Below are 71,903 nucleotides of genomic sequence, written 5' to 3' on the forward strand. Positions count from 1 at the left end.
TTCCTTTAATATTTTTTAATATATTATATACGTTTTTATATATTATAAAATAGATATTTTTGCTATACATATATATAGTATATATTCACGAAATATTATATTGTTATATATATTGTTATTAAATACACATCACATCCATAACGCTGTAATTGCCCATTTCCATTATACATTTTTGTTCTTTCATGCATTTCATGATATTTTGCTTCAAAATAGCATATTTTTATTTTGCTGAAAAACCTAACAATCTGTTTAATGATAGGTTCAATGAGACTAGATACATTTCTAAACCATTAATCACTTGTCAAACACAGCGTGACAACATGCCCCACTGTAAATAAACAACCTTCCCTCCTAGGCCATAACAGTGGAACCGTTCAATAGCTTCTTTAAGAGAATGGGTTTGCCTATGCAAAAATTGACTTTCAAAAAATAAGCCCAGACTGTATTCACTGGAATAAAAAGTGTGCCAGCTAATAAACCAAACCTGGTCTAAGTGCCTCAGAGCAAGCCTGATATTCTTTTGTCCTCTTTAAACAAAATGTTGAACACTTTCTTACTTTGGAAAAGCATCTGCTAAATGAATTAATGCAAATGTAAATCCTCCATTCCAGTTTTAATTAGTATTTATTCTTAAAGGCACAGTTCACCCAAAAATATAAATTATTTCTTTATTCACTCTCATATGATTTAACACCTGTAGATGACTCTCATACAGTTTCAATAGGGTCCAATGTTGTTTTGTTACCAGCGTTCTACAAAATATCTTCTTTTGTGTTCTGGAGAAGAAAGTTTGGAATTACATTTTTGGGCAAACTATCCCTTTAAGTACTGTGTAAATGTGCCACATTTTGGCCTCTGGTCTACTATTGTGTGCCATGCTGCAGTCAATCCCTCCAGTATTAGTCTCGTCTTAACCCCTTCTGTAAACACAAGATCAAGTTAAGAGACACCACAAGGACTTCAGGTTTTTGAGGCGACTACTCAAGAGTTCGAGAATCACATTTGTTCACATTAGTGCTGTTGCTCACCCGAAAATCCCTTATGATTATCTTGCTTTCCATGGCTGCTGCTCCTCCAGGCCTTCACAAACACTAAAGATGCTGTAGATATACCGGTGGGACACACTCCTAATCCAATTGCACGCTGTAATCCTCGCCCAAGGCAAATAATTACTGAACTCACAATCAGGTGTTATTTTTTAAAACAACAGAAGCCGGTCTAGGGATTTGGTTTCTGCTCTTAAACAACCGGACCAGAAGCGATTAGGGTTTATCCTAAACCTTACGCAAAAATATGAGCTGTTTCTGTCTTGAAAAGTATGACATTATAAGTTTGAATCTTACTTTTTACTGTGATTTTTCAGTTTTTGTTAGTTTGGCTGGGGGGAGGTACTGATGCTCTGGATACTACAGTGCAGAGGCTGAACATACAGGACTTTCTTAAAGTGATAGAATTTTCATTTTTGGGTGAACTGTTATCATTTACTCACCCTCAGACTGTTCCAAACCTGTACGAATTTTCTTTGTTCTGCTAAACACAAAGGAAGACATTTGGAAAAATGTCAGGAACCGAGCAGATCTTGTCCCCCATTTACTGCCATAGTAGGGAAAATGAATAATATGGGAGTCAATGGGGGGGGGGGGGGCGAGATCTGCTCGGTTACTGACATTCTTCCAAATATCTATAAAGAAAAAGAAAAAAATAAAGAAATTTATGCAGGTTTGGAACAATAAGTAAATGATGACAGAATTTTCATTTTTGGGTGAACTATCCCTTTAACTTCATTAGTAGGGCTGTGCAAAAATATTGATACATGTAACTATCGCAATATTTTTTTTTTGACAGTATATCGATATTGATACCTATACTATCGATACATTTTTTTTAAAGGGGTCATATGGCGCGAACACGTGTTTTTCTGTGTCTTTGGTCTGTTATAAGTTGCCAATGCATGTATTAGACACGTATATAAAATAAAAGAACGCTTCGATCTCTCAGAGCTTATGTGGGTGTGCTTTGGTTTTATAAGTTCATAAATCATGGAGTAATGAGTTATATAAAATAATGCTGTTTGTAAGCTTCGCAAGTCATGACCCACCAAGTCACTTGGCTACTGCAGTGCATTAGACAAAAACTTCATTCCAAAAAGTAACAATGACATTTATTGTGCTTTCTCGGATGTGACACCAGCGCATTTACAGCACGGATGAACCAGAGGTTTTATACTGCCCATGTTCATTGTTTTAACTGTAATGCACCTCAACAGCCAAGTGACTTGCGTGAGCCACCTTATTCCCCTGTGCTACCCACTTGAGGGGCGCAATCCACAGTTTGAGAACCCAAACCTCTGATCTAAAGGTCCATGCATCGCACATCATGGCCACTCTGCAGAGGTAAGGGATGTTTTTACACTTATCCCTACAGAAAACCCCCGGTGGTGCACAGCATGTTGTATTTCTAGCTCTACTTTTTACATTTTCTATTTAAAGTATTGTAATATATCGCAAATGTGTATCGTATCGAAATACATAGCAATATATTGTATCGTGACCCATCTACCGTGATATGTATCGTATCGGGAGGCACTTGCCAATACACAGCCCTATTGATTAGTAAGTTTGGGAGGGAAACCACTTCAAAATGACCTTGGTACAATGCAATCCAAATAAACTTGAGAATTAAAACAAAAACACAAAAAAGTCAAAAGAACATAATCATGTCACAATAAGCAGCAAATTGCAGAAAGAACACGGGCGTTTAATTAATGATTATGATTGCAGGGGGGACGAAGGCCAAACACCAGCAGTTAATTAAAGAGAGAAACAAGGAGTCCTGCTGCACTGCTCAACACGAGAGGTGCACAAAAACAAAGAGATATAAGAACAAAAATAATCAGATTAGAAAGAGATTACGTTAAGTGTTTAGTTGTTTTGTTAGTGTTTTGATTAACAACGTGTTGATTAAATACAGGATAACATGGTAAGAGTTTGGTGAAGGAGAACTAACTACTGAATGGAGTAGTTAATTTAAGTTGAGTGTTTTTCAGTTCAAAGAAATACAATTCTGTTAATACAGTACATGTTCCCGTTGGTTTGTGAATTTATTGACAATTTTGGGTCAGTTCGTTTGTCAGCGTTATTTTCAGCCAACACAGCATTCACAAATGGCAAAGGATAGCTTCTCTCTGATTGAATAGTGGTTCATTATGCATCATTAAAAATATGCTTCGCATGCATACTGTAACAGAGCACAAGTGTTTCATTTTCGATTGGTCATCTCACTCGGGTCAAAGTTCATTGCTGCTTACTAAGATCAATACAGATTAACTCCACATATGTTTCCCAACTATCAATTTTCAAACAAAACAATACAGGTCTTTCCACTAAAGGCAAATGATGTGGTACAAAAACAGTATATAAAACACACTAACGTTTGTCCATATAGTGTATACATAAAAAGTATATTTGCAAAGACGGATAACTCCAAAATCATATTTTTTATTGTGCATTCCAATCAATCAAACTAAAGTTGGGTTGTTTTGAGTAGTTATAACACAGCTAACTAACATGATAAACACAATAAAAAACATGATTTTTGATTATACAACATACAATTTATGGACAAAAGTATTGAGAATAAACAATGTATTACAGTCATTTCAGTCAAAACAAATATTAATGCTATACGGTACAATACCACATTGTTTCCATCATTGTTGCAACAGTTTGGAAAGGTCTTTTTTTGCTCTGAAATGACAGTACTCGTGTACAAGACATGTATGTGTACACAGTGTAATCTGGGCAGTGAGAAATGATCATGATCACTCAGAGCTTTATACTGAGGTTACAGGTTTGGTCTCATGAGCAACACAGAGACAGGCTGAAGACAAGTTGGGAGCATTTACATGGGTCGTTCCAAATTAGTCAGGGTAAGGGTTACCACTGCAGGTCGGCCAAATAAGCTAATGAAGCTCTAGAGCTAGAATAAGGGAGGACAATTACTACAGTATAAGTCACTCGTACACAATAAGGCAAGGTTTAAGAAACCTTAAAGGCAACATAGCGCTATCAATTTATGATGTTTAAAAAAACAAAAAATGAATACAAATGATCACACACCCAAACATGTAGTCTTCAAACCTGTACACAATGCACCTTACCAGACCATATGCTACAGAGAGCAGATGTTCACACAAGACACAGTCTTAAATTCAGGAACAGCTAGACGGAATTCAACAAAAATAATCAGAACACAGGGATTTCAAGACGCGAGATCAAGTTGAAGTCCTTTGAAGTCTTGACACGCCACCTTGAAAGCATGGCTCGCATAGCGCGACAGTGGCGACACAGTCAAAAACAGCGAGACGGGACACGGCGGCCCCTAAGCCTACCTCTGTCAGACTGACATCTTCTGAAGTAAAATGGATTGCTGTGGACTATAGATCAGTGACAGGCTTATGTACAATGATACATATAAAATATGTCACGTTGAGGGGAGGAAGAACCCAAGCGCAGGCAGCAGCGAAGGGGTTAACATAGATTTATTTATACAAACAAAACACCCACGAGGGGGTAACGAGGACAAGACTAATATATAAAAACTGAAACCAAAAAACTACCCACGTGGGGGCAAAAACAGCAGGACAAAAATTAAATAAACACGACACAACGTCAAAACACAAGGCAGGGCAAGGCAAGATGAGATGAGACACGGTCAGGTAAGGTAAACACAAGGCAAGGTAATACTCACAAGGTCATCGACTCAACACAGGCACAGAAGCACGACATCAATACACAACGAACGAGCACAAGACAATAGACACGAGGGCTTTTTAAAGGGGAATACAAACGAGGGATGATAACACAGGGAGGGTGACGGGCAGGTGACAAGGATCAAACACTAAGGGGAAGCTAACGAGGGAACCAGAGGGCGGGGCTTAAAGACGTGACACTGGAGAGAGAGTCTATGGAAGGCCTACAGGGCCAAAATGCCTCTCTCCACATAAAACAAGGGATCCTGCCGTGATTCTGCCACAAGATCAAGAAAGACATGACAAGATGAGGCAGAATCATGACAAAATATACCAGTATTGAGTTAAAGTAAGTTAAAGTAACCCTGCATGCTATAATGTCTTAAATGACCTTCACTGCATTTTGAAGTAAATACTAATAGGTTATCATGTAATTAATTTGATTTAAAAAAATAGACAGTTTAAGTTTTGTTCCAACGAGTCGTGTTCAGAAGAGTCTGTCCATGTTACTCCGACGCTTGTAGTACACAGAGGTTAAGGTTTAACTAAGACATCCTTCGATTTACATTTACGTCATAAGCCACTAAATATAACGAGTAAGAAATTATTTACAGTGCACTATCCATATGCGGTTTGTTATTAAATGTTTTACTTCTCATTTTGGAAAGCTGTGCTTCTAATTTAAGTAGATCACCAGAAGGAAATGGATAAAAGTTAACAAAACTAAAGTTCTGTTTTCATATCCATTTGGTTGGATCATTTAGCTAAAGCAGCCACTCATAGCACAATTTGTCAGCCAACTGGTGTCTTCTCTGTTAAAAAGCGCTCAGTTTGTATAAAAGCTCAGAGAATACAGAGACAGGTGAAGCATGAAAAAACAACAGATTGTACGACTAAGAGGATTAATTAAACCAGATTGGTTCTCTGAAATTTTACAAGATGTTTGCTTTCATTCTACTAACTTTTCATTTCATGCTGTTCTCAATTACAGGCATTTGTTTGTACAGTGCTATGCAAAAGTATTTTTTGTGGAGGCTTCACTAATCTTTTCCCTTTAGTGTGTCAGGTAAAAACATCAATACAAATTTCCAAACATGCTTTGCCATTTATTGTAACAATCAAGTGAGATTTATGTATGAACTAGGGATGCACGATAAATTATCGGTCATATCGGTATCGGCCGATAAACGGTCATTTTTACTTTTATCGGTATATCGGCCGAAAAATAAAATTTAGGCCGATATATTATAGAATATGAATCATTTCCTCAAGTTGAACCACTTCAGCTGCATGCTGCACACAGTTAAAATCCAGTACAGTACTGTCTTTCTATCATGATCATTTACTTATCAACTGTTATTAGCAAAATATTGTTGATGTACTGTACTATGTAGATATTAGTAGTATGAACGTGTATAAAAGCATATTGTTTGAATCAGACTGCCATCTGAATGCTTTCTGTCTTGAGACCTGTTAGACTTGTGGCTATTGAGAAGACCTTTCTGGGTTGCTCTGGAAGAACATCTTTAATTTGTTTATTAAATAAACATTCTACCAGAAAAGTTTAAAAATTAAAGAATCTTTAACCAGTGCAAAGTAGGCTTGGTACATGATTTTCAGGGGACAAAAATCATTTTCAGTCTCAGAAAATGTTATATTAATATTTAGATATTGTATATCGGCCAATATCTGGTAATCGGCTTCCAATGTCCAATAATAATCGGGTAACATTATCGGCCAAAATTGACATATCGGTGCATCCCTAGTATGAACCTATTTTGCAAGGTGGCCATGAAAGTGAAGTGAAAGTGACCTATTTGTCAGATATGGTGACCCATACCCGAAATGTGACCTCTGCATTTAACCCATCCAGTCAGTAGTGAACACACATACACCCGGAACAGTGGGCAGCTATCACTGCAGCGCCCAGGGAGCAAACGGGGGTAAGGTGCCTTGCTCATATGAACTTGTACCATCTTGTTTGTACGTTTAAATAGAATTTGCTTTTGCACCAGTGATGGCTAGGTTTAGGGGTGCCATCCAGTATTGCTTTTGTCTATTAATATAATATCTTTTCTTTGTACAAATTTATACGAATTGGCAACCTCATAAAAGTAACAAATCCCTGTAAGATCAGGTTGATGAACCTGTAGAATTTCTACAACAGAAGTCTTTCTTCTATCTCACATCATCTTAGCCCCAGAAATCACCTTAAAAAACTAGCTGCAATTGCTCTTAAAAACACATAAAAGGTTATTTTCTCTTGCTTAAAAGCCAACTGAAAATCACTATTAGCCAAGCAACAGTTGGGGTCTTTAAACAGAAGATAATTTAGAAATTAAAAAATTGTTCCTGTGATTTTCAATTACGTTTTAATTAAGTGTGTTCAAGATTCTCTGGGTTTGCCACTTAACAAAGATTGCTGTTCACAGTTTAACTGTAAGAACGAATGCAAAACAAGTCTGACAATTGTCCAATAATTGTCTGATGTGCATGCATGTCTACAGAGCAGCGCCCCTCACATCCATTCAAATAGAAATACCTCAATGCTCGCTATCGACATAGCGCTAATGAAATTCATTATTGATTGGTTAGGTTTGTAAATTTGAGATACTATTAAATATTTGGCACCTACCAAACAGAACGTGGAAGGAATTTCACTCAATTGTGGACCTCTGTGTTATGCATGTTATTAGATTGAACATACAGAGATCTGATCTCAGAAAATGCATGCTCCGTCAGTTAGGCCCTTCCACATCACTACACACTCACACTCTCCATGTCTCTCTCTTTAAGTGCTGTCACCTCTTTAAAAAACACATTATTTTCTCGTCAGCAGAGAGATGGACACAATTTATATTTCGCCATCTACCTCCAACCGAGCCATTAGGAAGGCCAGTGAGTGGGTGAGGCAAAAGCTGCATTTAATGCTCCATTTTAAATCTTTAAAAGCTTTGTGTTATGAAACGGTCAAGTCAGGCCTTTTTCTTATCTCCTGCTACTTTCCTAAGAGTTACAGGTGAACACTTCATATGATGTTACCATTAATACCTCTAATGAAGAGTAAAACGTAAAGTGACGGCTGAAACAAGCCTCTGTTCAAATCTAGGGCGTGAGCTTGCGATGTTCAATTAGACTGTCATATTCATTGAACCAAAACGGTTATTACACATGCATACGGCGTGTCTGCATGCATGCACATTTAAGTGTGCGTGTTTAAAACGGAGGGAGAGGAAATATAAGTTCCATTCTCAGTGGAATCATGCAAAGTGGTGCCAAAAGTACCATTGCATGGCTCATTAGATTCAATTACAGCTTCATTTTAGCTAATTGAAATGCACTGAATCATCACAATAACAATAAACAGGTTGCTGGTTAACAATCAAAGGAACTTTTAAAGTAAGTGATGCTCATGACCTAAATCAAAATGGTAGCACAGACAGGAGCAACACTGAATTAATGGATAAACAAACTGCCAGCGGGTATGTTTAAATGTGTTCACTGTTGCAAAATATCCTTAGATAAATCTCCCACACAATATGTAATTAACAAAGCATCAATTAATGATGGGGAAAATATTGAAGAAACGGGACATTATTCAAACCAGTTTACCTCACATGAACAATTATGTTTTTCTTTTTTCTTTAAAAACACAAATGGGCAATTCCAGCATTATGGATGTAACATTTTCAGTCAAAACTTGATACAAAAATTCCCAGATAATGTATTCTTTACCAATTTGTTGAACCATCTGTTTATATTTTAATAAACCCCTGATGATAGAGTCCAGACATCAAAAAAATCTAGTAGTCTAGTAGGCACAAGTTTTCTATTTAAAAAAAGGAACAAATTAATTAGTGTTATGGATGTGACAAAAAAGAATGCATGTTTGTGACAGACAACATACTTTAAAGGATTTTGTGAATTAAAATGTGCAAACCAGAGGTGAAAAAATGACAGATGGATGGCTCTTCATAGATTACAAAACACTATAAAGTGCCCTTTATGAGGAATATAGACTGTTATGGATGTAAAAATTCACTTGCCTAACTAGGGAAAACTATGCTTTAAAAACAAAACAAAAATCTTTAAAAACTTTTTAAACCCCCAAATATTCCCATTCTTCATCAGTATGGTGAAAATCTTTGGTAAAAACTTTGACATTTGCGTGGAATTGCCCAAATGGTGTCAAGATTGAGGTGTGAAGAAGAACCCAAGCGCAGGCAACGGCAGTGAAGGGGTTAACAGATATATTTATTTAAACAGAAACAGAAACAAAACACCCACAATGGGGAAAACGGAACTCAGAAATATATATATAAAACAAAAGACTTCCCACGAGGGGGCAAAATGAAAACAAGACAAATAACTAAACTCAAGGTACTCGACACAACGTCTTAAACTAAAACAAGGCAGGATAAAACTAAAGCAAAAACACAAGACTCACAGTTCTCACACGACACAGGAACACGGGCGACGGCATGAACACATACTTATACGTAATATACGAGCACAGGACAAAGAAACATGAGGGTATAATATAGGAAACAAACGAGGGATAACGACATGGGGCAGGTGTGGGACATTAAACACTCAGGGAAAGATAAGAGGAAACAGAGGATGGGGACCAATGACAAGACACTGGAGAGAACGTATATTATTGTCAAACGGACAATAATATGTTTCTCTCCACACATAACAAAGACTTTGTCATGGCTCTGCTACAGGACCAAGAAAAACATGACTAAGGAAGCAGAGCCATGACAGAAGCCCCCCCTTTAATGAGCACCTCCAGTGCTCACCAAGGGGTAGACGGACAAGACAAGGCAGACCGAGACAAAGACAAAAACCAGACAAACATGGTGAACATGACAAGGGGTAGACAGGACAACAAGACTACAGGACTGGGGTGGCATAACAAAAATAACAAACATGGGAGGGGGGTGGGGCAAAACAAGAGTTCATAGGGGGCAGTCCAAAGGGTTGGGGGGAACAGTCCCAGTCCCCGGCTGCGCTCGAGGCGCTGAGTCCTGGGGGACTTAGGAGGAGTCCCGGGGGAACAGTCTTTGGCCCTGGGAGTCTCCCAGGGACCGGCTGGACAGGGCTTGACGCCGGCTGGAAGGCCGGCTGGACAGGGCTTGACGCCGGCTGGAAGGCCGGCTGGACAGGGCTTGACGCCGGCTGGAAGGCCGGCTGGACAGGGCTTGACGCCGGCTGGAAGGCCGGCTGGACAGGGCTTGACGCCGGCTGGAAGGCCGGCTGGACAGGGCTTGACGCCGGCTGGAAGGCCGGCTGGACAGGGCTTGACGCCGGCTGGATCACCGGCTGGACGCCGGCTGGATCACCGGACTGGACGCCGGCTGGATCACCGGACTGGACGCCGGCTGGATCACCGGACTGGACGCCGGCTGGATCACCGGACTGGACGCCGGCTGGATCACCGGACTGGACGCCGGCTGGATCACCGGACTGGACGCCGGCTGGATCACCGGACTGGACGCCGGCTGGATCACCGGACTGGACGCCGGCTGGATCACCGGACTGGACGCCGGCTGGATCACCGGACTGGACGCCGGCTGGATCACCGGACTGGACGCCGGCTGGATCACCGGACTGGACGCCGGCTGGATCACCGGACTGGACGCCGGCTGGATCACCGGACTGGACGCCGGCTGGACACCGGACTGGACGCCGGCTGGATCACCGGACTGGACGCCGGCTGGATCACCGGACTGGACGCCGGCTGGATCACCGGACTGGACGGCTGGACGCCGGCTGGACACCGGACTGGACGCCGGCTGGACACCGGACTGGACGCCGGCTGCACCGGACTGGACGCCGGCTGCACCGGACTGGACGCCGGCTGCACCGGACTGGACTTCCCCCTCCTCAGCTTCTTCTTCCTGGACCGGCCCACAGGACATGTGGCCGGTTGTTGAGAAGCGGTGGGGGGCACGGCTAGCTCCGTGCTAGAGGAGTCAGACGGGGAGTCCCACGACTCCCTCCGTCGGCGCCGTCCACGGAGACTGGTGGGCGGAGAAGGGACTGAGTTCCCCAATGTGGCGATGGCCAGGACGCGACCCTCTGGCACAGTAGCTAGCCGGCGGGAAGCCCGGGCCGGTGCAATGGACTTAGGGTTGTCCCGGTCAGCCAAAATCCAGACCAGGTTGTCAAAACTGGGGGGACCCAGCATCCTCATCTCGCTAGGGGAGAGGGGTTCGGTGAGGCCACGATTAAAAATGGAGCCAAGCTCCTCCTCACCGAACACCCAATCTGCTGACGCATCCAGGAACTCGTCCACATAGTCCATGGAGGACCGGCTCCCCTGGCGGATCCCGAAAAGGCAGTGAGTCAGGGAGGATCGCTGGGAGTCAGCCATGCTGCCTGCTGGGTTCAAACGGGCTGGTGGATTCTGTCACGGTTGGTGGTGAACGAGAACCCAAGCGCAGGCAGGCAGTGAAGGGGTTAACAAAAAGACTTTATTCAAACAGAAACAAAACACCCACAATGGGGAAAACGGAACTCAGAAATATATATATAAAACAAAAGACTTCCCACGAGGGGGCAAAATGAAAACAAGACAAATAACTAAACTCAAGGTACTCGACACAACGTCTTAAACTAAAACAAGGCAGGATAAAACTAAAGCAAAAACACAAGACTCACAGTTCTCACACGACACAGGAACACGGGCGACGGCATGAACACATACACACAATCCACGAGCACAGGACAAAGAAACATGAGGGTATAAATAGGAAAGACACATGAGGGATAACGACATGGGGCAGGTGTGGGACATTAAACACTCAGGGAAAGATAACGAGGAAACGAGACACTGGAGAGAACGTATATTATTGTCAAAAGGACAATAATATGTTTCTCTCCACACATAACCAAAGGCTTTGCCATGGCTCTGCTACAGGACCAAGAAAAACATGAATAAGGAAGCAGAGCCATGACAAAATGGTATCATAGATGTACAAAGTATATAATGTGGCTCATGTGACATGATATTCGTATTTTGTAGGCATGCATTGCTTACATCAAATAATAGTACTTAAAATGTTTGTACCGCCATATTGATCTGCAATTTATTTTGTATAATTTTTGAATCACCGCTCAGTAACGTGTTCTTATTTCATGGGGAAGGGCAAAATCATCATATGGTATGACTTTAACAACTACCGCAAACAAATAATGTTATTTTTTCAAATAAGCCTATAACTAAAAAAATACATATTTATGAGTGAAAAAAATGAAACATCACTAAAACAACCCAAGTGGTGATAATATTCAACGCAATGAATTAGCAAAACTGCAAAAACACTGATTAAAATTCAGAATGAGTAATGCAAGCTACAGTAAAACTCTCACAACTCAGAATTATAACCGGTACAGGACTAAGTTAAGCACAAAGGGCTAAACTTATTTACACCATATAGAAGAAAATCACGCATGACACCCTCTGATCAAAGAGATGGGGATTGTAAAAATCCTTATAAAGGAAGATTCCCCTCCCATATTCACACACCCCAAAGCTGTCAGATCAAGTATATGTGTAGAAGTAGGCTCACAAGATGGTCAGCAAAAGCTATCTCATCTAAACACAGGATGCGGAGCCTAGATGAGGGGCGATGCACTAGATAAGATAAATGCTAATAAATTCACTGATTTAGGGAGCTTAATTCATACCAAGAATAAAACATGATGAATAGTGCTGATACCTCAAAACTGAAGTGGGTTGGATCATACTGTATCTGGCTTGCTTCCAGAATGAAACTAAAGGAAAGAATTCTAATAATCACCAAACGGTACATCCAAGCGTGCACAGTAGCAAGCACCCAAACTTCATGCAGTAAGTTAACCTTTGCAGGGATTTTGTATGCCTTCGGGTTTATGTTATTAAGAGAATTTGTGTTTTACATCATTATGATCATGATTATTAGTTACTTTCATTTCTAATATGAATATAAATTATTTATTTATTTACATCTGTCTGGCATGGTGTAAATTTAGGACAGTTTTTATTGTTTGTTATATAACTGTTTTTGAAGATTTAGTTGTCTTATGCATAAGTTTCAAAGTTTCAAAGATGGTAAGTGTCAAGTTGAAAACAACATCCAAGTATTCTAAACCTCAAATATGTTTCATCTTCAGAGATGTTCCTTTCGTCTGTTAAATGTTTTTTTCTTGTATTTGTATATTTCTCATGTAATGTGGTGAGGTTGATGTGTGCGATCTTTGTCACTGCAAACACAAATCATAATTCGTAAATAACAAACATTAAAAAATCCAATTACAGCAGCAAACCCAGAACTCTTTTAGGTTCTTAGCTGAAATAACCGATTCAACCTTTTTGTTGTTGAATTTCATATTTGCACTTCCAATGCTTGAAAATCCATATTGCATTAAAGAGAGTGACCAGACATCCCTGTTTCACTGTGTTTACCAGTTTGATAACAAAATTGGTTTCACCTGTTAGTCACTAAGTTTTATATTTGAGGCTACATATTTGCAATATCCTTTTTAGCGGTTGCCTGGAATCAAAATGGAAAATTCTTTGCTTTTGTATGTTAAAGGAACAAGATTTTGCTCTGGCTCTAACTTTACCCAACAGTAAACTGGACTCTATACTGAACCCATGCCCCCTGGGTGCATTAAGTTTGTTTACTAAATTCACAAGCTTTTGTTACTCATTCTGTTTGGACTGATGGATCACATAGGCATAGCCGCGGGCTTTTGATCAAGGGGGCCTGTGATTTTTTTTTTTGCCAGGGCAGAAGTTATGACTGTGCCATGGACGAGCCACTTAGTTTAATGTTAATAAATAACGGAGGCAAAAAATAGTTGCTGCCGAGAATAAAGAAGGATGCCAGTGTGCTTATAGGATACAGCATAAAAACAAACACATAAACACATGTTATATGTATGCCTATAGCCAAAGCACAATCTGCTGTACGAAACTAACTTAGCTGTGCGGCGGCAGCTTAACCATCCAAACATCAACCTATAATAAACCATGGGCAAACCAGTCACGCGACTAAACACAACTGCATGCTGCACGGCAACAGCACATAGAAATCAACCCGTAACGTTACACATTCCGCCTGTAGACCTATTAGCCACAATCTCAAATAAAGAAATAACTGTCTTACATTACTGCTGGCCTGCATGCAAAACTCCGAAAGTGGCCTTGCATGAGGACATTAATGTTCAGTTAAAAAAAAGTCTGAAATTCGTTTTTGCGCCATTCGGACAAGACCGCTTGTGACACTTGACCTTCACTAACGCTTTGACGTCATGAGACACTTGTGTTGTCATTGTAACAGTAACGTTATTATACTAATATCTTCAAAGACAATATAACAAATAATTGTATTAGAAATGTAATAATACGTTACATATCCCTCAGCAAGATTTTTTTGGTCATCAATATTTGGAGATAGTTAATAAATAGTTAATAAATTCTTTGTTAGTAACAAAGTAAAGGAAGTTTCTTATAAAATAATGCACAGAATCTACCCAGTAATACATGTATTGGAACGTTTTAAATTAAATATTGACTATTCATGTGAATTCTGTAATAAGAAAAAGGAATTTCATTTATTTTTTCATTGTATTCATACTAAAAAATTTTGGGTTGATGTAGAGAATTTCATTACAAGAAAACTTGATGTAGCTGTTAAACTCAGTGGGTCGGACATAATGTTATATGTTAATGATTGCGGGATAGAAAAGGATAAAGCATATATCATTCAACTAATAGTTTTAATGGGAAACTTTCATATACATAAAATGAGTTTGGTCAGGTGGTAAGCCTAATTTCTTTCAATTTCTTTCAATTCATCAACGAATTTAAACAATACTGTGGCATGTTGCATGGGTGTAAAAGTGGAAAGGCTTGCAGGACTTCAAATATTGTATACAAGCTAGAAATGGATAGTTGAATTGCACCGTGTTTTTTCATTTTTTTTTTTTCATTTTATGTGTTTTTCTTATTTCCTCTGGCTGTATTTATGTTGTAAAAACAATGTTGTATGTATTATTCAATAATTTGTATACTGAAGACATTTGTGAGTAATACTGTAATTCTCTTTTATTGTTAATATATGTTGTAGCAATAAAAAAGGTAAACTTAAAAAACAGTAATGTTATTAAAACAAAAACAGTAACGTTATTAATGTTTTCAATAGATATTAGTGAATAGACACATTAAGAAAATGTATTATATTTATTTTTGATAAAACATTTTCATTTATGGGGTGTCTATTTACACTGAGTACAAATAGCCTGCCCAAGGCAGCAATGCTTTTTACACTAACTGAAAATAGCTGCATTTATTTTGGATTAAGTAGAAATAGTAGTCATGCTATTGATGCTTCTAAATAGTGGCAGATAATGTTACTGTTTGCACCTCACTACTGTTGTGCATTAAACATTATGCAATCATAACAGTGTTAATCATTATATTTATAAATATTATTAAAATGATGGCAACTTGTTGAGATATTAAAGCCCTAAACCCATAACCTTACCCTAAACCTAAACTTTGTAATTGTGTATAACTTCTTAATGTTGTTATAATTAAAATTATAATCAAATATAGGTGCTGCGCCGACAGTCATCGTATTACCGCGAGAATTTCTCGAAAGCATAAGGAGCAGTTTGCTCTCGCTGCATTTTGATGTCAAACGGCAATAGGTCTGCGTTGAGCTGCATGAAGTCTAGCACACCTAAGATTTAGGCACATAACAATCAACATAACGAGTTCGTGACATTTTAACTGTCCATGTAAAGTTTCTTGATACATTACATCTATCGAAGGACTGAAATAGAACTTCTTACCTTTAAAATGTACAAAACGCCCTTTATTTGCCTCTGTACAAAATCGTTTACAATATCTGTTTTGTCCATCTGACGCGCGCGCTGACTACAAAAGTTCAAAAAGACTTCTTATCACATGCCACTGTGACAGGGTTTTGCATGGATTAAAACCTTGTGATCGGCAGACACAGGTCGACGATGATTAGCACCAAAATAAAAGTCATATGTATTCACCTAAATGAGCTCAGAGGGTCAGTTCACCAAAAAATGAAAATTCTGATTCCTCTGATTATTCCAAACCTATATATTTTTTGTTCTGCTGAACACAAAGGAAGATATTTAAGTATTTATTTCCCCTACTATGGCAGTAAAAAGGGTATGAGGTCTGTTTGGTTACTGAAATTCTTCCAAATATCTTCCTTTGTGGTTTTTATTAGCAAAATGTCACTTGATGCACTTTTGATTTGCCCACAGTTCAGCCTGCAATGCATTTGCCTGTCATGAAAATAATTTGCTTCTTCTGCTTCTCTTCGCCAGCATCTCTTCATCTGACAAGCTGAAAGAACCTGATTGATTTCTTCTCACAACACATGATAATGTAAGAGAGTATTTTTTCTGTCACTGACAATTTTTATTTTCCATTTTGTTCCACGGGTTGTCTTATTAAAATAAAACTTGAATAAAGCTTAAGGAATTATTTAATAATATTCTTGTTTCATTTTCTTTTTATTGGTTGGCCTAATATCTTAACTAGCAGGCATTGTGCTTAGTAATAGGTTCAGTTACCAGGAAACAGATAAAATGTATTCATTGAATTCCCATTGACTTTACATAAAAGCTCTATAAAAATGCTTAAATGTGTTTTTGAGGCTTGGTATGACCTCCATCATATCATTTCTCTCGTTTGTATGATACCTGAAAGAACATGAATACTTTGAAAAAGTATTATATGATTATAAAGTAATATTATAAATTTGTTTGTAATTGATTGGTTTATATTATTAGTATATTGTCCATATTTTTCTGGTTGCCTGCATTGGCAGTGTAATACACATGGTGGTTTGATCTGTTATGCAGTCTCCCTCTGAGAGACTCCTGCAGTCTTTCTCTCAGGCAAACATATAAACCCAATTGCAGGCTAAGCTAGTACTTTTTGTTGCTGTAGTTAAATCTGACATGAAAAGCCTTTGAACAAGAACACAGAACTATATTTCCAAACTGGAGTTATGTGTAGTGTCTGACAAGAGTGAGCGAGTTGCAGATAAAGCGGCAAGAATCCTCACACAAAGGAGCCATTAAACCTCCTCTGACCTGATGCATTCTGAATAATCAACATGTTTACGGAGGAAGTAGGAGGTTGTCACCTATCTGAATTACATATTATCTGTCTAGCAAAGATGCATTATTTCTAGTTTAGAGGGTCTGTATTTTATTCTAAAGAAGGAAATATGGCAGAATCCAGTCTGGCAGATTTAATGCTAGTCTGAGTGTTAAAGTATAAGGAATTGTATTTTGTAGCATTTTCATGCACAATTTCTTGACTGTGAGGTCACAATCAACTTTGTGTTGTGTAGCTGTTTCTCAAATCATGTAGGATGCCAGATTTTAGCCTGTGTCATGTCCTCAACAACCAACATTCAAATAATTCCAGAATATGCTATTTAAATTCTGTCATCTTTGATCACGGGCCTTCCATATACGCTTTTCGGCTACATTGACTTAAATAGTAAATACCATGCGACTAATATCTATGTCTAAAGTATACCAAGAACCAGACCTTCCCTAGAAAAGATCCTCAGCGTTGACATCGACAGATGGCAGCCGCAGATCATTGAGTAAATCGTAAGAGCTGTCAATACACCACAAGGTTGATCCAGGGGTCAAAGTCAGTGGGTATGAGTTTCATGCTCCATGTGTAAAGCTTTTATTAAGCATTCCAGTGATCCACAATTAGTAATCGGAAATGTAAACGGGTATCAGGAGCAATGTAAACAATCTAGAATTAATAGCAACCAAACCCAAAATATAATCCAATACCATAAAAGCAATAAACTAAAAACCAAGGCAAGAGATCAGAAAAGAGGTCTTAGTGTGTAATTGTTTTACACACTTTTTTATGTTTTTTAATTAGTGGTTTTTAAATCAGCCATTTTTTTAGCCAAAACATACAACTCTCTTATTTGTATATTAATTTAGTATCAGTATTTGCAACAATTTGATAATGCGTTAATGTGTATAATGCAGCAAAGTTGTGGTAATGCTGTTTTAACATGGTAGTTTTGGAAAGTAATTCTGTATGTCATGGTATATTATTGCTGTAATTTTTTTCCCTGTCTGTTATCTTTTGGTTTTTCCACAATACCTTTTAAGTTTCTTCAGGAACTGCCTCACACAATCCAAGAAGGTTAATGTACGACAAGAAGACCTTTTACAATGCTTTCTGCTAGGCATTTTTCATTTTTAAACACTTTTTTTAAATGTCAGTGCTGACAGTCTTAACTTTGCAGCAGTTATAAATTGGTTGTGTCAAATGGCAAACATGTATTTAAAAACTTTTGAAACACAAAAATGTTTGGCCAGGAAAAGTTTTAATAGCAGCTGTTAATCTCTTCCCTTTTTTCTTCACCTAGATTTTTCATCCATGTTCAAACACACACACACATTTTTAGTTTGTTACTAAAACTACAATAACATCAAGTTCATTTTGTGCTTACAGGGTCGTAACGACATCACAAAAAGCAGCATGTTTGTATTTATTATTTTGATAATTTAGCACATTGCTGTGTTCTGTCAGGTTCTAAAAAAATTGAAATTGCTCACTCCCATTTTACTTCACATATGTGCCAAGTGCCATATTCAACTTTTATGAGTTAGATCGAGTACAAAATCACTTTGAAGTACAGTGTAATGATTACAGGTTACCACATTTGACAGTAGAGAAGAATACATTTAATTACAGAATAAAAGTCATACAATTGCCGGAAGGTTTCCTTATAAAACTAAATGTACAAACAAGTAATCTACAAATAAGATCCACATAGTGTTGTGTTAGTGTATGTAAATAAGGCCAGTGCTTAAGCATATGAATATGAAATTCTGAATGTTCTGCACCATGAATTATTGTAATAATATTCACATAAGTAGTCTCTTCTTCTGTGAATTGTGCATAACAAATACAAAATTGATAAATGTTAAATAGTGTTACACATTAAACAACATTTTGTGTCTGTAGACTATATACTATATCACATAATGTACAGAATTTATTGAAGATCATATGGACTACTAGACTAATGCCCGGTTTCACAGACAAGGCTTAAGGCTAGACTACAATTAACGTTTGGACTGTCTTAACTGAAAACTACTTGCCCTAAAATATCTTAAAATATGTCAGTGCCATTTTGTCTCAAGATGCACACCAGTAATGTTTCCTTTTAAGGCATTTTTGTAAAAGCAACTTAATTTAACTATGGTTTAGTCCTGTCTTAAACTAAGCCCTGTCTGTTTAAGATTATTGTCTTTATCTTCTGTAAATAATTTTTATTTTGCCCTATGATAGACTTTGCTAAAATCATGGTAATGCTTTGCACATTATAGCACTTTCCATTCCAAACTCAGCATTAAATTCAGCAGTATTTTGATGTGAATAAACGTCTGTTTTTACGTGGCTTCTGTATAACATAAGTAAAAGAGCAAAGATCTAATGATTACTCTAAAAACTGCATGTCCCCTTCATGAGTTTCCTCAAGATAATTTGGCCCCCTGAAGAAGATAATTGAAGACTTTGTTCTATAGAATAATCTGGTTCTTGAAGCTCCTGTTGAGATCTTTATGAGGCAAGACGATTGAGTTTCTAATAATGACCTCTGACGGAATATTCACATTGCAGCCTAGAAGGAAAAGACAGAAAAGGGATGGTTGGATAAACCTCCTAATGTGAAGAAAAATGTTGCAGGATAAATACAGTAGCAAGCTGCTTAATTATTATATACTAAAGCAACAGCTCCACCTACTGGAATGCATATCCTAGGACATCTTATTAATTTGTGAAGACACTTAATTATAATACACCACATTGGAAGCAGGTTTGTGTTTGTAAAAATGATAATCATGATAAAGTAAATTAGTAAACTAATTGTTTTTGTTTGGAATTTGTTCTTTCAATGCAACTAACATCCTGCCAGTTACAATTTCTAAACACGTCATAAAAAGCATCCTGATGAATGTATGTTATCTTTAACAATTTCTATACAACAAATACAACCTCAGCTATTTAAATTTAAGTAATTTGACTTGTTGAAACAGGCAAGGGCTTCATACCAAGAATTGTGATGGATGGAGTTAGACCTCCATCCCTGAACAGTGTCTCGCTGTCAATCTTAGCATAGGGGTCGTTGGGGTTGGGGTCACTTGGCGTTCCCTCCACTCTTGCCCACTTCCCCACTGTACTGTCCCACCCAACAATACTGTTCAACACACAGCAGTGGTCCTAAAATAGAGATCCAGATTACAATGTCACTATTACTGTATTTGTAATGTCTCATGAAAGAATAATACACTGTGACTACTGACTACATTGACTCACCTGTAATACAGCTCCATGTAAAATGATGGACTCCCTCACTCTTACACCGCCTCCAATCGTCACCCCTTTCCCAACGGAAACATTAGGACCCAGCTAAAGACAGAGAGAAAATAAATGCATATTCAAGTATATAGTAGAATCCTACAAATCCTTGTATTTGCAGTTATATGTGTACATACCACAGCTGTAGGGTCAATGTTAGCTGTAGGGTGGATATAAACATCTCCTAAAGGTGGAAAATAAATCAAGTTCAGTGACCTTCTATGATTTACTTCTGCAGTTTTCAACCTTTAACAAGCTTGGTGGTTAGGAACATGTTACATGACATATATACTGTTACATGACAATATAATTGTAATTTTAATCTTTTTAGCTTTAGCCTTGAAGTTCAACTATATATTGCAGTTTGTTTTACAATTACAATACATTTCATTTTGTAAGCAAATTGTAATTTAAATACTGTACTTTACTGAAGTACAACATTACCAGTGGACCACCTGTTAAAGACCCCTGCTTTACTAAAATGGGATTCAATTATACAACTACTGAGTGCTATACTAATTAATGATAAAATATGTCAATTAATTTATGGAGGTGTACTTATTCACAGAAAGAATATTTTCTTCAACATACCTATTATTTTTGGTTTCCCCTCTTGGTTTGTTGTCAGTCTTTCAGGATGTGTCTGATGATACCGGTTGAGATATAAACGACTAGCATATATTGCTGACCTGTCAATCACGTTATATAATGTCAAAATAGATAAAGAAAAGAGAGACATGTAAATGAATGACTGGTAGAAAAACATCATGTATTTCGTATTCACCCTGCAGACTTAATTTGACTCCAGAAATGCTGTTTTTTGTAGACATAGAGTTTGTTCAGTCCTGCTAAGGATGTAAAGATGTCCTGTTCCAGGCAAATCACCTCTGGCATCTGTCTGCCATACATGAGCTCTTCTCTATAGAAAAACAATACTAATTTCAACACAAAGAGGTCCAACTGAGCAAAGGATGAGTTATGGTCTGTGCTTGTAATTTTGGTTTATAGGCTGACACTCACTGGATTCTTTCTTGTTGGTTCTTCTGGAAAACCTTCCCAATATGACTGAAAATATCTGGTGTGAACAAATAGATACCACAGTTGATAATATCACTTACAAACGTACTGGGTTTCTCCACAAAATGGAGCACCTAGAAGAAAATAAAGTAACAAAGAAAAATAAAAAAAAACATTAATAAATTAACATACTCTTAATCATTGTAGCCTGAATGTTTTTCAAACTGTATTACTGAAATGAATCCCCATATGCACTAGTCTACATGGAAGCAAATCTATATTGGTAGTACCTCATTTGTTTGTTGGTTTTCCACAATGCAGCCGTAGTTCAGAGATTGTGTTCTGTTAGCCTGCAAAGAGTAAAGTGACATGTTTGGACCAAATTCCCAAGATCATATTCTCTACTCACCCATTCACTAAACTTAACCTACTGTGGTTCCAAGTATGACTCCACAATGACTGTCCCCATGCTGGCGGTGAAACCGGAGCATTTCCTGCAAGGGGAATTCGGAGCACACATCAGCGTTCATGAGGAAGAATGCATCCGGCCCTCCAGACAGGATCTGATCCCGAAAGTGATAGATCCCACCACCTGTTCCCATTGCAGCAAACTCCTGCAGGTACCTTCGTAGTTCAAAGAAAAAATTGTTTGTGTTAATAAAGACCTGAAATACGGGAAAAAGTAGGCTACTATAGACCACTTTGCAAGATGTGATTGCAAGTTTCAGTTATAATTTATTTATTTACTATTAGTATTAGAATCTTACATATACATTTACTTTTATGTATTTGGCAGACGCTTTTATCCAAAGCAACTTACATTGCATGATACTATACAATTGTATTTGTGTATGTACATATATAATTGTAACTGAAACAGAAAGTTCTTGACCAGCACTGAACAAACATTGTTTACGTCATCTGAAGAGGTCTAAACAACAAATCTATTTCACTCTACTGTACTGAAGTCTTGCATTTACCTGATAGAGATTTTAAACTCCTGCTGAGCTGAAGAAATGAAACGATTTAGCTCCTCATTGGGCTGATAAAAACCTATTAGTATTATCTCTTTAACATCTGGAACCTGTAAAAGAGAAAAAGTCATTTTCAAAACAGCACAGATACTATTTGGTCTCATTGCTGTGTGTAGACTGTGGGTGGCTTACTTGGGCACAAGCTTCTATATGATGCTGTACCATGGGAACTCCTGCCACAGGGAACAGTGGTTTGGGCACCTCGAATGACAGGGGGCGGAATCTGGTACCTGATTGGCAGAAAGATAAAAAATTGACAATAGTTTTATATAACTGTGTTTTCTTTAGTGACAGTATTTTCTGATTATATTTTCATCTCCTATATTTATACTTAAAATGTAATACTTATGTATATCGTGTTCAAAGTGTTATTTCAGCAGTTCATCGTAATGTATACAGTGTCGGATGCTCCTATGTCATTTGCGCCACGTCATCCTGTTTCGTTTCATTCATCTTTCATTCATAACATACATAATATTCATAACAAAACAGGAGTCTTACCTTTTTGAGGGCCCCCAATAAGAATAATCGCTTTTAACATCGTTGACTTACGAGACAATTCGCTCTTTAAGTCGAATAAAACCCCATATAATACCGCTTTTTTATTATGATCAATTTTTATCTGACTACCGTAGCCAATTCGTTCTAACGAATCTTATAAAGTGAATGTTTAAGAATTGTACTTACTAAATGAATATTACAAAGGTTTTATGAGAACACAAAACTAAGTCATACACTTGTTCAATATAACTGACCAGTGACCAAATCCAAATCCATTGACTGTGCATACGGAAGTGAGTGCACTGTTTTCCCGCCCACCGTGACGCCCACCGTGACGCAATGCTGCTCAAATCATGTAGGGATATGGGTCGATTTGTGTACAGTAAGTGCTACAAAATTACGGTTCATTTGCTTCACATTAACGTCATACAGTGACTTCAACAAAATGCGTACAATTTCTCCTTGTGAATCTGATACGTTAAGACAAAGAAGATAAGATAACCAAAACATTCGTATTTTTGTTTATTTTGCCTCACAAGAGAATCAAGAGAACGGTTCCGTGAAACGATAGGCTACCACAAGATGGCAGACCTAATCTTTTTGATTAGGTTGTGCTATCTACATTTACAACAAGCATTTTATACTTTTTTCATGTTTCATAGATTTATACTTAATACTTAGCAATCAAGAAGGGCTTTTAACAACACCTTACTTTTAGCAACAATTTTTTGCAATTTTAGTTATAACAGCTAGTCAACTAATATTACAAAAGAGAGCTGCCATCTACTGTTTCTGTCAAACTAAATTATATAAATTGCTTTAGGAATCTTAAAACGGTATCATACAACTATTTATGATAAGAACCCCCGTTACAGTACACATAGCCGTGATTTACTACTGTGTGAAGGACCCCGATTGATCTGGAGGTCCAAGTCTCCATGGACATATAAGGTTCTGGCGTCAAAAGAGGAAAGACCACACAGGCCGTCCTGCATGTAAACAGTATCCCTTGCTCTTTTTTAAAGGAGAGTGACTCCCTTCAGAGACAAAGCATATAGTTGCATTCCTTTGACACTGCTCTGTGGACATGAGCACTCATGGTTCCCACTCACTTGCCTCACCTACTGTTTCTTTGCTGCTTCAGAGGGCATAGACGTCAATCAAATCATTGAAAAGAAAGAGGAAAAAAAATGTGTGTTTGTCTCACTAAAACTATAACCCCCCCCCATGAGAAATTGCATTCGTTTGCCATTGAAATTCTGATCATTTAAATAAATAAATAGCTGGACTAAAGCCTTCACTAAGATTATTCATGGTAAGAAGTATAATAAACATTTGGTTTAAATTACAGTTCAAAACACTGCAGGCAAGAAAACGTGCTGGTTTTGCTGATTACGGATTTCTCCTGGTTCTCGATCCTGGAACAACAATCCAAATAAAAAATAATCAAATAAATGAATAAAAATTAGGTTGTAAATCAATTCCTACCCCAGCCCATAACACTAGCCATAAACTAGAAAAAGCAAAATGTATATAATAGTGTACTAGCCGGGCTAGTAGTGGTTAGGTTTCACTGCTGATTTTAGATTTGGTTAGGGCTAGCCCTAACCAAATCTAAAATCAGCAGTGAAACCTAAACCAACTGGCTTAGGAATGTTGTTCAAAGTTCAGCAAGGATGTTGACACAGATACATGAGCAAAATCAGGTTAAGCAGCTATAAACAAGGGACATTATTCTGGTTTGCTACAGAACAGATCTTGAAGTAAATAAACTTGTCTCTGAAATACTGTGTGAACTGCTGTTATCAGATCCAAACATATCCTATTCTAGATCATTCCTGCGGTGTTCCCCAAAGTCAGTTAATTTTTTCATATGCAAGGCCAACTAAAAGAAACCCCTTTAGGCACCAACCTTTGTCCTGTGAGCTCCTTTTAGCCTGATAAACAATTTCAATGAAGGCATCTTGCTTGCTTTGATCAAACTTATAGCTGATCAATTGTTTGATGATGGAATTGTTCTACTTTGCATACTTGGCTAAACTGTTAGAATAAACATAACTTGAAGTCATAGTATACCACTTTGTGGCCTTTGCAAAGAAATGCAGGCAAATTACTGAATATGTGTTTCTTGTACGCATTTTAACACACCTCCTTACATTATTATATTTGATCATATTTTATTATTTATTGAGGTCTTTTATTCTTTTTAGTATTTAATAGTTAAATTTGTGTAAACAATATGCAACATGTTTAAAACAAAATTCCTACTGTATTTGTCAAAGATTGAAATCATATAGTGAAATTTGTCACGAGTGGTGGTGAAAGAACCCAAATGCAGGCAGGCGGTGAAGGGGTTAACAAAACACTAACAAATAACAAGACAAAACAAAAACCCACGATGGGGGAAAATCAACTAAGGATAAATACAAAATAAAAACTTCCCACGAGGGGGCAAAACATACAGACAGGAACAAAATAAAACTAAAATCCACAGACAGGGCAAAGCAACAGGAACACGGGCAAACTCAGACACTAAACAACCAGGTAAGCACATAAGTACACTTACACAGGACACAGCAAAACACAATGACCACACCGTATGTACACGCACATAACACAGTACAATCCACGAGCACAAGACAAAGAAACAAGAGGGTATTTAAAGGGAAGACAAACGAGGGATAACGACACGGGGCAGGTGTGGGTAATCAAACACTTAGGGAAGGATAACGAGGAAACGAGATGGCGGGAACAGAGACGAGACACTGGAAAAACACATGAGAGGTAAAAACATAAACATCTCATGGCCTTCCCACATAAAACCCAAGGACTCTGCCCCGATCCCACCACACGACTAGAATTTCATAAACAAGACGGTGGGACCGTGACAGAAATTAATGGTTGAAATCAAACTTTGATGCTTGCTATCTCATAATTAGATTATGAGACTTCAGCCCGGATTTTACACACTGGCTCACAAATATTCTCATAGAAAGGAGGAAGGATTTTGGATTTTTTCACAACATACATTTTAACCATTGTGTTTGCTGTTTTTTAACAGAAACTGACTAGAGTTACACATACACACAATAGCATTGTATTGTTCAGCTTTGTGCCTCAACACAACGAGATTTTATTAATGGACACCTTCAAAATTGTTTTTAAAGGTTGAGAGAGATGTTTCTCCATATTGACATGATGCACAGGTACAGGCCTGTCCATTACCACTCATAACACGCTATACTTGATCTTACACAAAAATGTCATTATTATGTGTAGGATTACTATTGATGATTGGACCCTAGAGAAAGTCATGTATTGGTGATCAATAAATTCAACAGACCTTACAATGCCAGTTTTAGGGCCAACAGCATTTGAAAATTATTTACGCAAAAACAGCATTGGATGAAGTAATGTACTAGATGTTCTTATGTTGCGGCCATCATTCACACACTCTCAGAGACACACAAAGAGAAGAAGAGTAACACAGACGTTCATAACCATATAAGGCTGCCTATCTAACGTTTCAATATAAACTGTGGGAGACGGGCATCTCTGATTGGTGAAATGCATCTTCAGACAGGCCCAATGAGGGGCCTCGGTTTATAAAGAGGTGAAAAGGTTAGGCACATCCAAACAAAAACCCAAAAATGAACACTTCTCGTCTGGTTTTTATCCAAGTACAAAATGAACAGTGCCTAAAATGTGAAAGCATCCCATTTTCCAAGTCTTCCTATGCTCACGATTAATAAAACTGAATCAAACTCCGCAAATTTAAGTTCTTGTCTTTTAATAAATGGGATTGCAAATCATGTAAAAGTGCTGATAATGAATTCTGGTGTTATCTTGTCATCTGTTTACCTCCTAGATTTGTTCCGCTAGTTTGATGCACATGCACTGGAAGTGTTTCCCTAATATGGCAATGGTGGTCCACCCTCTGATGCCACACAGATATGAAACGTGTTCCTGTCTCCAATTAACCTATTATAGAATGAAGCTTTTAAACAATCCCTTTTCTCTCCCCACCCTCACATATCTCTCCCGTTCTCTCTGCGTGTCCCCCTTATTCTGCATTCAGTCACTATCTCCCCTCCCTCTGTCATTCTGGTCCAAAGGGGTTGTGCCAGGAGTGGTTTGAGGGTGGAGAACAGAGAGTTTCACTGTGACTGGAAGCCAAAAGCAGAGCAGGACCTCCACAGAGTGACTGGATCAGTGGGAATCTGAAGGAACATCCATATCATCTAAAAAGGCTTGCTTGAAAAATCAGAAAGGAACTGAGAAAGCCATCCTTCTTATATTTGTTTCTATTTTCCAAAAGATTAGTAAAGAAAGACAGATGACGGATTTTAGGTCGGCTCTAAAGCCCCGGTCGGGGCCTAAACCCGGGTCTGAGATCAAGACAAGCACCCCAGCAAAGGTTGATTTCAGATCATTGCTTAACAAGAAAGACGGTTCCCCCAAAGTGCCTGCAGCCATGCCACCTCCCAGCGGCGCACCTTCCGATTTGAGGTCCGTCTTGAACAAGAAGCCAGCTCCACAACCAGAGAAGAATGAGGCGAATGAGCAAAACTTGTCGAAACCAGGACCCAAGATACCTCAGAAGGACATGCAAAGCGGCATCAATGGTGTGAACGGAGGTGCGATTGATCAAAAAGTAACCGTAACGGAAAAATCAACAACGGAGAAAAAAACAAGCAGTGTGACGGAGAACAAAACCAGCAGCACTGATGCCAGGCCTGTTGACAAAAAGGAGATCGCTCCTGAGAAAGCCAGTCCAGAGAAGAAGAAAAATGATGGAGCTATAGCAGAGAATAATAACAAAAAGACTGTGAATGGAGAAAAGAAGGATGCGGGAAGGTCACCGGTGTTTACACAGCCTCTCAGTGATGTCACTGTGGTGGATGGAGAGAGGCTGAGGTTAGAGTGTCAGGTGACTTCTACACCCCCAGCTCTCATTACCTGGATGCTTGATGGAAAAGTGGTGAAGCCATCCAAGTTCATTATTTTATCGCAGGAAGGTATGAGAAGAGATACATAGCGTTTGATGCATGTTATAGCTAAATGTGTTTTCAACATCTGTGATGTCAATATATTGGGATCTATATTGTAATGTCTACTGATTTCCTAAACTCCCTCCTTTAATATTCTGAGCTCGAGTGGTATGTTCATTAAGATGAAGTTTCATGGCCAACTAGAGCGCCCTACGTATGTATCACTGCTATTTCACATGAGGTTATTTGATCTGAGGATTAAGATCTCACTAACCCCTTCCATTGAGATGAGCTTGGCCACAGTTTCAGAAGTTCAGAAATAGCAATCGAGGATTCCCTCCAGGGTAAATCACACAGGGATTCCTATAAGCTTTATCCGGTGTTTGTGCTTTGACAAGCACTATGTTGTTTTGGTGGACTGTTTTAACATATACTTGAAACATTTTCTTATAAATTATACATATTAATATGAATGATATGAGTAACATGTAGTAGAATTCTTTACTTTTAAACTTAATGTCTTTGGAAAACAATTTTAGCATTTTACACTTATAGAAATCTAATCTTTAAAATGGATATGTTAACTTACGTATTTTGAAAAACATTGAGAAGCTTGTCTGGTCTGATGGAAAATACCCTCATGATTTTGTAATTATTATGATAAAAGTAAATGGTAACTGTGGATGTCAGCCTGTAACAAGATTTTTTATGAAACAGAAAAAGAATACAGGTTTGGAACAACATGAGATAGCCTTATGGTTAAACACAAATATCCTTTAGTAAAAACATATGTAAGAAAATTGGCACCTGCGATTCTGAATTAACATGAATTGATGTTTGACATCAGGTGAAAAATGCTCACTTACGATCAACAAAGCTCTACCAGAGGATGAAGGGCGCTACACGTGTAGAGCAGAGAATGCAGATGATAAAGCAGAGTGTTCCTGTATGGTTACTGTAGATGGTAAGCATCATATAAACCTTCATTCTCAAAAATGATATCGGATCATTGGAATTTACATACAAGAAACATAAAAATGACAATTGCTATATTACTTTGAATTCTTGAATTTCTTTAGATCCTTCAGACCCATCAGCAGACAAGAAGAACAGGAAGACCTCTTCTGCTACTCCCACTACAGAAAGTGAGTAAGGACACCTGTTGTGGCATGTTTACAGCTTGAGCGTTATTGCTCTTAAAATCGTCCTAAAACACTTAATATTAAGCTTATTCTTAAATCTAGCTCTTAATCCTTCGAAAAAAATCCTTAATTCAACCCCTTTGACTGTTCTCTTCACTTTATGTTTTGTTATGTTTTGCTTACATGACCTTTCTCAGATATGTAAACAAAAAAATATATACTAAACTGTTTTTAGCGGAGTAGCCACAGGCACTTAAACTTCTGGAATGAGATAAATATTTACAGTAGTCCAAATTTTCTATGCACATTTATTGTAAATAAGACATTTATTAAATGTTCTGCTTTTGAAAATATTTGTCATTTGAGAAGATGACCCCGAGAGATACAGTAGGACAATGGTCATCACATGTACTCTGCCAGAAGAATTTCCATCCAGCAGATATCTATGCCGCGTGTTTGTCTTTGTTCCAGCTTTTAACGCTGCACACGAGTCATGCCAGATTCTGACTTTTAATCCGTGTGATCATACTGGAGTAAAAAATAAACCAACAGTGTTTTGGAACATCAGTGGTTCTCAAACTTTTTCATTGTAAGGCCCTTTTTGTGTTAAGTGCATCGCTTTGCGGCCCCCCATATAAAGACGTATAATCTTAAACTTAGAATTTTTATTAAACCAACAACATTCAGTTATACAATGCTGGAACCTCAATTCTTTTGATTGGTGGTGTCATTTTTCTGATGTTTGATTGCATAAAATCTATGATAAATTTCTATATTTCGTAAAATGCCACAAAATCTGTGGCCACCCTGGATCCATCTTGGGGCCCCCAGTTTGAGAACCACTGCATTAGGCCACCAGTTGCATTGCTGCATTCGTGCCTGTAGGATTTCAAAAGCATAGCAGGCTCTTAGACAGCAAAGTTGCTCATTTTACACTGACGTTATGAAGAAACAAACAATGTCAAAGTGATTTACAATTTGCTGCACATTACTGTCATATACCAGGACAGGCAGCTGAGTGAGCATCACATTCTCACAGTGCTCGTGGAAAATGCTCAGGTGTATCCAAGAGGGGAAATGAAACAGGAGCAGGAGACAAGGCCTAAAATGGTAGATGTCTGTGCACTGAAAAACAGATCTGGCTCTCCTCTCTGCTTTCCCTTGTTCTCCCGCTCTCTGTTTGGACTGCACCGGCGTATTAGTGGGGTTTACATGTTGCATTGTTTCTTGACGGCGATCAGACCTTAAATAAATAGTGGAGAGCGAGACAGAGCTCCACAGCTTCCTTGATCTTGGAGACCCTATATTTAGCATGCCCGTATAAGGGGAATTCCAGCAAGCGGTGTCCGCTCAGCAATCCTCTTCTCGGGATGCTGATCAGGAGCAGCAGTCTCCTTTACACTCCTGTCAATTCTTGTTTCATGTGTCTGTGTATAAATATTGACAAGTTTTGTTTAATTTTAACAATGTTAAATTGTGTATTACAGATGTCAACAAGGATTGATAATACTGGGGAATAACAATTTTATCAAATTGTACAAATCAGCATCTTAGTAATATAAAAAGTGATGTGACTTAACAGAAAATCTCACATTCTTTATTATTGTGACCTTTGTTTAGTCTCTAAGAGGGAAAAATGTTATTTAACAAAATAATTAATCAAATGATTAATTGTAAAATCATTAATATAACACACTTAGTATGTCATCAAATAAAAAGGATAGTGGGAAAAGTTTTTTGCGAAATTGCGGATTTGCGGAATTGCGGATTTAAAGGGATAGTTCATCCTGAAATGACAATTTTGTCATCTTTTACTCACCCTCAGGTTGTTCCAAACCTGTATAAATTTATTTGTTCTGCTACACACAAAGAAAGATATTTGGAAGAATGTCAGTAACCAAACAGATCTCACCCCCCATTTACTGCCATAGTAGGGAAAATAAATAATATGGGAGTCAATGGGGGATAAGATCTGTTTGGTTACTGACATTCTTACAATGATCTTCCTTTGTCATCAGCAGAACAAAGAACTGCAGGTTTGGAACAATCTGGGTGAGTAAATGATGACAGAATTAAACATTTTTGGTGAACTCTCTTTAGAAAGGTTCAGTTTGTGACAGCTGTCAATTTAAAATAGTTTAGGTACTTCTATTCTCTTTAAACAAAATGTAGATGAATTTCTCTAATGATGTTGATGTTTTTCAATGCACTCTGTGTTCTGCAGATGAAGCCAGAATAAAGAAGAAACCAGCTCCCCCCAAACAGGGTAAGAATTGCTCTCCACTGTCCCTTACATAATCATACTCGAAAAAACATGTGCAGAGACACTTCCTTATGTAATCATTTCCACAGCAGAAAGAGACAATAATGTGTTGAATGTAAAATGTGATGCTATTTGACGGACTATCAGTATGCAGTGATAGATTTAAAAAAAAGAGAAACACTTTGACAAGGTACAAATTCAGAACTGCACTTCTAAATAAAATGAAAAAATGTTTTATTACACGTAATGCATTGAGTGATCAGACACTTTCACAATTCTGCTATTGCTCCTCCTCATAGTTTTATTCAGTTTTTTATCAGTTTTTTCTGCCACTGATAACCTCTATTCATTTCTTAGTACGATCTATGTTTATTTTGTGATCGTCAGTTATATTTGAAGAATTCATATGCAAAAAGAGACATGTTTTTTATTGTGCATTCCAATTAATATCAATCAAACTACAGTTGGGTTGTTTTTATTAAGTAATAATAACTCAAAAATACAGTTAACCAACACAATTAAACACAATAAAAACATGATAACACAATTAAAAACATGAACATTTTTGCAAATAAACTCTTCATTTTTTAAAATCCTTTTTAGGCATGTTGTTCTGCACCCGCACCTCTTTGTTGATATACAGTATTTGTTCGGTAACATATTTGTCATGCCAGTGATTCTGATTCAATCAGAATCGATTTCTTTTAGAGCATTGAATCTTTTCTTCCATGCATGCTAGCAGGTTCTCCACCTCAGGTCCTACAGTTTTCTGGAGATCAAAAGATCAGGGCAGGAGAGAAAGTGGAGCTGTTGTGTAACTTCGGAGGGACGGCACCAATAACCTGCACCTGGCTCAAGTTTAAAAAGCCGGTAGGATAGGGACGTGTGTGGAAGATGACAATAAAATCTTGAAGTCTTATACAGAAGCATCAAGCCTGTTTAAGGTTTTTGAGCAAAGGGAAGCAAAGGGTCAGTCCAATCTAGTCACGCCTTCAGATTTTTGCTTTAAACTGAAATGTAAACTGAAACTCTGTTATCTACCCAATCTTCCAAAAACACTTAAGTGTAGCTGCCAATTTTGAGCTTTGGTTTTGTTTGGGTAATTGAAAATAATAATAATATATTTGTTCTGGATTTAAACTCCCAGTTTTTATTATTTTAATTGATTTAATAATTTTGTTATTGGTTTTCCAGAGCAGGAATGAATGGGTTGGAAAGTCAGATTCTATATTATACTGACTATAACTATAGCTGATATATGTATACTACTGTCATATTTTCATGATGTATTTATTTTCTCGATTATGTTTCTCCTGTTTAGATCCAGGCAGGAAGTGGGGGCATTTCCATAGAGACCACGGAGAACAGCAGTCAGCTGACAATCGCAGCGAGTGACCAGGATCACTGTGGCTGCTACACACTGGAGCTCCAGAATAAATTTGGCACCAAGCAGGCCTCGCTCAACCTCACCATCGTAGGTACGGAACTGAGCAAAAAGGAACCGCAAAATCTGTGCAGTTTGCAAAATCTTATTTTTTACCCCTAGACTTAATTTTACCTAAAAAATAAGACTCTTGCAATTCAATGTTTGTGATTAGAATATGCGCATATCCTCTCCAATTTAAACGTGTTTTTAGATAAACCAGATCCCCCTGCCGGCATCCCTGCAGCATCCGACATCCGCATGTCTTCACTGACCCTCTCCTGGTACGGCCCCACTTACGATGGGGGCAGCATGGTCCAGTCCTACAACCTGGAGATCTGGAACTCGACGGAAAACACGTGGAATGATCTTACCTCCTGTAACAGCACCTCTTACCACGTCCAGAACCTTCTCACTGATAGAAAGTACAAGTTCAGGGTTCGGGCTGTTAATATGTATGGAGTTGGAGAACCCAGTGCAGAATCTGAGCTAATTACAGTAGGGGTAGAGGACGTAACAGGTGAGGATTGATAATAAGTCACAGTCTGATATTAAAATTCAGTTTTTAAAGTTCAAAGTATTTTAAACATTCATATTCTTCTCCAGAGAAAAAGGAAGAGGAAGTTGGAGCCACTGTGTCTGGTGATGGTTTGTTGTTCAAGCACTTATGTTGCCCAGCCATTGTTTTCCCAATGATGTACTGAATTCAGAACTTGCATGATTTTCACATTTGATTCATTTCGCAGATGAGGAGAAAGAACCAGACTACAGAGATGTAGCAATAAAGAAAGACTGTAGCGTCAAGGACTTCTATGATATTGAGGACCGCTTGGGAACGTAAGAGAAACATTCAAAATATCATCATCAGTTTCATCAATATGACATTTTCTTCATTTATGGTTAACCATCGTTTTTCTGTCTCTTATCTTTCAAAGAGGTAAATTTGGTCAGGTCTTCAAACTAGTGGAAAAGTCCACCAAAAAGGTATGGGCCGGGAAGTTCATTAAGGCGTTCTCACAAAAGGAAAAGGAGAACGTGAGGCAGGAGATCAATATCATGAACAGCCTCCATCACCCCAAACTGGTGCAGTGTGTGGACGCCTTCGAGGGAAAGTCTGACATAGTCATGGTCATGGAGATGTGAGTCCCAAACTCTCACGTACATTTCAAGCGCAAAGACGGTGTAGTCCAGTGTTAAGATTTATGGAACGTTGGTGACTACTTTACAACACTGTAATTTCCCAGGCAGCTTAAGCACAGTGTCTTCGAAAGGAGTGAGATGATTGATAGATATTTCTTCAATACCGTTAAATCATTTCACCAGTTTTGCTTTTTATAGCAAGAGTGGAATGCGAAATCCAGCAACCTGCGATTGTACAAGTGTGTGTCACATGTCCTTATATAGCGAGAGGGAGAGAGAGGGTTGCTGGAGGAGAAAGCAGGGATGTTCTCTGCCTCAGCTTGGCAGCCATGATGGAAAATAGCCCAGATTTAAATCTCCAGCTGAAAGAAAATTGTTTAGCACTCGCAGACACAGTCCCTTTGATTGTTCAATGGAAAGTGCACATGCCGTTCCAACGCATTAACAACATCGATGTTGCGGCCTTGTCGCATCACTGATGATGTCATTGTGCCGGCTTCAGGATTTCGGGCGGCGAGCTGTTTGAGCGAATCATCGACGAGGATTTCGAGCTGACCGAGAGAGAGGTCATCAAGTACATGCTGCAGATCATTGATGGGGTCCAGTTCATCCACAAGCAGGGCATCGTCCACCTGGACCTCAAACCCGAGAACATCATGTGCATAAACAAGACAGGAAGCAAGATCAAGCTCATTGACTTTGGTCTCGCTCGACGGCTCGGTAAACTAGCCTACATAAAACAAATACTCCCTAAGGCTCTGGTTATCGTGAACATCAACTGGTGTGGTTTGTTTGTGTTTGCAGTGGATTCTGGTTCGCTGAAGGTTCTTTTTGGAACTCCTGAGTTTGTTGCTCCTGAGGTGATCAACTATGAGGCTATCAGCTATCCGACAGACATGTGGAGCATTGGGGTCATCTGTTACATTTTGTGAGTAATAAATCAATAGTAACAAGTCTCGGCAACGTCGGTATCAGACTGCTTCACACAACTATGCCAAATACAGATAACACAAAAGGACTGGAAAGGACTTTTAAGGCCATTGATTTTTGAACTCACTTAGCAAGCGTTCTTCTTCCATTTGTTCATGTCAACATTCTGGAAGTAGCATATAAATATTTAAACTCACTTGTGTCTGTTTCTTAAATTTGCATATTTTGGATAAATACGTTATAACAGAACCAAAGATTATTTCGTAATACCTTTCCTCTTGTTTATCCTCAGGGTTAGTGGTCTTTCTCCATTCATGGGAGACAATGACAATGAAACCCTTGCCAACGTAACCTCTGCCACTTGGGATTTTGAGGATGAGGCGTTTGATGAAATTTCCGATCAAGCCAAAGACTTTATCAGTAGTCTCCTAAAAAAGGACATGAGGTGAGTTGAATGATTAATAAGAAATTCAATTACATTTAGAAACCAATTTGCAAAAATTGTGTCTTGGCATTATATCAACTAGCTTCTTGAGGTATTCAGTCAAGTGGCTCTATACTTTTGAACAGCAGTGTGTAAAATCTTAAATAACAGATAAAAACAACAAAGTAATTAATGCCAGGAGCATTTTCCCCCACATGTTAAATATCCAGGGCATTTTATCCTTTTTTGACCCTGCAGTAACACTAAATTATTGTACAGTAAATGGAGGAGTTTAATGGGCAAGCTATAACTCAAATATATTAGTAGGTCCTGAAAAGCGAGTAGGGGATTTTGAAGTGTTTGATCTGGATTCTGTAACCCTATAAATGTCACGCTGTAGGGCCAGACTGACCTGTGCGCAGTCTTTAGAGCACTCCTGGCTTAAACAAGACACCAAAAACATGGAGGCTAAACAGCTGTCTAAAGAGAGAATGAAGAAGTACATCCTAAGACGCCGCTGGCAGGTGAGAGATGACTACATAGTCCACAGATGTTATAGGCCTATATGTTTTGTCTTCAGATTTTGATTCATTTCTTTGTTAAAGGGGAGGTATGATGGAATTTTACTTTAAATTTAGTTCATGAGTATAGCTGTTTGAGCATAAACAACATCTGCCAAGTCGCAACGCTCAAAGTTCATAGAAAAGGAAGATGTTTTCTTTAATAGAAATCACTTTTTAAAGACTACAGTGAATGGCTGGTTGGGACTACAACGAGCTACTTCCTGCAGTAGTGATGACCAAATTTTACATAAACCTTGCCCCCTGGAACAGGGATAGGGTAATGGGCCAGACAACTCAACACACACACACACACACACACACACACACTCTAAGCGGTAGACCAATCACAAAAGACTGGCTTAGCTTGACCAATCAGAGCGTTTCGAAAGGAGGGACTTCATAGAACCAGGAACTCAACAGCCTGTTTTCTGAGAATGGAGATTACGGTGTAAAACAGGTGAAATGTCATTTTAAAGCATCTTTTGACAATCGAAACATGACCACCTACTGTATATAGACTTTGAAAAATAGACAAAATAGGACCTCTTTAAACAAAGGAAATGATTTTTATAAAAGTTTTGGCATGGTTTAAACTTATTGTTTGTGACCTGATCTGTGCAGAAAACCGGGAATGCGGTGCGCGCCATCTCCAGGTTCAGCTCTATGGGAATGTTAGGAGGGATTGGCCCAAAAAAAGGTTCTTCGACTGAAGGTAATGCCAATTTTCATACCATTACTGCATATTGAACATGACTTGTATTGGAAAACAAAAATGACCCATGATCACATGTATTAAATATTCATTAAACCTCATTTAATGCAGATAAAATATTATAAAAATGTGTGTGTGTGTGTGTGTGTGTGTGCCGTTTTAGAAGAGGCTCCGGCACCATTGTTTGAATGTGTGGAAGATGAAAACCACGCCCCTGCACCCCCCACCTTTTCCTCTGTCATACAAGATGTGGAAGTGGTGGAAGGCAGTGCCGCACGCTTTGACTGCAAGATTGAAGGTAAGACCTCTGAACGGCTTTTACACATTTTATACACTCAATTTTTCGGGCCATAAAGATATTTAAAATATCCATAAATAAGATATCTGATCCTAATCCAAAAGTGAACTCATGTTGTTTAGCATTCCAGTTACATTTCCATTTCCATTTTCTCATTTATTGTGTTTTCTGTCCATGAAGGCTACCCAGACCCCGAGATTGTGTGGTACAAGGACGACCAACCCATTAAAGAGACACGTCACTTCCAGATCGACTATGAAGAGGACGGCCACTGCAGCCTGGTGATCTCCGAAGTTTGCCCCGACGACGATGCCAAGTACACCTGCAAGGCCGTCAACAGCCTGGGAGAAGCGACCTGCATCGCTGAACTGATGGTGGAGTTTATGCAGGAGGAGGAGGGGGAGGGAGATGGTGAAGGTGATGAAGAGGAACAGGAGTGAATTTTAGAAGAGCGAGTTGCGAGGACAAATGGAGAAGGAATACCACGGGAACTATGAATCTCTTAAATATTTACACACGTGCCTCTTTGCTTACAGACACTGACTGTCATTTTTGTGTTTTTCTTACTGCATAGTTTGGAAAGAGCGAAAATTGTTCATGGGTAAAAACTGCTTGCTACAATCAAAGACATTCCTGCTTATGTTTTCTGTCCAGATCATTACCCGGACTGATTTACCGATATGGACTCCAAAACTGCATATGACAATCACGTGGTTTTATAACAACCCATTGATGTTGGGACATTTAAACTCCATGACCAAGAATTCCATCAAGTTTGATCACATTTAATATCATCAAAGTCAGTAGTTGTTTGTGTCAGCATACTTTTCTGTGCACATTTCACATTTTTAGTCTGCGCTGCAGTGCAATCTAGTGGCAAAACACTGTAATGCTTTTGTACACTGATTTAGTCTAGCATGGTTATTTAAATATAAATATAAAGCCATGAAGACAATTTAAATACTCTTGGAGACGTTACTGTTGACAATACTAATAGTTTTTGCATTTTGTTTGTATGAGATTTATTTTTTCTTATGTAACTGAATGTAGTTCTCCACATGCACATCAGTGTTAAGTTGTACACCTGGGTGAGCTGTCTGTCGTGCCTAAACGTTTAGAATAGGCGGTAGACTGTCTGTTCTTTTTCTGCTTTGAGTTCATTTTGTCCTTTTGAGTTAGCCCACTTGCACGTACAGAGCAATGAAGTGAATTTCGTGCATCAACCTGCAATAGAACCCCTCATGCCATATTTATAACCCTGTGCAGGCTTCAGATGCATTTGAGTGTCTGCACTGTTCTCGAAGATGAATTAGTCATAGAATTAAGTTGTTTTATTTTACATGTTTCACTTAGCATATTATGGTCTAAATTTTCCTTTCACATCCCAAGATTCTTGTAGAAGTATTACAGTATATTAAAGATTGTTTACTTAAGAAAATAGATCAATACGTCTACGAGAGACACTGTTATTCTAAATGTTCATTTAGGTTTATATTACATAATTGGCAACGATTATCTGAACAATGGTCAAATAAATAAAGTGTATTCCAGCTATGAGTGTAGTGATGGATATTTTTACTGGTGGTTTAAATGCCTTTCAAAGCACAATTTCTCCATTTGCGGTAAAAAGACAGGATCTATATAATAGTGTTACTGTGTTGTTTTTACCACATATTTACAGTTTTAACTTATCTTAAAGGGATAGTTCACCCCAAAATGAAAATTCTGTCATCCTGTTCTGTTCCAAACCTGTATCGATTTTGTTGTCCAGCTGAACACAAAAAAAGATATTTGGTAGAATGTTTGTAACCAAACAGTTCTGGGGCACTATTGACTAGGGATTGGAAACAATCGGGAAAAATCTACTATGGTAGTCAATAGTGCCCAGAACTGGTTAGTTTCCCACATTCTTTAAAATATCATCTTTTATGTTATGTAAAGTTTTACACAGTAAATTTACACAGGTTTGGAACAACTTGAGTGTGGGTAATTGATGACAGAATTTCAATTTTTAGCTGAACTATTCCTTTAAAACAAAAATGTTTCAGGTAAGAGAACATAGGAATCACTACATTGTTATTGTTTGACAATAACGACTTTAAATACATTTATTCATTTAGCAGACGCTTTTTATCCAGAACGACTTACAAGTTGGGTAAACAATGGAAGCAATTGGGTCAGCATTAGGACAACAAATCCGGTCAGGTGCTGACGGAAGAGATGCGTTTTCAACCGATTCTTAAATAAAATAAAAATGTTGCTGTAACATGTTTCTTTCAACCCAACCTTTCATTTATATTTAAAAATCTATCAAATACCTTTAGTTAGGTTTGTCTTGTCTGTTATAGGAAAAACCGAGCATAACACAATAAAAATAAAATCCACAATGCACAGAACTACATAAAAACGCACAATTTAAAGAGACTTTCTAAACTACAAATACCGGCATGCAACAGAACAAAACATTGCCTCCCCCTCGTCTACTCAGCATGGCTTTTTGGCACTCCCCAGCGGGGGATTGGTGCTCAAAGGCTTCATTGTGTCGGGGATTGAATGGGGGAGTTTGCGTTTTGTCGAAGTCCGTCTGTTATCATCTACACGGCACGGATTAACTGGCCTGTCCGAGCCATGCGCGTTATCATGCCGCAAACCTCCAGCGGTGCATCTGTTGTGCTTGATACAGATAAATGCGCTGCGCTTCTGATCCGCTGCCGTTGAGTGAACGATGCTCAACATCTCCAAAAAATGAACGGAGGGCCCGACACATACAACAATGTTGGGATGCTATTGTCGAAGTCTCGCATCTGATACAGAGCTCTGCGGGTTTGCATCGATGGAGAGCTTGTCTAGTTGCCTATAAAAAATCCCGGACTATATTTTTGCTTCAATTCTGCCTCTTGCTTATATTTCGGAGTTCACTGCGTTTTTCGAAAGGGTTTGCCGTCGTTGGGCATCACCAGCAAGACCAGACAAAAACATGGGGAACGCAGAAAGTATGGATGCTCAGCTCACAGATTTTAGGGCGAGGGGTAGCAAACCTCCTAAACTGCCCATGCCGGACCCTGCCGAACTGGAGGAAAGATTTGCAATCGCATTGGTAATTCTCGATTATTACATTCTATGTTGTAATTTCCAAAAGAAAGCGTATCGATGTAATTGGATCATGTGCACACTAGTATGGGAGCTGGCAGCCCACGCCAGCACACACGCCTCTATTGTGTGGGGTTGGCAGTGTGCAATGCTTTGATGCTGTTTGCGCGTGCATGATAGCTACTAATTGCTGGCGCGCGGCGATTCTTTATTATAAAACACGTTTGGTTTTTTATGTATTTCGGCGTCCACAAAATGTGCGAATGTACGGAAGCTCATACGTATTCTTTTGGTTGTGATCAGGGTTTCATGTATGATATGCGCCTGTCTTTAAAGCCATCGCACATGCTCTGTAGGCCACTGTATGACCACTGTAGGCATTTGCTTTTTCAAATGCGATTGATTTTAGATGCTGAAAATAACAGATTCATATGAAATTAAGTATTTGTACTTAAATAGATACATTAGTGCTACAGCTTTGTCATTTCTGGTTTTGTTGGTTGAAATTTCAGCTATTGACAACCTGTCTGATGACTCTCTGGTGTGGCCTGAGAGGCGTCATATGAGAGTTTGACTCGTTTTTTGCATTCCTCATGGAATATTCATCTTGTGATTTATTCCGTGCTGTCATTTTTCTCCCATCAGAATCCATCAGTCTATTGAAATGCACTTGTAGTATAAATGTCCCCCTAGACACCCTAAATTGCACCTCTGAGATCACTTAAGTATTTCTGCCTCTGTTAATGTTTGTATTATCTCTGACTTTGATCTGACTTATTAGGATTTGCTCATACTGCAACTACAATGACAGATTCCAAATTGAATCGTCTTGACAAGCTTTGTATGTGAAGTTCTCAAGGGTCATTAATCAATACACTTTGAATAGGTCATCATTTACTTATCTTCCTGATTTGATTTTTTTAGACCGACACATGTCATTTGCTTACATTAGAGACCAGCCCCACAACAGTCAAGATCACACGATTGCATTGAGAATCCAGTCAAAGATGTGCAAATCAGCATAACCGCTTCATGCTCGGTGTGTTTGTGTCTGTATTTGTGCATGTGAAAGAGCAAGGGAAGGGAATGCAAATCGGTTAACGCCACCTCGTTTTCACAGATTTGCATCACAAATTCTGTCCCAGTAGAGTTGGCTTTTGCAGGCCAAGTCGCTCCACACAGTTTCATGTGTTGGGTGCTGCGCTTGTGTCTTGATTTGCACTGAAGTCAGAGCTTTTGTCTCATTAATAATTTCATTAAATGTGAGTCTGGCTTATTATCCCCAGACAGAAGAACAGAAAATAAGAAAAACCCTTGTTCATCAGAAACTAACTGTAGTGTTTCAGGCGGTCGTTTTGCAGGCTTAGTTTTTCACATCCAGTGAATTAAACTGCCCATAATGATTTTATCAATCCATCACACTGCGTGGTTTTTTTTTTGTACACACCTTATATGTTAACCTTAAGAAGTCAATGTGTAATTTGTGGATAATAAAAAACTATTTAAATACACATCTGACTTTGCAATATTTCATGGTTAAAGGAGGGTTTTTGCTTGCTTTCCTAGGATGGAGTCTAGCATGATAGTTTCATTAAATTCAGTATTTTAATTTTAATGCTGTTTTAATTGAAGCATTTTCACCATTATTCAAAACCACGCCTTCCCTGGTAAAAACAAATTTGCAAAAGCTGAATGTAACGTTTTGGACAAGCCAAGCATGTTAGTCTCTGGAATTTATTTAAGCAACTTAAAATAAGTTTTGTATACCATTTTGTTTGTCTCCAGCACTTTTTATAATTACCCGAATATTAAACATAGTTCATCCCTTATGCATATTTGCAGGTCCGTCAAACTCTGGCTATCAGTTGTAATTTTAGAACTAGTAAAAACATTGACATAACCAACTCATGGTTAGCTCGCCGGCTAAGAAATAAATCATTGTTACCTTACAATTCACATGATCGTCAAGACATCAATGTCTGTCAAAGAAAACCTGCACAATACCCACAAAAGTGTATTTGCAACACATTTCTTGCACTTTTCATACACACATTTCTTAGAAATCTTCTCGGTTGTTTAAAACATTAGGCAATTATTAAAGTTTAATAAAATGTTTAATGGTTTCATATAAAAGATGACAAGTTTATATGATTGGTTACATTTAATTACCCGTTAGCAGAATTTGACTCTGAGAGGAAAATGTATAGGAATATTTAATAGGCTTTGCATCCCTTAACCCTTTTATACATGAATCATGACAACCTTAATCAGGATTAGTTTCCAGTGTGTTTTTATTTTGTATTAGGGCATAAAAAATCATATTTTTACTTACATTTTTTACAAATGTATTTTTTTATGTCCACTTTAGGGCACAACGCACTGGCGTTTGGGTTGAAATAACCCAACCATGTGTTCTGTCCGATATTGACCCAGCCATGGGTAAAAAACAACCCAGCATTCTTTTTTGAATGAAGAGAAGTTTTTTTGGCTAGTTGTCCACTGTTGATCTCTGTGCATGCTTTGATGTTCGTGAACTTTACGAAATGACGTCATGTGCATGAAATAGATGCATTTAGAGAAGAATGTTAACTCTCTTTCTGTCTTCCTCAGAACTCTATGAACCTTCCTCCGGATAAAGTGAGGCTCCTTAGACAGTATGACAATGAAAAGAAATGGGAGCTGATCTGTGATCAGGTGAGAATCCATTTTAAACCATTCTGTATGTGCATTTCAAACTGTCCATTATATTTATCATAACGCCTTGCCATCTTGTTGCAGCTCTTGTACCAGAGACAAAACAATTTATAGAAATCAGAGCTGTTATATAAGCTTGTCTTAAGCTCCATTCACACATAAAATGATTTTATCGCTTGAGGTCGCTGTACTGTTGGTCTCTAGTAGGCGTTCCAACTGCTGCTAGATGCTCTGAACGCTGTTGGTGTATTTTTAAAATCTTTAAAAATGAATTACTGCTAAAATTGAACAATATGTCTATACAAATATGTCAGCAGTTCATAATGCATGAGATCATGAATGAGACCATATAATGAAATAAATTCACTCCGTACACTGAATATTTTTGAAGTTTGTTTTCTAAGGGTAATTTTTATTAATTTATTCATTAATCTCTGTACACGGACAAAAACGCACCACAGCAAACAGTGATATTGCTGATTTTGCTGCTGCTAATTTGCATAAAGCTAAACTTGAGTTGCTTGACATTGTCCATCATGTCGCACAGGATAGCTTTTACACAGCAATTATCACAAACACTCGGTCACTTTTTTCTTCAAGCTACATTTCATTTGTTTTGTTCTATTCGTATCTGTAATCCTGTCAAACTTTAAAGGGATTCCATCTTGACAATAAGCACAGCTGTGTAAAGGCCGCGAAGTGCACAGAGACAGAGAAAAGTTCCTTTATCATAACAGCCACCACTAAGTAAACAGATTTTTCATTAATACATTCTCTCTACATCCACCCAATCATGTCACCATGGCTACACTGACGTAAGCGAATGGCTGACTGTGGAAATGTTTGTTGAGGTGAAAGAGTGTGAAATGTCTCCTGTCTAAATTATGAATGATCATATCTCAGTGATTGCCGAGATGCTTTCAAAGACTGAAATGCGGTTTGGAAGTAATTGGGTGAAAGTGAGACTTTGTGAGCGGCTGAATGATTGGGAATGGGAGGAGGAGAGTGAACCGAAAAGAAGGTCTGCACAGTAAATGTTTCATGTTGAAGTTGGGGTGGGGGTTGAACTTGCTTCAAGAAGAGCTATGCAAGCGGAGTGTTAATTATAAATCATACAAGAATAACATATTTGTGCGTCGAACAGGAACGGTTCCAAGTGAAGAATCCTCCACATACTTACATCCAGAAGCTCAGGAGCTTTTTGGACCCTGCTGTCACTAGAAAGGTGAGTTCCTTTAAATATGCACATGGTTTATGTTCTTCCACCATAAGAACCAAAAATTTGGGCTGGTAACTCAAAAGTTGTGGGCTCAACCCCATTAGCAAGCTACTTAAGCCCACCTGTAATTGATTTAACGTTGAATCAATGTTGAGAATAACTCATTTGCATTGAGTCGGCATTAAATCAGTTATCTTTGCTAGCTGACCAATACTGTAGGAAATACTTCAACAGCAGACTCACTCAGAACTGCACAGAACCACAAAACAACTACATGCTGCTACACTGAGCTTTTCCTTTAATAAGGGCTATAAATTAAAGTTTGTTATTGAGTGTGAGCTATTGTGAATTAGTCCATCTAATTTACATAATGAGAGAGATCACTTTCAATGGTGAAAGTGTATAAATTGCTCAATTATCTGGGTTTAGTCAGACAAAAAACACTGTTTGTATTCTTGGTGAGTAACATGATTTAAGTCATTAGTGACACTGGCAGATCTGTTTTTAGGGGTTGAGTTATTCTCTCAGTGGTTCTATGTAGTGTCAAGACTATATATGAAGGATATAATTTAAACGATTCTGTTGAAGAATAGGGGTACAGTGCATTTTTCACTGAATTATGTTCATTACACACAAAGCTGAAACGGAGCACATGCACCATACTTACAATGTTATAATGTCCCCTGAAATAAATATATGCCACATATACAGGGGATGGACAAAATAATTTGAACAACTATTATTATTAGAGGTTAATATTGTTTGTGTAGGCTCCTGTGAAAAAAACCCAAATATTGCTGTTATTTTTGTTACTATAGACGGTTTCACATGCCCCTGTGCACAAAGCAAGATTTAAAAATAAATGATTGATTTAGCTGGTCTGGTCTGTTTAGCTGAGGTGTGACTATTGCAACAAAGATGGAAACAAAATTCTTTAATATGGTGTCGTATAGTATAGCATTAATTTGTTTTGATTGGAAGTACTGGAATGGATATACATATTTACTAGAAGGGGGTTTCCTAATACTTTTGCAATATAGTGTATGTGCAATGCAAAACAGGCCCAAGTTATTTTCAAAATGTCGTCTAGCAGTGACTTATTAAGTTCTGTGTGAATCCTTCTTTCATTTTTTTAAACACGCCTTCGCCAGCCAGCATATGTCGTGTTTAATGAGTAAACAAACCCTAAGTTAAGTTGAAGTGTTGAAGTGTGTGTGAGCAAATAAATCTGTTTGAAAGAGGGAGAATGCAGAGCACTCGGCGTGCAGAAAGTCAATAGCAACAGAAGCGAATGAGAAATGTCTCCTGCATAATTCAGCTCATTTACTGCGTGGATGTAATGAAAGAGGCACCAACCACCCTAACTTGACATCCCATCCAACACACAACCAGAAAACATCTCGCTCTTTTTCTTCGCAGAAGTTTAGGAGGCGAGTTCAGGAGTCGACTCAGGTGCTGAGAGAACTGGAGATATCTCTTAGGACCAATCACATTGGGTAAGTCGCATCGGGGGGGAAGTAACGCATGAATTTTATGTAGTAAATAAAGATTTGTATAGTAGCAAAAATGGCAAATGAAAATGTTTTTGTTTGTTTAGGTGGGTGAGAGAGTTTCTCAATGAGGAGAATAAAGGGCTTGATGTTCTGGTGGAGTATCTGTCCTTTGCCCAGTATGCTGTCACGTAAGTTTTCTTCCACTTTTGATCTTCATTTTTGTCCATCCTGCTGTCGTTTGTTGTCTTCGACCTACAATGTTTATGTTGGGTTAAACCAGCTGCCCACTAAGGCCACGCGCACACTTCGCGACTAAGAGCACTTTTCCACCATCGCGCCAAATCGTTCTCGTTGTTTAATCGTTCCACTCCGTGCCGATCCATGCCAGCCGGTACGTAAATGGTTTCATTTTCCACCGCAGGGCTGATAACGGAATTTTTTAGAATGTAAACACAAACGCGTCACGCGATGCCTTTGTAAACACAAGAGACTGAGCTATAACGACTCTGCGCACATTCATTAGCATGATGGTTATAGAACCGTGCTGAAAATTCCGAGCTGAGAACAGTTTGTAATCGTGTCGTGTCGAACCAGGCTCACGTGGAAACAACTGTAACCGTTTCAGACTGTGCTTAGAACGATTCGGCGCCATGGTGGAAAAGCGCTCTAAGTGTGTGCATGCTAAGTCAAGCTCGTTCTCACAAAATTCTTTGCAAATAGCAACGGAAATGTTAATTTAGGACAAATTTCAACAACAACATTTGCACCTAATGTCTCAAAAATATGGTCAGTACGCACATGTGACGACAAGACCTCTTGTTTGGAATCAGCCATTACACCTGCGAGTAGTCCGAGCATTTCTCAGAAGTGCATTTTGTGGCAGAATCGAAACATCAAAGGTGACGAGCTAGAATTGTGTAACGTGCGCTTTGCTTTAATATTTCCAAACACGCCGAATGTCACAACTGTCAAATCTTGCATTTTAGACACGGAAGATGGTTGATCCATTAAATGGGCTCCTCAGGCGTTTCTCACAGATTTTCTTTCTTGTATTGTGACACCTCATTTTGGCAAACAAAAATCAATGTGAAACTCGCCCGATGAGTGCAGGAGCATCCTATCTTAACAAAATAAACACTCCACAAATTGGCCAGTTCTTATGTTAGATTGTATCTCTACAATATCTCCTTTCTACTTTACATCCATTGTGTATCACGCTGCTGGGTCGTAATGTAATGGCTGTTTCATGTTTTTGAGTGTTTTCTCATTCAATGTTTTCAGACTTGATTTTATTTTTTTCCACATTCACATCCACATTCAATGACTAGCACTTCTGAGACAGCAAATGCAGAAGTAATCTGACAGCTACAAAACAGCACTAAACCCATTATTAGATTGTCCTAGAATAAAATGTGATGAAAGATATCAAACGTTACATAAGAGGTAAACGTTTACAAAGAAGCATGCATGAGAAGCTTGTCCTCCTGTAGCTGGCACATTTTTAAACAATTTATACAAACATAGATACAAGAGAAAATTTGACCACTGTAGTTATGATCATACTGACTAGATAATATGTTGTTCAGCTACATATCAGTCATTGTCATTGCAACATAATGGCAGTAATGATTTTAAATATAAAACATATAATTCAGTAAAACAAAATGATCATAATAAAGGTAATTCTGTTCTCTACCTTGCACAAATAATAATTAAAAAATAGGAATTAATTATTTTTGCATTAAATTGCATTTTCGCATGAAAATCTCATTACCGTAACAGCTATGTCGGAGTGCATGATATGTTGTAATTTAAACATCACATTAAAATCTTTTGAGAAAAAAAAAAAGGCCCTGAGAACCGAATACCTCCGTATTCTGATGCATTTCCGAGTGAAAAGGTATTTCAAATGAGAAAAATAGTTGGCGTGGCTTGCGTTTTTCACTGAAAATTGATTGAATGTATAAAAACAGCCGTTGCATATTGAAATGGAACTGGCAGCAGATTGACAGTTGGAGGGAGGAGTTTACGGATTGCTCTGCCCAAGCGGTCTAAGGGCGGAAGTGCATTTTCAGATTTTAACTGAAGATTATTAAGGCACATGCATTTTAAAAAGACAATAACTCACACTGATAAGCTTTTTACAATAAACATTGCAATATTTCATGAAATAATTGAAACTGTAATTTTACATTTCTCTGGGACTTTAAATGTTCTACTAGAATGGTCTACTAGAATGACAAGGAAAAAAATTTTAAATAAAAAATAACATTGACAGAATATTAATGTATAATAAAAATTAAGAAATAGTGTAAAAAGGTGTCCATGAATGATGTTATCAGTAAAAATGTAATACTCTCTTCTCAAACTGTTTATACAACAATATTGGTTATCATTGCTGTAACAGGTAGGCATCCGATAGAGTGTTGGACCCCAGAATGGTAAATGACCTTCCGTATATGTTGGTTCATGATGTCAGGCTTAACAAGTGGATAGTCAGTTTGTTGATGCAAGTATATTTAAACAAATCATGTTTCGTCAAGATTTCATAAGAATCAGCCATATAATGATCCTGGAATACTTATAAGAAAGGAGTTTGTTCAATATGAGCAATGCAGGGAGTATGGCAGACATCGGTTATGACTTAAATTCACTGAGACTTCACAATGCAGATGTGCAAAAAGTGTTGATTAAGGGTGGGCTGGGATTACATTCGGCCATGACACGGTCTAGTGAACTTTGGCTAGCTTGAAGATGGAGAATAGGAATGGAAGGGGCTTCTAATAAAGAAAGAATTTAAAGAAATGGTGAAAAAAGAAGAGAGAGTAGTAGATTAAAAGAAAAATAGAATCCAGCCTGCAGAACAAGTGTGACGGGATTAGAAGTGGACTAAAGGTTTTAACTGAATGCCTGGCTAAACAGTCCTACAGAAAGTGTGTCTTACTCTCTAGTAAGGGCTAGTAAGGAAAACCTCAAAGGTTAAGAGCCATGTAAAAATAGTCTTGCTTTGTGTTAGTACTTACTTAGGCAGGAACAATCTCTGTACTGTGATGGGACCTTATTGAAACTTCATAAACAGCATTTCTCAATAAGATTATAAAGAACCATTACTAATATTTTGAATCGATTCACAACGGATAAGCTCTCCTCAATAATCAAAAATGTTTACCTAGTAACTTTAAATCCATAGGGAATCTCAGGGAACGCAAATTATGATAAAAGATATACTTTGAACGGTGTGTAAGTGTCAAGATGCTTTAAAGTCTTATTTTCTCTCTCAGGTTTGATGGAGATGTAACTGAGAGCACTCAAGGTGAGATTTCCGTGGAGACCCCCTGGAGCAGGTCAATAGAAGATCTCCATGGCGACAGTAATTTACCCTCACCTGTCAGCGGCAGCAGCATACCGCGATCCACACGGCATTCCTTAAGGTAGACGCATACAGTATATAAACACAAACCCTTGTTCATGCGGAAAATATCAGAAAAACCACAACGGAAATGTTGGTGTAAGACAAGTCTCAATACTGTGATGCTTTCTCAGGTCTAATACGTTGCCTAGTCGCAGAACTCTGAAAAATTCCCGTTTGGTGTGTAAGAAGGATGATGTTCACGTCTGCATCATGTGTCTCAGAGCCATTATGAACTATCAGGTGAGCAAATTATGAAAGAAAGGTGCTTTATTTGTCTATCCATGTTTTTATAAAAATCTTTTTTTGTAATGATTTCAATATTTCTTTCTCACATACTTTTTTTTGTCTGAAGTACGGCTTCAACATGGTCATGTCCCACCCCCACGCTGTCAATGAAATCGCACTGAGCCTTAACAACAAAAATCCCAGGTGAACACGCACACACTGACTGATTTCCTCTTTACTTTTAACTCGGTAAAGAATTCATTATTGTCATCAAATGTTCTTCCAGTTTCTGTTTCAAACCTCTGTAAGGTCTCTTATCTCTGTAAGGTTGGGGCTTTCATTAAAACCCCTTGCTATTAAATTTGATCGAAGCCCTTTTTGGAGAGACTGTTCTTTTGTAACTTCAGCTGTAAATAGATGAATTGTGAGTGAGCTGAGCTGATTATAGTCAATGGGCGATAACCGTTTGTAACTGAGATGGTTCCGTGAAACTCATACAAAACCTTTGAAAGCCTCTAAACAAAATGTATTTTATTGGTTATTTATTTGTCACTTACGCTAAATGAACCAATAGGATCATTTGACCTTCCCCTTGGAGATTTCTCAAATGGTTGTTTAAGAAATCCTTCATTTTTCTTTGGAATGTTTTATCAGAGCTTGTAGGATTAAATATTTAGCTTTGGATTCTTGATATAGTGGCCCTTTGTCTTCATTGTGTAGGACCAAAGCTCTGGTCCTGGAGCTGCTGGCCGCTGTGTGTCTGGTCAGAGGAGGACACGAGATCATCCTCGCTGCTTTTGACCATTTCAAAGAGGTAAATATATTTATTCTGTCAGTCTATGTATTCCATTAAAGTTTTTTTTATATGTATAAACACTTTCTTTTTGGTCATAATATGATACAAGCATCATTTAAAGGGATAGGTTACCAAAAAATGAACATTTGTTCATCATTTACTCACCCTCAAGTTTTTCCAAACCTGTATATATTTGTTTGCTCAGCTGAACACAAAGATATTTGGAGGAATGTTGGTAACCAAACCGTTCTGGGGCACCATTGACTACCACAGTATGAAAAAATACTATAATACTCAATGGTGCCCCAGAACTGCTTGTTTCCCACATTCTTCAAAATATCTTCTATGTTCCACAAAACAAAGCAATTTATTCAGGTTTGGAATAACTTGTGGCTGAGAAAATTATTAACGAATTTAACAAAAATCATCATGTTTTTTTGGCTAAAAATGACAAAAAAGCAGTTTATTGTATGCAAGCTGTTAAAATAATTCTTTGTTGTCTTGTGTGTGTTCAGGTCTGCTCAGAATCCCAAAGATTTGAGAAATTGATGGAACACTTTAAAAACGAAGACAACAATATTGATTTCATGGTGGGTTTATATCACATAGCGCTGCCCCTCTCCTCCGATGTGCTTTTCAAACTGACATGCTCTCAGCTCTTCTGAAATCTTCTGGTCATATCTCATAATTTCTCTGTTTTGGACTCAGGTGGCGTGTATGCAGTTTATCAATATCGTGGTGCACTCAGTAGAAGACATGAACTTCAGAGTTCATCTGCAGTATGACTTTACCAAGCTCGCTTTAGACGACTATCTAGAGGTAGAAAAGAAGTGTTCTTACTGTTGAAGATGCTCAGAGTATCTTTGCTTTTTACACTCGCTCATAAATTCATGCCCCCACTGTCTTTGGTGTACATGTGTGTTGCACAGAGGCTGAAACACACTGAGAGTGATAAACTCAAAGTGCAGATCCAGGCTTACTTGGATAACCTGTTTGACGTCGGGACGCTTTTGGAGGATGCAGAGACCAAAAACGCTGCCCTGGAGCGTGTGGAAGAACTGGAGGAGAGCCTCTCACATGTAAGAATGTGCAAACACTTCTTTTTCTTTCTTTTTTTTATGTTCAGTTCAAACACTAGAGCTGATATCTGAATATGAATCTTTCCCTTTTTCATTTGTCTTTTTGTCTATTTCTTATGTGTGCAGATGAACGACAAACTCTTGGAAACAGAGAATGAGGCCATGTCTAAAATCGTGGAGCTCGAGAAGCAGTTGATGCAGAAAAACAAAGAGCTGGATACCGTACGGGTGAGTTTCACACCACCTGACTTTGTTTAAATATAGTTATGTATTTTCATGTCAGAGATATCGATAAAAAGGCAAAAGTTACATATTACAGTTTTGAAGAACTTAACAAAAATTTGTTACAATGTAAATTTGTAAAACTGTAACAAAGTAATAATTTGTTTGTGATCGATTAATCCCTACAGACCTACACCCGTGTTAGATGCATTGACGTAATTTTCTACTAAAACAAGTAATTAGGGAGGGACATATTTAGTGGCTTTTTAAAATAGCCAATAGTAGGGGTGGGTGTTCGAAAATCTGATGAAAAGCGGATGTGCAGAATGATGTCATAAAAATCATGTTAAGCCTTCAGATTTTAACTGAAGATTATGAGGGCACACAAATTTAAAAAAGAGAATTTGAACAGATTTGAACATCAACAACGGCTATGAGAAATCGGACACACCCGCCTTTAAGGCAAATTCATACTAAAAGGCAAAAAAATTCAACATAAGTTATGATCTCTTTGTGCAGGCCGTGTACAGGGACACCAGCTCTCAGGTTCACACGCTCCGGCGGATAGTTCGAGAAAAGGACGAGGCCATTCAGAAGCAGTCTACGCTGGAGAAGAAACTTCATGAGCTGGAGCGCCGTGGCAGTCTCCAGATCCAGGTGAGGGGTGAGGGAGACGGGGAAGGAGACGTGTCGCCGCTGCCGTCTCCTCCTCAGCCCATGCCTCTGTCTCCCTGCCCCGACTCACTAGCTGGAGCCTGCGCCGGTGCGGCATACAGCTCTGGAAGCTCTTCTCAGACCGGCACTCTTCGGCCAATGGCCACGCCTCCCCCTCCGCCTCCTCCACCGCCACCAATGACAATGTCATCTAGTGAGTAACCGTTTCAACAAATCTAAAAGCAGGCATTTAATGGAGGAAGATTTTGTCAATTATTTATTAGGTTTTTTATATTACTATATAAATGTAAAATATTCTTTTAGTTTAGTTTTTATGTATTTTCAGTTAATAACAGAATTTTTCAGATGTGCTCAAGTTTGTCTTCTGTAACCTCTTTCACTTTCCATAGTTCCTAATGGACCTTCTCCAGCTCTCGCACCTGCAGTGCCGCCGCCTCCGCCTCCCCCACCTCCCCCTCCTCCTCCTCCTCCTCCTGGTCATTCTATCGAGATCTCTGCTCCCTTACCCCCACCTCCCCCTCCTTGTGCCCCTCCCCTCCCAGGTTGCGGCACACCCACTGTCATATTCAACTCGGGCTTGACAGGTACGTGTATACCAGCCAGAAGTTATTTCCGATCCTCTACAAATGTTTGTCACGTACCTTTTAGCTCCTTTTCTGCTTTCTCTCTCTGAACGTTTCTGCTTTTATAACTCTGTAAACATTTGTTTTTATGTACTCCCTTTTTTCCTGCACTCAAAGATGGACCAATCAAACTCTTCTGTAGGTTTTCTGCTCTTTGTCAGACTCTCATTTACGTACCGTCATGATTTAATCACATTGATTGTTGTGTGTTGTTTTGTTAAACTAAGTATACCTGAATTTAAACATCATTTTAACCTCTGTTATTCCTTTACAGCCGTTAAAATTAAAAAGCCAATCAAAACCAAGTTTAGAATGCCAGTGTTCAATTGGGTGGCTTTGAAACCCAATCAGATCAACGGAACTGTCTTCAATGAAATTGACGACGAGAGGATCTTGGAGGTATTTAATAGAGCATTACGTACATTAGTGTAACATTTCTGACAACTCTGCTACATGTTAAAATAATGCCGGATGGTGTTTATTGCTTAGTTTTGTTTTAGCTCGACATTTTTTTTAATTGTAACTTCAGTTGCTGACTCTGAGCTTTACACTTTGTACACTTTACACTTTAGTCAATGTGAAATGACATTCTGAACACATTTTAGTAAAATGTGATAGTTAGGGTACATTTACGTGATAGTAAAGTACTAAAAATAAAAAAGTGTGTTTTTAAAACCGCTAAAATGCTGCAGTATGCATGCCAGGCCAGTAGTTGGCGATGTCACTTTGTAAAGGCACGATGTCACCTTTTTCACAGAAAAACATTTTTGTAGTTTACTAAAAGACCGTTTAAAACACATTTTTAAAAGTTTGCATTTTGAAGCCCCAAAACCCCAAAATTGCTGATGGCATGTTAATTAACCTCTAAAACACATAAAAAAATAAAACAATTTCAGTTTTTAGTTGAAAACTAAAGAGGAAATATGTATCCCAAGTTTTTTTCTATTGGGACTTGATTGGATCATGAAAAATGGATGGAGGTGGGTGGAGGGAAAAAAGAGTCATTTACGAGCAAAAATTTGAGAATAGCATTACTTTCACGTGGATTATCATGTATAGATGAAAAGGGTAACTCCAGGCAAAAATGAAAATTCTGCAATTAATTACTCACCCTCAAGTAGTTTAACATCTGTATGACCTCCATTTTTCCCAAAAATGCTAACCAAACACACGAGCCACTGTCTTGTGGCTCTCGGGAACGTGCGCTGGAAACTAACACTCAAAGCAGGACGTTTTTGAATATAGTCGTTAGTTTTGTTTGTTTGCGCACAAAAAGTATCGTCGTCGCATTATATTAATTTATACTGAACCACCGGAGTCGCGTGGACAGTTTTACGTTGTCTTTAGGCACTTTCAGTGCTTTGAAGATTGGTTGCGTTGCAATCTAAGGAGTCAGAAAGCTTCCAAAACTACCTTAATTTCAGGTCATACAGATGTTAAACTACTTGAGGGTGAGTAATTAATGGCAGAATTTTCATTTTTGGCTGGAGTTACCCTTTAATAGGGTTCATTTTTATTTTATTGTTACATTTGTATTGTTACATGACACCATGTTTTCAACACCCAACTAAAAAGTTCAAGAACTTTAACAGAAGACTTTTAATTTGTAGGATCTGAACGTAGATGAGTTTGAAGAAATGTTCAAGACCAAAGCCCAGGGCCCTGCTGTCGACATGACAATGCAAAAGCAGAAAGCTCCTCAGAAGGCCCCCAACAAAGTGTCACTACTGGAGGCCAACAGGTCCAAAAATCTCGCCATCACACTCCGCAAAGCAGGAAAGAGCCCAGAGGAGATCTGCAAAGCAATCCAGACGTAAGTTACAGTGGTATGCCACACCATATTCTTAGATCATTTGTAGTTCTCAATCATTTATGGTTCAGTTTCCTCTTCTATGTTCTACCGCTCTAATTTTCTCTGTTCCCCTCAGGTTCGACCTGCGTACGGTGCCGGTGGATTTCACAGAGTGTTTGATGCGGTTCATGCCTACCGAAAGTGAGGTGAAGGTTCTCCGGCAGTACGAGCGTGAGCGGCGGCCGATGGACGGCCTCACCGACGAGGACCGCTTCATGATGCTCTTCAGCAAGATCGAGAGGCTGCCGCAGCGGATGACCATCATGGCCTTCATGGGCAACTTCAGCGACAGCATGCTGATGCTCACGCCGGTAAGATGGGTGGATGTGAGGAGACCGGGGATCCAGGGGAATAGTAGAGCAAAAAAATGGAGAACAAATTAGCTACTAATTATTACTAACTGTTTCTAATGTTCATTGAATCTCATAAGAAACCGTCTCTCTCTTTTTTGACAATTCTCAGATTATGTGATATTATCCGTAATATTGCGTTTTTTTCTGTTTATTAACAGCAACTTCATGCTATCATAGCAGCCTCTGTTTCCATAAAATCATCACAGAAATTGAAGAAAATCCTTGAGGTAAGACAAACTAACGTTATTATCAGTTTCTTTATAGTCTTCCTAATAATTCATTTGTAACTTCATTTAATGTCTTTCATCTCAGATCATTTTGGCGCTGGGGAACTACATGAACAGCAGTAAGAGAGGAGCTGTTTACGGCTTTAAGCTGCAGAGCTTGGATCTGGTAAACACTTACCTTCTGATAAGATCTCTTTAATCTAATTTGTCGTTCATTGTATTAATCACTTGAACGTTTCATGCATTCAGCTGTTGGAGACCAAGTCCACAGACAGGACGCAGACACTTTTGCACTACATAGCCAATGTGGTCAGGGAGAAATATCCCATTGTGAGCGTTTTCTACAATGAGATACATTAAGTCGAAAAAGCTGCTGCAGGTAAGTCATCTTTGGCCCTTAAAGGGATAGCTCACACAAAAATGAAAATTCTGTCTTCATTTACTCACCCTCAGGTTGTTTCAAACCTGTATAAATGTCTTTGTTCTGTTGAACACAAAGAAAGATATTTGGAAGAATGTTAGCAGGGCTGGACTGGGAAGAAAAATCGGCCCTGGCATTTTTAGGCCCGCATCGGCCCTCCACCGAATCTGTCGATGGGGCAGGGGGTGCCGGGGGGGTTGGGTGATGTGCATGCTTAAGTGTCTTTTGCATTCGCGTTGCGTGCATTCGCATTTACAATATGTCCGTCTAAGCGGCCAACGTCTCTGTTACGGCCCCATATGTTAGCGGCCACAGCCTCCGTTCCGCCCCCATACATTAGCGGCAAAGGCGTCCGTTACGGCCCCATACGTTAGCGGCCACAGCCTCCGTTCCGACCCCATAAGTTAGCAGCCCACCGGGAAAACGCCAGATGGCCAGTCCGCCCCTGAATGTTAGCAATTTTCAGTTCTGGGACATCATCCACTAACATAGTAGAAAAAAAAGATTGTATTTTTTTGTTCTGTGGAACACAGAATTTATGAAAGCATACTGTTCTGGGGACTACCATTACATTTTTCCTACTGTGGTCAGTCAATGATGTTCCAGAACTAAAAATGACTAACATTCTTCCAAATATCTTTCTCTGTGTTCAGCAGAACATAGTAAATTTAACTTATACAGGTATGAAATTACATGAGGGTGAGTAAATGATGACAGAATTTTCATTTTTTGGTGAATCCTTTAAAATGTCTTATTTACATACAGTGCATACTGTATATGCAGACGTAAATTTTCATTCTCACATTAATGTTGTTTACACACAAAATATATATTTTAGTAACTTTCATCGTCCGTTTATTGGTAAATCTCATGAATCTGTTTTTGCAGTCTCTCTAGAGAACGTCCTGCTAGATGTGAAAGAGCTTCAGAGAGGGATGGAGCTCACGAAAAGAGAGTACAGCATGCACGGCCACAACTCTCTGCTCAAAGACTTCATCCATCATCATGAGGCCAGGCTGAAGAAACTCCTGGATGATGCCCGGATCGCACAGGTAGATGAATAAAAGATAAATCGCTTGGTCAGTTAACAGAACAACAGTTGCCTTATTAGGCCAGTGTTGTGCCGAATTTAGCATTTCAAAACAAATGTATGTTTTCATGCATTTTTTTTTTAATGTAATGAAATAAATACTTTATAGAAGATCAAGTTTTATCTTTAGATAAGATAAAAGGCACAATATAAAAATGTTGTGGACAACTGGTCTGATGCTAACAGAAATAAACATTTTAGATAACTGTACTAAAAAACAAGGCAAAAATGCCTAGTAAGAAATGCAATTTTTGCAGTGTGACCTTTGTAATCGTCTACTACATGTTAAAGATCCACCTAATCCAACTGTGGTCATGTGACCATGCATGTAATTACAGGATGCCTTTGACGATGCTGTCAAGTTCTTCGGAGAGAGCGCCAAGACCATGCCACCCTCAGTATTCTTCCCTGTGTTTGTTCGCTTCATCAAGGCTTACAGGGTGAGTCTCTTGTCAGTGCCACGGATAAACCACACAGTGTCCAGATCTAATTTCTCAACTGTTGTTCCCAGCAAACGAATGAAGAGAACGAGCAGAGAAAGAGACAAGAGCAGCTGATGATGGAGAAACTTTTGGAACAGGAGGCATTGATGGAGGAGCATGAAAATCAACAGGTATCATGTTGAAAAAGCCAGAGTAGACTCTATTGATAGCACTTAAGGAATATTGTATGCTGCAGTGCATTATAGAATATAATAGATGAGTCGTAAGATGTTAGTTTTGTCTCTAACCATTTTTCACCCCTTTTAACGCGATCGTACAAACACCAGTCACCATCTCACAAGGGGAAGCGACAACAGCAGGAGCTCATTTCCGAGTTACGGAAGAGACAAGGCAAAGACAGCCGCCACGTCTACGAAGGCAAAGATGGAGCTATCGAGGACATCATCACGGGTAAGAGTCGACCAGATGCTGAACTCAATACATTTGCTTTTACTTTTAAAAAAATTAATCTAGTTTTGTGAGTATTTGTGCTTTTTTAGTAGTAACAGATGCAGTTTAGTCTTACTAGAGGCTTTACGTTTCTGTCTGATTCTATGCTTGTAGAGCTTCTAGTTTTGGTGTTTCTGTGTTGTGATTGGCTATTATTTCGCTGCAGTGCTGAAGACCGTCCCCTTTACCGCACGATCAGCCAAACGTGGCTCGCGGTTCTTCTGTGACCCCGCCCTCTCCGAGGAGTTCCATTATTAAACTAAATTCTCTCCCCTCAGAAAGGTGCTTTTTATGTCCGCCTTTTCACCCGTCTCCTGGTCATTTCATTCTTCTCTTATCTACCTCCTTTTGTTCACGCTTAACCTGCGTAACGGCATTAAATTCAATATGGAGAAGCATGTCTTCCTTCAACACTTCTTTTATTCTGCATGACACTTAAATTGTTACTTGTTTATTTACCATTAATACTACTTTTACCTTTATGGTCTGGTTTCCTGCACACAATTTAATCCCACACTCCATCACCAACTTGAACATTTCAAAACGACTTCAACTAACCAAATATCCAGATACCAAACTGTTGGTACCCATCTTTGGCCCAGCTCATCCATCTCCACAGACAAGACGTATTCAGTGTCTAACTGTTTACCTGTTATTTGTCTTCAGACCTGCGCAGTCAACCCTTCCGACGGGCTGACGCCTTGAGGAGGAGTGCGAGAAGGAACTTTGAGGGCCAGCACCTTCAGCTGCTCAACGTGGAGATCACCACCTGTTAAGCAAGCTCCATCAGCCTTTGAGGGAAGTGGTCGGGCCAACTCCATTAATACAAAGAAAACAAGCACACAATCTTTATTCCATCTCTGTTTTGGACTATGGAAGGATGGGTAAATGTTTTGCTAAGAGACATTCAACATTTCTGCTTGAAGTATGACACCTGGGATCTGGATATAATAGATTAAAGGGTTTTTAAGAAGGATAACTACGTCAAGTGTTCAAATGCTGTGGAGTCTATGAATGGACGTTGTAAAGGCAGATATGTTTCATTCTGTTGAACTTGGAGAGATTCAGTTTTAAGTACAGGAAAGGACCAGATACACGAAGAGCAGAAATAGCGAATGGACTTCTTGGATCGGCCTGGCCCTCTTATGGCATTTACCAAAAACTGTGCCATGACTCTGGTTTTAATTGTTTGCTGATGTGTGGCGCAAACTCCAAGCTGAGCAGCTTTTTTATGAAGGACTTTACAAGATGCACTTTTATTTTTATTTTTTAACATTGAACTTTGATCATTTAAAACTGAACTTTGGTTAAAAAAAATAAGTGGATGATGGGTGAAAGGAAGGTTCGAACTTGAGCTGGATACAGTTACGAGTACACTTCCTCTCTAGCGACTGAAAACATCCCATGAAATGTTACGATTAATATGTTTACTAATAAGTGTTCACAAGCGGTGTGACATTGTATGTACGATACATCTCGTTTTAAACTCCGATTTTCTCTCCTACTGGTTTTATCTCATGTGACATTTGTGAGCTGTGGAAAAAAAGAGTTTGCTGTTTTTTTAAACAAAGACATTTCATTGGACAAAAAAGTCTTTTTTTTAAATGTACAGATATTTTGCTACAAAATTAAGCCTCTTATTTTTTACATTGTTCATCCATTGTGGTGCTGTACATATTGTTGAAACAAACCGACATCTGCAATTTCACTGAAATGTTATTAACTTTTATGTTGTTTAGTATGACAGTATTATTTAAATAGATGGTGAAGACAGTGAATCAACTTAATCTGTGACCTGAATTGCTCATATCACTGTTGTTGCATATGGTAAATGTCTGTGGTTGCACGTAACACTTGAAAGCTTGAACAGACACTAGTGGCACATATAACTTTTTTTGTACTTTGATCTCTTAAAACAAACTGGAATCGATGGTTGTGTGCAAATAAACAATGACACCAGCACCGTTAAAACAATTCTTGTGTGGTCAATTAGAGTTATATGGTCAAGAGTTGTATGCATATGCATTTTTGCAAATCTTCATCTATTTTACCAATGTCAGTCAGCTCCAACATTTGGGCAATTCCATGAAAGTGTCAACTATAGTGTTCAATCCCTTACGGAAATTTACCATGGTTTTACTACAGTTAAAATCGAAAAACCATGGTTTTACTACAGTTAAAATTGAAAAACCATGGTTTTACTACAGTTAAAACCAAAAAAACATGGTTACTGTAGTAAAACAATGGTTATCACAAAGTAACCATGGTTTTGAAAACCATGTTTTTTGTAAAAACCATAGTAAACGATGGTTACTGTAGTAAAACCATGGTTTTGCCCCAAGTAATCAATGCACCAAAAAAGCATGGTTACAAAAACATGGTTAATTTTCGTAAGGGATAGTTTTTAAAGCATAGTTTTCCATAGTCAGGTAAGTAAATTGTCACATCCTTAACCCTCATAAACTGGCACATGAATATTAAAAGATCATAAATGTTTTATGTTCAAAGAAGAACTATCCCTTCTCCATTTATTGCTTCTGGTTTGCACATTTTAATTCACAGAAATCCTACGAAGTATGTTTTCTCTCAATAACGTGCATCCTTTTTAGTTGAAACCATACATTTCTTACCTTTAAAATAGAAAACCCGTGCACAGACTCTATCATCAGGGCTTTAGTAAAATATAAACATATGGTTTAATATATTGGGAAAAAATACATTCTCTAGGAATTTATACGTCAAATTTTGACTGAAAATGTCACACCCATAACGCTGGAATTGCCCAATTTGGTACATTCCGAAATGAATGTGATATGGACTGTTGTAACCTAATACTGCCACAAGGTGGTGGCAAATCCCCTCTCTCAGCAGTAAACGGGAAGTATTTGTATGATTAAACATGACTGTTTTGTTACTAATTTGTAAGCATCCCTGATTGTTTTGTAATTATTTGAAATTGCATATTATATTGTTAATATAACCAGCTCATTCAATGCATGTCAAAACTGAGGTTATATGCTAAGGCTGTATGCTAAGATTATAATTTTTGCATGTTTCTTTTTTATTATACAAAAAGTTTAGTAAGCACGTTATTTTTTTTATTTGGCAGATAGGTTACCATATGCATTACAATTATTGTATTACAAATACCAAAGGTATGGTGGTGAGACTATGTGGGAAACTAACACTATGAACTATACTATAACATTTACATTTAGTCATTTAGCAGACGCTTTTATCCAAAGCGACTTACAGATGAGGGAAACAATGGAAGCAATTGGAACAACATAAGGACAACAAAAAGCATAAGTGCAATAAAAGAAACCTGGTCTCATATAGCCACCACAGTATAGAGAGCTAAGTTGTTGTTTTTTTTGAAAGAGTAGAAAAGAGATAAATAGCCTGTAATGATAACTGTGGTGATTATATATTGTTTTTATATTGCTGTGTTGATGGTTAGTATTCCAACCACAACATAGCACAATAGCACGAAAAATACAAACCCGACGCTTTCAAACCTCTACTATGAATCAATACATGTGATGTTTAAAATCATTACAGGCTATTTACAGAATCGGAATATGAGACGAATGTCATTTTCATCCACTTTAGTTCGACATTTCCTCCAGGTCGCAGTATATTCTGTCTTCTGGCCAAAGACTGGGTAACAGTCCATGCAGCAAATCTAAATAGTAGAAAGATCAAATATGACAGCTCCACAAACTACGGAGAACATGTGGGCAGATCAAAAAACCGCCACTGTCAGAAGTTTTACGAGTGCTGTGGTCCATGAAAGAACTGTGAAAAACAGAAATTAATGCAATAGATAAATGCCTGAGTAAACTTGATGTTAGCCAAAACATTTAAATAACCGCAAGCATTCTAACATGGTCACTAGTTGAATTATGCCTTTTTTCTAGTAATTAAAGAAATTAAATTACAGTCTCGCATAAAACCCACAAGTGCTTGATATTGTTGAATAACTTTCATCCTATCGTGGCGTCGTATTGGGTGGACAACGACTACGATTGGATAACATGGTGGCAAGAGGCGGTACTTCGCAAAACTAGCTCAAACCGCGATGTTTTGAAACGTCACCGGCTGACTTTATACAAATCTTTGTCAAATGGCCTGCATTCGTCATTTGCTATTAATTATATCAGACGTGTACATTTTACCAATCTGCTATGATTAATAATATACTACTATAAAGAGAAGTTACCAGACCTAGCGCGCTAACTAGCTAGCCAGTTTTCCATGTTGTCTAGAAACGGAAATGCACTACACTGTCGTAAAGCGCAGGATGTGACTCACTTAACCAACAATCTCAAGTTTTATTAGCAAGCATGTTACGATCTGCTACAGAGACAGACCCGTCTTTAGATATTTATTCAGACGATGATGATAATAATGTATTAACAGAAAGAAGACACGCATTTGGCGATGAAAATGCAGCTTTAGATGAAAGCGGCGCGAGCCGCAAGGCAACGCCTGCGCGGCAGCAGTTCTGGAGAGGCACACACCTGTGGCCCGCTCGCGTAGCTTCAATGCTGTGCAGCATTGTCGTTGTCTCATTCATCGCTGTGTTTATCTCCTTTTTGTACATAGTATTAAAAGGTAAGCGCTACCTCGTGTTTTTCTTAAAGACTCTTCTGTATTTCAGTGTGTAATACCTGGAGTGCCTGTGCATATACATTGTTTCGTAATTCTCTGAACAACAGATTTAAGAGCTGAAAGGATAACCACTGAAGATGGATCAGAAGTGAGACTCTTGGGTAAGTAGTATTTCAGTCTTTTAGTGTGTGTTTTTTTTGCCAAGTAGCAACTGATATTTTGAAACTACTACTTTCTTGCAGGGTTCTGGAGTATTTTGGTCCTGTCTTCTGTTGCTGGAGGACTGTGTTGCAGCTTCTCCTGGACTTTAACCTACTTTGACTCATTTGAGCCAGGGATGTTTCCCCCAACCCCACTGTCTTCAGCCAGACTCAAGTGAGTGCATTTTATCATGTTGTGCGATTAAAAAAATGCTTCTGTATCCAGTAAATGGGTAGTTGATAAGCATCTTATTGTCGCCAACCAATTAAATTTAGATGCTCTAGTCTAAATGAGCAGCATTTCACAATTTTCAGTCACTTGTAGCCTCTTAATATTTATGCAGTCATATAAATGCAATACAATTATACAATAATTAGTGGAATAGTTTTGAATAATATGTCACACCACAGGAAGCTGCTCTGTTACTGCGCAGTAATATTGCTTTGATAGCCCGTGCTGTTTTCTAAAAACAGCTGTCCAAAATCATTATTTGGAAGCTTGAAAATGCTGTCTTAAGCGTTTTACAGAGGGGAAAACGAAAAGCATTATGATATAGACAGTCTGTCTAGTAACATCTACTCCGTCTGGAAGGTTTTTGATGCCTGCGCGCGCATTTAGTTCAGCATTAGGCAGAGCGATTAAACATTGACTCAATAATCAGCATTTTAGTATATTTGCTTTACTTTCTATAAAGTGCACTTAAATGTATTGATTAGACCTGCCTTGGATGGTGGTTTAAATGCATCGTGCACCCAAAAATGTGACACTTTGTCATAAATTACTCAAACCTCAAGTGGTTCCAAACCTGTATAAATTTCTTTGGTTGATCACAAAGAAAGATATTTGGAAGAATGTTAGCAACTGACATTTCTGGGACATTATTGACAACCAAAGTAGAAAACGTATTGTATAAAATAAACAAAATAAGATATTTTAAAGACTTCAGGAAAGCAAACAGTTATTGAAATAAAAAAAATCTACTGTGGTAGTCAGTGATGTCCCAGAAATCTCAGTTGCTAACATTTTTCCAAACAAAGAAATTTATACAGATTTGGAAAAACTTGAGGTTGAGTAATTATTGACAGAATTTTCAGTTTTGGGTGAACTATCTCTTTAAAACCACAGAAAGTCTTTGACTGTCTCGCAACTGCCCTGCTTTCAGACAGCCATAAAACGCAGCACATTTTAACACCATACTTTCTGGGAACTCCAAAACTGATTAATTTTTCAATTACAAAACAATTTTTAGCTATTTAATGAAAGTTGACATGCGCCTGTAGCTGTATGAACCACTTAATTTCCAAGTATAGGTGATCAGTGCATTCACTCAGCCACAAATATTCTTGTGAACACTGTTAATTTATTTTAGCTCTTGATGACATTGATTTATGGCCGTCTCTACATTCAATCCCGTTTTCAACGGCCAGTTCAGTGTAATATCCTGTGAGAGTTGAAGAGTTACAGGAACATATTATCAAGGCTGTTCCTCTATCCCGAGGTTTATTCACCCATTTTTCCAATTTTGTTTTTGACTGTCAGTGCTCGAGCAGCTTGTCAGCTGGTTAAATAGAAAATTGTTCCTATCTCTGCGCTGGTTCAGCTCGGCCAGGCGAGAGCGCAAGCTCGTAGGAGAACAGAAAAGCAATTTTCTTGTAATTGGTTTTCATCTTCAGACCTGAATACTAGCACCAAACGGGACATTCAAAAACTGCCCCAGAATTGGTCCGTGGGGATTTTGTGTGGCTCCAAGCCCCATCAAATATGTCTAAATGTCCGATACCCCAGCTGTTAATGTTCTGACAGAAGCAAAAACGTCTAGTTCTTTCCGAAGGGATCTGCTTTCTAAAAGCTGACTTAAGTTCTGTACGCTGCGTATATCTGATCTGTGCGGTCCAAAAAAAAGATTGTTGAAAAAGGGGCCGCAACCAAGTGAACCAATAAAATCAGACCTTCGGTAACCCTGTTAAATGCGAAAAGGTTTTCACTTCCTTTATTTTTATACTTATGTGATCTCCGAAGCCTGTCCTGCCTCCACACATTCGAGAAGTCTGGTATAGAGGCAACAGACCCACATTTAACCACCACATAAATTGTATTCCATCTCTATGGTAACTAAGTAAACTAAATGTGGCTGTGGTAAGATAATGAGTTTCGGGGAAGAAAGATGTTACCGTGACAACGTTAGTCACACTTCCTTAGCTGTTTCGGTGACAACCCACTGCATTAACGAAGGATGTGTTGTGATGGTGTAAGCTGCCCTGTAAGCCCCTGAGACTGAGACATTCTGTTGTGTTTCCAATAACCTTAGTGCTCCTGACATTCATTACCGAGAGCTTTGTGTGACAAAGTAGGAGGGGGTAGGCACATGTATAATGGAAATACTGTGATGGGTCGTTAGTAACTTTGTAAATTTAAAAATAATTTCAAGAGAAGTTTATGTTGAGTCTTTTAATAATTCAGTCAAGAGCTTTTTAATTAAGTTTTGAAAGCCTTCCGATGAAACTTGGGTGATAACGGCTCAATACCAGCGTCTGATGAATTTTGAATGGTGACCCAAAACGGCACTAAAGATGTGAATCATATTGTGGAGTGAAATGACTGCTTATAGAGAAACTTGTAGCAGCAGTTGACACTGAACTGTCATCAACCCATCTGTCATAGGGTTCTCAGCCTTTTTGACTCCAACCCCCTCCCACTCACAAAACCTTACCATTTCTACCTAATAAAATATTTTGGCGCTTAACATTAACTGGAAAAACGTTTCCTTTTTTTTTAGTATTTCAATGCTCATTTTGTCTCATTTTAAAATATTTGTCATCTTGAGACCCCTTGGAAGTCAGCTGTGGGCCCCGGCCGGTGTTGAGAACCACTGACCTAGATGGTACTCCCACACATTTACGTTTGAGATGGTAAAACATCCAAACTTGAAATATAAAGTCCTAGAGAATGTATGTAGATATACAGTGGTGTGAAAAAAGTGTTGGCCCCCTTCCTGATTTTGTATTTTTTTGCATGTTTATCACACTTTAATGGTTCAGATCATCAAACAAATTTAAATATTAGTCAAAGATAACACAACATGCAGTTTTTAAATGAAGGTTTTTATTATTAAGGGAAACCAAAATCCAAAACTACATGGACCTGTGTGAAAAAGTGTTTGTCCCCTAAACCTAATAACTGGTTGGGCCACCCTTAGCAGCAACAACTCCAATCAAGCGTTTGCGATAACTTACAATGAGTCCGTTACAGCTCTGTGGAGGAATTTTGGTCCACTCATCTTTGCAGAATTGTTGTAATTCAGCCACATTGGAGGGTTTTCGAGCCTGAACCGCCTTTTTAAGGTCATGCCACAGCATCTCAATAGGATTCAGGTCAGGACTTTGACTAGGTCACTCCAAAGTCTTCATTTTGTTTTTCTTCAGCCATTCGGAGGTGGACTTGCTGGTGTGTTTTGGATCATTGTCCTGCTGCACAGTTCGCTTCATCTTGAGGTCACGAACAGATGGCCGGACATTCTCCTTCAGGATTTTTTGGTAGACAGCAGAATTCATGGTTCCATTTATCACAGCAAGTCTTCCAGGTCCTGAAGCAGCAAAACAGCCCCAGACCATCACACTACCACCACCATATTTTACTGTTGGTATGATGTTCTTTTTCTGAAATGCGGTGTTAGTTTTACACCAGACGTAATGGGACACACACCTTCCAAAAAGTTCAACTTTTGTCTCGTCAGTCCACAGAGTATTTTCCCAAAAGTCTTAGGGATCATCAAGATGTTTTCTGGCAAAACTGAAACGAGCCTTTGTTGTTTTTGCTCAGCAGTGGTTTTTGTCTTGGAACTCTGCCATGCAGACCATTTTTGCCCAGTCTCTTTCGTATGGTGGAGTCGTGAACACTGACCTTAACTGAGGCAAGTGAGGCCTGCAGTTCTTTGAATGTTGTTTTGGGGTCTTTGTGACCTCTTGAATGAGTCGTCGCTGCGCTCTTGGGGTAATTTTGGTCAGCCGGCCACTCCTGGGAAGGTTCTCCACTGTTCCATGTTTTCGCCATTTGTGGATAATGGCTCTCACTGTGGTTCGCTGGAGTCTCAAAACTTTAGAAATGGCTTTATAACCTTTTCCAGACTGATAGATCTCAATTACTTTCTCATTTGTTTCTGAATCTCTTTGGATCTCGGCATGATGTCTAGCTTTTGAGGATCTTTTGGTCTACTTCACTTTGTCAGGCAGGTCCTATTTAAGTGATTTCTTGATTGCAAACAGGTGTAGCAGTAATCAGGCCTGGGTGTGGCTAGAGAAATTGAACTCAGGTGTGATAAACCACAGTTAAGTTATGTTTTAACAGGGGGTCAAACACTTTTTCACACAGGTCCATGTAGTTTTGGATTTTGTTTACTCTTAATAATAAAACCTTCATTTAAAAACTGCATGTTGTGTTTACTTGTGTTATCTTTGACTAATATTTAAATTTGTTTGATGATCTGAAACATTAAAGTGTGACAAACATGCAAAAAATACGATATCAGGAAGGGGGCCAACACTTTTTCACACCACTGTATATTGTATGTATATATTTACAATATACTGAATCATCGGTTTATATTATATTTTTATTGATAGAGTCCAGACATGAGAAAAATATCTGTCTATGCGCAAGTTTTTTCATTTTAAATGAGAGAAAAATGTGTTATGATGTGACAAAAAAAGGATATGCGATTTTGAGAGACAACATACTTTGTAGGATTTCTGTGAATTATAATGTACAAACCAGAAGTAATAAAACCCAACAAATGGAAAAATACAAAATAGTTATTTTAGTTTAATTTTCATGTGTTTGTAAGGAATATGGGCCGTTATGGATGTGACAGTTTACTTACATGACATTAATGTCTAAGATTTTAAGGCCCTCCTTTAAAGCCACCTGAAACATCTCTACCCTGCTTGAGTTTGAAAATGAGAAATGAGTTTCACTTTATGAATCCATAACCCTGTTCGTGATTGGCTGTTTGGGAGGAACGTTATCGATTTTGTCTGGAGGCCTGGCGATAAAACCCAGGGTCACTTCATCACTGTGCGAGTTGGTTATCTAATCGCGCAGCGGCGCTCCGACGATGCCTGTCCTGAACCTAACTTGCACGGGCAGTTCAGATCGCAAACAGGCTATCGACCAGCCAGCAGCCGGATGGCGCACTATTGACTGACCCTTGCCATAGCTTTACAGAACTGTGACTGGGGTCTACTTGTTCCTTCATGCTTGCATAGCTCCGTTTCACCACAACAAAACAGCGGCAGACACACACACACACATCCTCTTCTACCTCTTTCAATGCCAATTTGCATTGTGTCGCAGTGCCGCTTAAGTCTTTTGAGGATAAAACTGAATGTCTGTGTGCTAATAGAAGCTCAGTCATGCTCGTGCACATTATAATGCACCCATCACTTTGTTTCCATAGAAACCCAACCTTTCAGTCAGTGGGTACATATGGTCACAGTCAGATGTTTGTGGCTGTCTTCAGTAGATAAGCTTTACATGATCTGCTATTTCCGTTGTAAGTGAGGTTCAGGGAGTTCACGCCACAAAAATTGATTCGTTGAATTAACTGGCTAATAGTATTTAGTTTAGTCTCTTTGGGTTTTTCGTCGCATCATTCTCATTAGATCTAACGCCGGTAAATTATTTGAATGGATGGCCTTAATTACAATCTGTTCCCAAACCTTTTTTCTCACAGATACATGTGGAAAAGTCTGACTTCCTAATGTTCTGTGTCAAGGCAGCTGTCTGTCTAAAGCGTGTCATTAATTTGTTTGTTCTGTCTTTCAGATAAGTGAACCTTGCGTTTCCTTGCTTTGGGAAATAGGTTTTAACAGACACAAACTGATAGCTCAATCAAAGCATGCAAGCACAAAAGACGATATTTTGAAAAATGTGTCAGTGGTTTTATGTCCATACAATAGAAGTCAGTGGGGACAGGCTACCAACGTTTTTCAAAAAAAATTAGAAATTTGCGAACAATCATTATTGTTGCAGTTCTGTTTGGTGCTTCTGTTGGTACACATTAAACATTTATAACATTATGCATTGTTGCAGATCTAAACTGCTTGACAGCTGTTAAACCTGCAACTCTAAAAGTAATCTAGTACGCTTAATAAGCCATTAGAGCTCTGTGTAACATGGGACATCTGGATGACTACTAATGGGATTTTTATGGCCATCTTCACTTTCATAGAGTAGAGTAATGACCAACTGATAAGATCAATACACTTGTCCGTGTTGCATACATGTCATGGGTTTTGTTTGTTGTGCTTTTAAACTTCCTGCATTGCAAGTCATACAACTGTATAAGTTATAAATGCCGTTTAAGTGCATCTTGCAGCTATGGTCAGAGTATTGCGTAATGTAATGCCTTTGGCTTGTGTGTGTTTTGCAGGCGAATGACCGGACACTCTTTCCATATGGGTTACAGCATGGCTATACTCAACGGCATAGTGGCTGCACTTACTCTCATATGGTATCTCGCTTGATGCCAGACACCCACACTCCTAAACTGAACTCATCTTTCATCCACGGGCAAACCTGGAAGAGTTGGGGAAAAAATCGACATCATAATCTAAAATAAGAAACAAAAACAAACCATGTTTACTCAAAAATACTGTATGAAACCTATTTAACTTTCTTCTGTGGGACACAAAATGAAAAAATATTATATACAGTCGTGGAAATAAAAGGTCAGGACGTTGACAATTTTGACTTAATACTTTAAAATACTTTGAAATAATACTTTAAAAATGAAGATACATCTTTTAGTTCATGGACAAATTTCATACGCACATGCATTTTATAGGAGGTTTCCACCTCTTTAAGTTTCTACCATTTACATTTTATGAATTCGGACCAAAACGCATAATGATTCTTAATGGACTACATTTCAATAAATAATAAATAACATTGGCAAAGTCAGGGACTCTTTGTTCCCCAGCTATTTTGTCTTTTAAAAAGCTTTGTTTGTATTACTGCCGCTATAACCATTACAATAGCAGTGCATTACTGTCTGATTTCTGTTTCTTTTGATGTCGATCAGCAGCAAAACATCACAGGGATGTGGTTCAACTGCTTCCAAATAAATTGGATGGGCATTCTAGGACCACTGCATAGCAAAGACCCGAGTCCCTTAGGATTTGTGCTTTATTAAAGATGCGAGTTGCTGCTCCATTGAGCGTTTTAATGGGGAAATCATTAATACAATGGCTGTTTTGGGGTTGATGGAGAACGGCCGTGTTAAAGCTTTGTGGAGAGGCTGGGAGAAGGTCAGAAGTGTGGATTTAATTTATGACTTTAATTATTTGATGCAGAGTGCAGACTCGGCCAGGCCATGATTACTTTTTTCTTTTTATTAGATTAGCAAGCCCTGTAGCGACTCATTTTAACATGCACTAATGCACTGGTCTGTCTCGTATATAGAGTATTAATGTACTAGCGCACTGGTGTGTGCGTGCGTGCGTGCGTGTGTTTGTTCAATTTGCATGTGGTGAAGATTGTGTTTATCTTTACTGGACAATATCGTTTTAAGTATGTTTAAATGGAAGTTCATTCTTGATTGCTATACGTGTTTTTGTTGATTTCAAATTATCCACTTAAAAACCTCTCGCTATATTGTTTGGATATTTTAAGGGGAAAATTTGAGAGACCGCCCAAGTTATTTTCAGTTTTTCTGAATTTACTATTTATAGCTATGAGTTTAAAGTGATAGTTCACCCAAAAATGACAATTCTGTCAACATTTCAAACCTGTATGACTTTCTTTCTTCAGCAGAACACAAAAGAAGATATTTTGAAGAATGTTGTTAACATTGGTTTTGTGTCCATACAGAAGTTATATAGAAGTTAATGGGGGTCAATGCCGTTCGGTTACCAACTTTCTTTATAGTTTTTTATTACGTTATTTTGAAAAATATGAAAAAGAGAGAAATTGGTAAAAATAAAAAAATGCAACGTTTCCAGATCATGCAATACTGCAAAGAAAACAAGTTCATATTTATATTTAAAGAACACAGGACAATTGTTTTATTGTATTTTACGAGCAGTTCAAAAATGAATATGATGGCTTGAGACTGATTTTGTCAAAACTTTAATACATCTTTGCGTTCTGTCAGTCTTTTACATTGCTGTGGGGTGTCTGTCATAGAAAAGTTTTGGTGGGATAAAGTTAAAAAAGTATCTTATTTTGAAGTGAAGGTCTGTCTGAGGTACACTTTACTCACTGTCTTCAAAAACACTGATCACAGACTGATCATCTTATCCCAAAGCCTCCTGATATGAAGCTTGACTGGTTTGTTTGCCTGTTTACTCTCATTTAAATAATCAGGGATGAAAAAACAGTGGAATATTCATTGCAAACCCAAATGTGGAACATCGTGTCAACTCAAGCTATAGCAAAATGAATATATATATATATATATATATATATACCCAAAAACAATAAATTTGAAGTGCAGAAAGAGCTTTGGTGCTTTATTTTTTCCCGTCTTGCAGTTTCCTCTGGCATGTGTGATTTCCAGTATCATTTCCATTAGGAGAAATGCCTCCAAATAAGAACATAATGTGCCGCAATTCACACCAACATAAAAGCTAATAGAAACGTCTGTTTTGCAGTTTGCGGCTGAGTGCTCATACAGATCTCTGCGGAGGCCTAAGGGCGCAGTGCTTCAGAATACAGAGTTCAGACACTGAGTGACATTCAATATGAAAGCATTTGCTATGGAGCCTTTTTACTTGTCACCCCAAGGCTAGTTTTTCCAAAAGGGCAGCGAGACATGTAATCATTTTGCCGAATAAAAATTACGCCCACGGCTCGCTGTGTGCTTGACAGAATTTACCCCAAATCCATCTGATAGTCAGATACAACACAGACAAGTACACTAAATAATAACAGAGCTACTTTGTTCATTGACTGAGGTTTAATTAAGAAAGGTGTATTGATGCTTTATTCCAGGAGTTATTTGTTATTTATGCACTATTGCAGTAGACCTATCACCCTATAACCCAACTGACGCATTATACACTATATACTTAAACTACATAATATGATCAGACTATTGGTCCTATACTACAAAAGGGTGTGGATTGTCTGTAAGAATGTATGTAAATTAGGACATATTTTCTCTCTTTGTAGACAAAACATTTCTATTTTAATCTAATATTTTAGATGTATGATAGAGTCACGAAATACATGAAGTAAATAAAGAAATTATATTGTGTCTTGTCACCATTTCGTATAAATCTAATGCTCTGGCAAGTTTTAGTAAGCAAATCCATCAAGGCAGTTAATGGGACAGCTCAGTGTTTGACCTTTTCCTCCTCACTTAGTGCTTTCCATCTGTCTTGCTTTGCCTGGTGATCTGGCGACGGTATTAGACCTGACTCTTCATCCCAGTCGTCTCGGTCACCTCCCGCTCTGCGTCATGAACTCAACCTTCATGAAACTAAACCAAACAGAGCACTTTTTGTCGATAAACAGCAGCCTAGAAGCTGCCTGGTTTTGTCTGTGTCGGATATTAAGATGAATGAAAACAGAGATAATGTGTGTTGCTTAGATACCAGTGAAAATGAGAAAACATATTTGATGTTAGCTATGGAAACTTTTTCTAATTTTTATTCTTTTTTTAGGCACTTCACCTTCATAGCACACCGACTATATACTCTCTCATCATTAGTTTAATGTTAAAAATTCCTAAACTGTAACACGGAGAGAGAGGAAAACCTCGCTCTTTTGTGACACTTTCAATTCTGGTGTTTATCATTTGCACATCTGTTTACTTAACCCTGTGTAGTGGAGAGAAAATATTTAGGAGGTGTATAAACACTGCTCCGGATCTACGGGGTTAAAGTAACAGGATGGTCTATACTGCTTAATGGATGTGCGTCATGGCGGTTGCCTGAATGTCCTCTTAGTTTACATTATTAAGTAAATTATTAACTTGTTCTGTTGTTATAAGACCGTTTGTATCGATTCTCAAGTTTTGTTTGTGTGTGTGTTTCAAATCACAT

General features: G+C 38.3%; 4 protein-coding genes across 7 annotated transcripts; 3 read left to right on the plus strand and 1 right to left on the minus strand.

Annotated features, from left to right (window-relative positions):
- Positions 1–18,155: 18,155 nt before the first annotated feature.
- gmppab (GDP-mannose pyrophosphorylase Ab) lies at positions 18,156–23,053 on the minus strand. Of its 2 annotated transcripts, none has more exons than XM_057338032.1 (12): positions 22,757–23,053; positions 22,388–22,485; positions 22,202–22,305; positions 21,653–21,845; positions 21,512–21,571; positions 21,225–21,355; positions 20,989–21,123; positions 20,796–20,893; positions 20,342–20,388; positions 20,163–20,255; positions 19,898–20,066; positions 18,156–19,467 (listed from the first exon to the last, which is right to left on the minus strand). In XM_057338032.1, the coding sequence occupies exons 1-12, from the start codon at positions 22,794–22,796 to the stop codon at positions 19,367–19,369; spliced, it is 1,269 nt and encodes a 422-aa protein (XP_057194015.1). In that variant the 5' UTR covers positions 22,797–23,053; the 3' UTR covers positions 18,156–19,366. The 2 variants fall into 2 exon arrangements, with proteins under 2 accessions (XP_057194015.1, XP_057194016.1); XM_057338033.1 differs by having other exon boundaries at positions 22,943–23,041.
- Positions 23,054–26,930: 3,877 nt separating this feature from the next.
- mylkb (myosin light chain kinase b) lies at positions 26,931–38,213 on the plus strand. 2 transcript variants are annotated; one of them, XM_057337978.1, is made up of 17 exons: positions 26,931–27,774; positions 28,595–28,711; positions 28,827–28,892; positions 31,114–31,155; positions 31,892–32,022; positions 32,474–32,630; positions 32,790–33,095; positions 33,182–33,223; positions 33,322–33,412; positions 33,511–33,714; positions 34,218–34,435; positions 34,520–34,643; positions 34,938–35,090; positions 35,470–35,593; positions 36,254–36,344; positions 36,508–36,642; positions 36,823–38,213. In XM_057337978.1, the coding sequence occupies exons 1-17, from the start codon at positions 27,093–27,095 to the stop codon at positions 37,080–37,082; spliced, it is 2,943 nt and encodes a 980-aa protein (XP_057193961.1). In that variant the 5' UTR covers positions 26,931–27,092; the 3' UTR covers positions 37,083–38,213. The 2 variants fall into 2 exon arrangements, with proteins under 2 accessions (XP_057193961.1, XP_057193962.1); XM_057337979.1 differs by having other exon boundaries at positions 31,895–32,022.
- A 540-nt stretch (positions 38,214–38,753) lies between these two features.
- fmnl2b (formin-like 2b) lies at positions 38,754–56,553 on the plus strand. Its single transcript, XM_057338588.1, has 24 exons — positions 38,754–39,739; positions 42,343–42,426; positions 43,571–43,651; positions 45,065–45,141; positions 45,243–45,326; positions 48,420–48,569; positions 48,682–48,790; positions 48,903–48,979; positions 49,496–49,589; positions 50,087–50,161; positions 50,280–50,390; positions 50,501–50,650; positions 50,777–50,878; positions 51,392–51,740; positions 51,937–52,131; positions 52,288–52,308; positions 52,445–52,569; positions 53,781–53,983; positions 54,099–54,333; positions 54,534–54,602; positions 54,688–54,768; positions 54,852–54,981; positions 55,912–56,075; positions 56,452–56,553. The coding sequence occupies exons 1-22, from the start codon at positions 39,620–39,622 to the stop codon at positions 54,960–54,962; spliced, it is 2,703 nt and encodes a 900-aa protein (XP_057194571.1). The 5' UTR covers positions 38,754–39,619; the 3' UTR covers positions 54,963–54,981; positions 55,912–56,075; positions 56,452–56,553.
- A 4,599-nt stretch (positions 56,554–61,152) lies between these two features.
- arl6ip6 (ADP-ribosylation factor-like 6 interacting protein 6) lies at positions 61,153–70,345 on the plus strand. 2 transcript variants are annotated; one of them, XM_057338016.1, is made up of 4 exons: positions 61,153–61,662; positions 61,767–61,820; positions 61,902–62,034; positions 65,283–66,226. In XM_057338016.1, exons 1-4 carry the CDS (start codon positions 61,392–61,394, stop codon positions 65,395–65,397), a joined length of 573 nt encoding a protein of 190 aa, XP_057193999.1. In that variant the 5' UTR covers positions 61,153–61,391; the 3' UTR covers positions 65,398–66,226. The 2 variants fall into 2 exon arrangements, with proteins under 2 accessions (XP_057193999.1, XP_057194000.1); XM_057338017.1 differs by lacking the exon at positions 65,283–66,226 and adding an exon at positions 68,288–70,345 and having other exon boundaries at positions 61,160–61,662.
- The last annotated feature ends 1,558 nt before the right edge of the window (positions 70,346–71,903 follow it).

This window comes from Triplophysa rosa, linkage group LG7 (genome assembly GCF_024868665.1).
Source record: "Triplophysa rosa linkage group LG7, Trosa_1v2, whole genome shotgun sequence".
NCBI lineage: Eukaryota > Metazoa > Chordata > Actinopteri > Cypriniformes > Nemacheilidae > Triplophysa > Triplophysa rosa.

Coding starts and splice junctions, on each gene's coding strand:
- mylkb (XM_057337978.1), top strand. CDS start 27,093: ATGACGGATTTTAGGTCGGCTCTAAAGCCCCGGTCGGGGCCTAAACCC. Junction 32,023..32,473: donor GGCTCAAGTTTAAAAAGCCG/GTAGGATAGGGA, acceptor TCTCCTGTTTAG/ATCCAGGCAGGAAGTGGGGG. Junction 32,631..32,789: donor GCTCAACCTCACCATCGTAG/GTACGGAACTGA, acceptor ACGTGTTTTTAG/ATAAACCAGATCCCCCTGCC.
- arl6ip6 (XM_057338016.1), top strand. CDS start 61,392: ATGTTACGATCTGCTACAGAGACAGACCCGTCTTTAGATATTTATTCA. Junction 61,663..61,766: donor TTTGTACATAGTATTAAAAG/GTAAGCGCTACC, acceptor TCTGAACAACAG/ATTTAAGAGCTGAAAGGATA. Junction 61,821..61,901: donor ATCAGAAGTGAGACTCTTGG/GTAAGTAGTATT, acceptor ACTTTCTTGCAG/GGTTCTGGAGTATTTTGGTC.
- fmnl2b (XM_057338588.1), top strand. CDS start 39,620: ATGGGGAACGCAGAAAGTATGGATGCTCAGCTCACAGATTTTAGGGCG. Junction 49,590..50,086: donor CTTTTGACCATTTCAAAGAG/GTAAATATATTT, acceptor GTGTGTGTTCAG/GTCTGCTCAGAATCCCAAAG. Junction 53,984..54,098: donor ATCTGCAAAGCAATCCAGAC/GTAAGTTACAGT, acceptor TGTTCCCCTCAG/GTTCGACCTGCGTACGGTGC.
- gmppab (XM_057338032.1), bottom strand. CDS start 22,796: ATGTTAAAAGCGATTATTCTTATTGGGGGCCCTCAAAAAG. Junction 22,306..22,387: donor ATATAGAAGCTTGTGCCCAA/GTAAGCCACCCA, acceptor TCTCTTTTACAG/GTTCCAGATGTTAAAGAGAT. Junction 20,256..20,341: donor ACATTGACCCTACAGCTGTG/GTATGTACACAT, acceptor CTCTGTCTTTAG/CTGGGTCCTAATGTTTCCGT.